Here is a 68,664-nt window from a genome sequence, read left to right on the forward strand (position 1 = left end):
AACTGACGGAAAGGCACCTCCAGCGGGGCGCCAGTCCCCCCGGAAGGGCTCTGTCCCACCGGAACCCACAGCGGGCTTCTGCATTTGCTGCCCTTGGCCCCTGCGGGGAGCAGGGGCAAGTAACATCCCACGTTGGGGCTTGGATTTCCAACACCTTCAGTGTCTGGTGGAGATGTTCTGTGTCTGTGCTCCCCGGGGGGGGGGGGGGGGCTAGACCCTGGCCACACGTGGTTGTGGAGCCCTGGAAACGTGGCTGGTGTGACTGAGGAGCTGAATTTTTCATTTCATTTTAATTAATTTTCATTTAAATAGCCACAAGGAGCTGGTGGCTCTCCTGTTGGATGGGACAGTTCTAGAGCAATGCAAAGCGTGGGCCCAGGACCAGCAAATCAACATCCGCTGAGATCTTATCAGAACAAAGCCCCCCGGGGGTGCGTGGGGGGCTCAGTCTGCCCTCAGCTCAGGTCATGATCTCAGGGTCCTGGGATGGAGTCTGCTCGTCCCTCTCCCTCTGCTCATGCTCTCTCCCTCTCTCTGTCAAAATAATAAGTAAAATCTTTAAAAAAAAAAAAAAAAAGAACAAAGTCCCACCATAGACCTACTGAATTAGACTTGCTTTTTAACACGGTCCCAGGTGGTTCCTATGCAGATTTTTACCTTTGAGGAGCGTTGCTCCGGAGTCGGAGTCGAGTCAGGAGCCAGGGAGGGACGAAAAGAGCAGGCGAGCGGCTTGTGGGCAGAGTTCCACTCTCCCCGCCCGCGGACCTCACGCAGAGGGCTCTCCTGCACGCACCCGGGGCAGAGTGGTACTTCACTCTGCAGGACTTGGTTTTCTGGCCTGTGGTGAGTTGGAAGCCGCTGAGGCAGATTAGAGGCAGATCAGAGCCTCTGAGGCCACCTGTCCCATCAGCACAAAGTGCCCCGTGAAGGCAAACTGCGGTTGCCGGGCCCATCTTGGAAGGTGAGAGCCAGAACATCCCTCCAGGCCCGCGCCGGAGACTCCAGGACTCCGCAAGCTAGGGCCGCGCTCCAAAATTTCATTGTTAAGTACACATCGGCGTCTGGTATAATGAAACATGCTGCCGACCGATGAAATTTAACGTTCAAGCTAAACAGTAAAATGTTTTATTTATGGCCGAATTTTACGTCTCCCTGAAGGGAGATAAGTTAGCACGCAAGCCCTTCCCACCCCCGCTGGGTCTGATGTGATGTGGCTTGTCCCCCTGACATCACGGGGGACATACAGGGACAGAGGGGGGCGCGGGGAGGGGCGGGGGGAGGAGTGTTGATCGCCCGGGGGCAGGACAGCAGGCAAGGGACTTGTAAAGGACCAGTTAGCTGACCGGTCAGATCGCCTATCAGGAGGCCGACTGATGGGGAGGGCTGCATTCGAGAACTTTTTTGCAGCTTAGAGACCACAGCCGGTCCTGACAAACCCTATGCTTCGCAGATACACTTGCTCCTTCTTTTCAGGCGTCGATCTGCAAACATCGGTTGAGCTCCCTCTGTGTGCCAGGCACTGTTCTAGGTGCCAGGGCATTAAAAGGTATGACGTGAACTTGGGGGGCTTGTCCTCAAGGAGCTGTGTCCCAGTGGGGCACAAACACGCACACGAGGGGTTTCAGGAAGCGAGCAGAGAGCTGCGGCAGTCCCCGAGGGCTTCCTGGAGGAAGTGAGCTGAGTCCCTACGGGAGGCGGGTCCTGAAGACCAGAGGGAGGGGAATTCCAAGGACAAGCAGAGGTGTGGTGAGGTTGTGGGACTTTGTTCTGAGCAAAGCAGGAAAGCACTGGAAGACTCCGGGCTCGCGCCGACAGACGAGCGGTGTTTCCAAAGCACACTGGCTGCCATACGGAGGGGGAGGGAGCACTGCCGCTGAGGGGAGGGGCTGTGGGCTCCCGGGTGACGGAGGATGGCCCCGGGGGTGTGCGGGGAGGTCCGCAAGAGGTCAGGGCCCGATGCGGCCCCCCGGGGAGCGGACAAGCCTCTCCACGAGTCGGGTGCTCACGCAGACGTGGAGCTCCGCTGTCCGAGCCAACGCGTGGCCCGTGGTGTTGTCCCCTGCCACCGGGAAGCCTGGAGGGAATATGTCGCGGGATTTCCGTGATTGGTATTTCTGCGAGTTCGAGATGCCGCTTCCGTATCCACCCGGAACACCACTGGCTGGGGTTCAGAAACCACGGTGGTCGGCATCTAGAACATGCCGGGGTGGCAGAGACAAGACTGAAAACAGCCCTGGCATGGGGCGGAGGGGGAGCGGGCCCCAGGCGCTGGCGAGATGGCAGCGGACACGTGCTCTCGGCCTCTGGCCGATCATAGGGCCCTTCGGAGTCCGGGCAGGGGTTACGGCACTGCCGGCGGCAGCGGGGGGAGCGACTGGGGTACTTTCAGTTGCCTCTGGGGCGGGAAGCAGCTTGGCTGGGGCAGGGCCAGGGTGTGACGGCCCTTCTCGCTGAAACTTCGAGGTGGCGGTCCTTGTTACAGCACCTGTTCGCCATGCTGCCACGGGTCCAGAGAAGAGCAGGACATCAGTGTAGACAAGCTGGAGGCGTGTTTTGCTGGGAGAGGGATGAGAGAAACGGGTTGATGTGGGGTCAGGGGAGGGTGCTGACCCATTGGTGACAGCGGCCCAGCAGAGATGGGAAATGGGTAATACGGGATGAGGGGGACGGTCGCGGGATGAGGGGGACGGTCGCGGGATGAGGGGGACGGTCCCAGGATGAGGGGGACGGTCCTGGGATGAGGGGGACGGTCGCGGGATGAGGGGGACGGTCGCGGGATGAGGGGGACGGTCCCGGGATGAGGGGGACGGTCCTGGGATGAGGGGGACGGTCGCGGGATGAGGGGGACGGTCGCGGGATGAGGGGGACGGTCCCGGGACGAGGGGGACGGTCGCGGGACGAGGGGGACGGTCGCGGGATGAGGGGGACGGTCGCGGGATGAGGGGGACGGTCCCGGGATGAGGGGGACGGTCCCGGGATGAGGGGGACGGTCCCGGGATGAGGGGGACGGTCGCGGGATGAGGGGGACGGTCCCGGGATGAGGGGGACGGTCGCGGGATGAGGGGGACGGTCGCGGGCGCGGGAGGGACAGGATGGGAAGGTGGCCTGGCCTTGGGCGGGAACGAGGACAGGCGGCTCAGGCCCGGGAGCAGGTGGGAGGGTGGGGCCGTGGGTGTGAACACACGGGGTGGCGGCATGTGTGGTGGGACGCCAAGGCCGCCGTTTCGGCGGCTGTGTGCGGGAGAAGGTGCCGGGGGTTGGGGAGTCATGCCGGGGAGTCGGGAAGAAGGAAGGTATGACCCGGCCGTCCAGGGACCCGCGAGGCAGATGTTCTAGGGCAGCAGGGAGACGTGTGTTTGGAGGTATCGAGGGCCTGCTTGATGTTTGGACTCACAAAACCGAAGCGTGATTGTTGGGGGAGAGGGTGGCTCTGGGAGAAAGGAGGTTGCTTCTCCCTCAGTCGGCCCCCCTGCATTTGGAGGTCGGCCTGGATCAGCCTCCGGCAGAAAGCGCGCTGGAGCCCTGCTCTGTGGACCCCGCGGAGGCTTGTGGTGGCGAGTGGCTGTCAGGGCGTCACGGAGACGCGGGAATGGGACAGCGCGGGAAGGACCAGGCACGTGGAGGAGCCCCCTGCGGCGAGGCCCTGGCCAGTTCCTGGAAGAGCCGTTGGTGACAGGGCAGCGGGGCGGGCTGTGGATTCGGGGTGCTGGCTCAGACGTGGGCACTGGGTTTGGAGGTGATCACACGCGGGCTTCAGGGTTGGCGTCCGGTGGCTGAAGGGCGGGTGGCTGCTGCGGACGTGCGGGGTAGCCCAGACGGACGGCAAGAGCGACAACCAAACCCGGGTGAGAAGCCGGTGCCAACGAAGCCCAGCGGACCTGCAGGCACCGATGGGGGGGTACCGAGGGCAGCAGGTGGGAAGGGGGATCAGCTCTACCTGGGCCATCTTCCTGGGGTGGGGAAAACGTTCTAAAACGGGAATAGGGTGACAGTGACATAACTCAATAAATTTACCGAAAAGTCACTGAATTGCATTCTTGAAATTTTATGATGCCTCAGTCCTCTGTGCTCGTCGTGCAAACCATCTGCCGACACCTGAGGGATCCCGCCTGCCTGTCCGCTGTCGGCACCACACAGCCGGCACCCCTGCTGCCCGCCAGGCCCGGGGGCGGGGGGCGCTGCCTGCTGGCCCCTCTGCCTGAGACCCCTGCCCCCAGGCACATGTGTCAAACACACGCATCATCTGCCCAGCGGCCCCTCCCGCGGTCCAGCCGGCTCCCCGGACTCCCTGCCCCGCGTCCACCCACCCTGCGCCCTCCTCCTCCTGCCCGCCTGCCGCCCCTGGTCCGTGGCCCCCGCCGCCCCAGCGCTTCCCCTGGATCCGCCTCTGCAGGCCCCTCCTCCACACGTCAGCAGCGTGACCCTCCCGAGTGTAGACGTGGTCACCGGACATTCCTTCTTCAATTTCTCTGCTCCTCCCAGTCTGCAGGACAAAGCCCCAATTCCTCGGCACAGGCCCCGCAGGCTCTCTACCTGCCTCCGTCCGCCACCCCCGACCCTCCCGCACGGACGGCCTCCAGCCCTGTGTGCTTGCTGTTCTTCCGCCTGCAACGGCCCCCGCCGTGGGACGTGGGCAGAGCCGGTACCCTGTTTTCCAGCCGAGCGGTTGGGACATGGGCTGCCGAAGTGACGTGGAAGACAGCGAACCCTGGCCTATCTTGAACCCAGGACTGGTGCCCTCAAACGCCATGCCCTGCACCAGGACCGCTTGGAAAGGAGAACCCGAGGCACGGGGTTGGCTGAGCAGTGAGCTGGGAGAAGGCCCCGCTGGGCCGCTGGCTCTGGGGCCCGAGCTGGGAGAAGGCCCAGCCACACCGTGAGGCAGGCCCTTGTCCACCCCTGCCTCTGCTCCTCTCAAAACTAGGGTCCATTTCCAGGGGTCTGAGTCTGAAGGGCCTCCATCTGGGTGCAGAAAGCATAGACTCCAAGGCGTCACCCCTGGCTGAGAGCCCAGGGCTCCCCCCAGCCACGGAGGACTGAGCGCTCTCCGTGGCCGGGGTCAGAGAAAGCCCACGCAACTTCTGCCAGCCTCCAACACCAGGGTTCATACTGAAAACAGCACTATATTTGCGACTCAAGGACTCAGGAGAAAGAAAGACTTAAGACTTGTGGGCGTCCCACAGCCAGGCCACGGCCACGTCTGTCCAGTGGCCCACACTCAGCCCCCAGCGCCGCGGCTGCATTTACTGAGGAGTAAGCTGTTAAAAAGGAAAAAAACCCATTGACTGTTTTTAAAAAATTATCTCTACAGATAACAACAGGAACAAGTTAAGATTGCTGCAGTTATGTCTCCATTAAATAATTATGGTCCCAGAGCTCTACGAAAGCCCATTAGAGAGCAGGCAGGAGGCCGTTTCCCTCCCTCCAGCTGAATGTGGCCTGTTTGCCAGGGTGCACAGGGACACTGTGTGTGCTATAAAAAGGCACGCCTTCCCCGGTCCTGTGCCAGGTCGAATGGCTCGGCAAATAGAATAGACACTGGATACCAGTCCAGCAGGACAGGGAGGCCAGACTCCTTTGAACAGTGAGCAACGTGGACATCTGTACACAGCAGCCCTGCTTTCCTGCATCTTCTCCCCGCCATCTGCGAATTCATTTCCCCAGAGCTCAGTGTGTTCCGGTCTCATTCAGTCCTCACAAGAACCCGGTAAGACCGGCCACGTTGGTATTATCGTCCTGTTTTAGAAGCGAGACAACGGAAGCTGGAAGACATGAACAACTGGCTACTGTTGCCGGCTGGTAGGTGACGGGGCTGGAGGGAGGAGTGTCCTGTTCATGACCACGCTCAGCGCAAGGTGGCCCTGGGTGGAAGGGGCATGCGTTTTAGGGAGGACGTTTCCATTGTCACCTGGAGCCAGGGGCCCAGACCCCTCTTCCCACCTCTCCCTGCCTTCAAAGTTCTGCCTCTTCTTGTCCCACATCTAAGACACTCGGCACATACCCCTCCTCCCCGCAAGATTACACCTGCTTCCCAGCTGCAGGCTCAGGGCAGATGAGCCACCACCACTCGCTCCGAGGAGTGAGGAGGTCACTTGCCCTGAATGGATTGTCCTTTATTGAACAGGTCGCTTAGCTGTGGACCGAGACTGAGGACCGTCCCACCAGGGTTGGAAATGGCGGCCGTTCAGGAAGCCTCAGAGCCGAAAACAGATGAGGCAGGAGGAATAGGCAGTCCCATCGAACGATCTGGAAAACAATCTGGTGCCTTGTTTGGTGTAACCGGAAACCTGCTCAAGGTGGGAGGCGTGGGGTCTGTTGTGCTGCTCAGCGGTGCCCGAGGCTCTGCCCACTCTGCCCGCTCCCACCCAAGTGCAGAGATTGGAGAGGCCGCTGGACGTCCCACCTACTCTTGGTTTAAAAATCTGCCCTCAGGGGCGCCTGGGGGGCTCAGGCGGTTGGGCGTCTGCCTTCGGCTCAGGTCGTGATCTCAGGTCCCGGGATCGAGCCCCACGTCGGGCTCCCTGCTCGGCGGGGAGCCTGCCCCTCCCCCTGCTTGTGCTCTCTTGCTCTGCCGAATAATAAGTTAAATCTTTAAAAATAAAAAAATAATAATAAAATCTGCCCTCGTCTGGCAGGAGAGCCCACCTGGAAATTCCCAGCAAGAACACCCACGAGGCCAGGGGACCCACGAGGCCAGGGGACCCACGAGGCCAGGGGACCCACTAGATTACTAAGGCAGGTCACCCTCTGGAGCAGGGATTTGCAGATAGAATTCGGGGGGGGGGTGTGCCTTTGGATCACAACAAACAAGGACGTATGTATTTCCTCGAGCCTCTGGATGAACTGAGCATTCCCTTCCACTATGGACGCAAGCAGTAAAACCCACTGGGACCCTGTCCCACCAGAAATCACTAATGTCTCCCCATCACGGCCGTGCAGGCATCTCGCTATGTGGTTTATTCTCCTCACGGCTTCAGAATTACGGTCCTTGTTAGATGCACTATGGGCTCTCCACTGAGGGGCTAGTAAGGAAACATCACAATTTGAAAAATATGTTGATGACCATATTTCAGTAAAATTGATTTCTTTTATAATCCTATGTATTTTATTGTGTGTATTTACGAACAGTATTCTGAGAAGGGTCTATGGCTCTAGGAAAATAAAAAATATGAAGATGTCATGCATCCAAAGTAGCCTTCCCTGTGGGCAGAAGCTACAGGTCATGTCACCGGGGGGGGGCAGTGGAAATACAGCCCGGGGCCCTGTCACAGGCTGGCTCTCTGGGAAGCCAGCTCTGAGATGGGGTTCAGAGGGCAGTGCCTTTGGGATCAGTACCTGCGGGATTGGGCAGAGGGAGAAGATGCAGCTCAGCGGAGGCCCCCACTGACCCCATGTGCCGTCCTGAACCTGGATGACCCTTCCCAGTTGTCCTGACTTGGGGTCAGGGGGTCAGGCCTTTATACTCTCGTATGGACCAGTTAATGGATGTACTCAATCACCCCGTGTGGGCCAGTTAGTTACTGGATGCAGTCTGTGGTTCCAGCATCTCCACTTCTAGATGTTCATGCTGCAGACGGACCTCCACACGGATGACGGTGTGTGCAAGGGTATCCACCCAGAAGTTAGGCTTAACGGAAGAAACGTAGGGAAAGCCTCCATGTTTGTTGATGGACACTGGTCCAATAAAAGCTGTTTATAAAGAGGGGGCTCTATATACGCTGACATAAAAAAATAACAACAACCCCACGGAGTATATCAGGGAACAAAGGAGGGAGATGAAGAACCATGTTCAACATGTCATAATTTGGGTAAATAAAACAGAAATACTTGTGCAAATCCATGAAAGTTTTCAGCTGCCAGGGAGCTTTAAGAAGAGGGAATCAGTCTGATTAGAAAAGCAGATTCCATTCAAGGTTTTTGGATCGAGAGAATTTAATTCGGGACAAGGGTTAGACAAAGTGATAGCAGAGTTGAGGAGCCAAACGCAGGAAGGGTAAGGCAGCCAGGGCACCAGCGACCCCAGGAAGCTCCCAGACCTCCCCTCCACTGAACCCAGCCCAAAGCCCAAAGCCTCTGACCCAGGACCTTGGGAAACCGGAGCCTGGAGGGGTCGGCCTCTTGGGGTGCACAGAAGAGCGGGGGGGGGCAAGGAGTGGCTCTGTGGGCCAGCACGATAGTGTCGTGCCTGGTAAGTGTGTCTTCGTTGAGTGCCGAGAATCTCTGGGGACCACAGGAGATGTGGTACATGTTTGCCTCTAGGAACTGGGGACTCAGAGGGAGACCAGGTTAATGTTAGGTGCCCCTCGGGGTTTTTCTCGTTTGCACCATGAGCACACACCACCTCTTTGAAGCAAGATGCTTGCCTGGCATTCACACTCGGTATGTTGGAAAAGGCACGGCTATTCTATTTTTCCACTGGAAAACATCCTGCCAGCAAAATCTCCCCCCCCCCCAGTTCTGCTGTGATGCCCCCGAGAGACAGCACAGCATTTCTTCTGTAGGCATTTTTCACGAGTGTCCTCTTCAAACCTCCCCTTCCCCTGCCCGTCCCGCGGAGGGGCGGAGGGGTGAGCGCGAGCTGGAGGGGGGACATTTCCTGTCATCAGCGGCTGGCCTGCTGGATGATCTCGCACCACATCTGCAGCCACTTAGGAGACTGCGGGCGGGGGGAGCTCAGCTCACCCCACAGCGTCCGCCGGAGAGCCTGCCGCCCACCGCCCTGCAGGAGGGAGCACAGCGCCAGAGCCCCAGGTGGCCACGGCCCCGCTCTGTACTCAACGTTGCCCACGGTGGGCGGTGGAGGTCGAGGGGCCACCTCGTCCCTGAAAATGAACCCTTGTTGCCCTTGTGGGATTCCAGGACATTCCAGGGAAAGCGCAGGCTCAGGGGGAGGGAGTGTCCAGGGCCCGCAGCTGGTGAGCGGCAGAAGCGGGGTTCAGCCAGGTCTCTGGCTGTGTGCATGGGAGCCGTGGGGCCACTGAGGGGCCACAGGGGCCTTGGCCCAGGGGTGTCTGCCCATCCTCACTGCCCTGCTGCCCCTTAGGGGACCCCACATCGGACTGCCGCATCCCTTGCTGAAACCGTCTACACCTGGGCTTCCTGCGCTACGATGCGGGGTGGGCATAGCTACCCGATCAGTGTAAGCGTCCACAGTCGTAAAGCCTCTGGCGGGTGGTGGGCCTCCAGTGTGACCCCCTTCCTCGTCTTCAAGTGTCCCTGTCCTGAGACCCCACAGGCTGCTTGAGGCTCAAACAAGAGCGCCCGCCTCTCCGGGAAAGCCTGGGCGGCCCCTCTGTCCTGAGATCCAGGGGCAGATGTGCCCCGCCAGCTCTCCACCTAACACAGGGCAGCCCGTGCAGTTGGGACAATTGTCCCTGCCATTCACGTGCAGGGACTGCTTTCCCAGCTGAATTCCGAGTGGGTTTCCCGAGAGAAGAAGCCGACAGGCTCCCCCGAGCCAGGGCTCTGCTCCGTCACCCAGGAACTGCCCCCAGGATCTCGGGGACCAGATCCACGGCTGAATGGAGCTCTTCGTGCCTCCGTTGCCAAGGAGAGTCTCCCAGGAAATGTTGTAGGCAGGGCTCCTGGCCCAGGTCTCTCCTCATCCTAGGGCAGAGGCCACCCCGCCCACGCTGGGGCTCAGCCCCTCTCCAGCCCCGGGGGCTGATACTGCCCATGGCTGATGCAGACGGAAGGAGCCAGAGGCTGGCATTTACCTCCATGGCTTCCTTTCCCATCATCCTTGCCGTGGGCCTCATGGTGACCGCCAGCCTGGAGGGTCACCTGCTCACCTGTTACCGTCACAGCTGGGCCTGCAGAGGGTTTCCCCCCCACCAATGTCTCTCCCTCCCCCTCTGCTAACGCCTCGTACGGGCGTTCCCCAGCGTGGACATATGGAGATGGAGACACGTCCCCCACCCCCCGGAACCCTCTCTCCCCAGGACTTCCTCGTCTCGCCGATAAGACAATTCCAGCCCACGTGGCCAGGGCTCTGCCGCAGACACAGGTGAGGAGCTCTGGGGAAAACAGAAAACCAGAGGAAAACGCAGGGACGTCTGCCAGCAGAGTCAAGGACGGAGTTCCAGTTACCTCTCGCTCCAGAACAAGCAGTGTGTGCTCGCAGATGCTGGGGGTCAGCAGCCTGGACCGGGACACTGCGGGGCTGCAGGCCCCCTGTTCTGTGACGCCCGGGGATGCGCTGGCCCTCTGTGCCGAGGATTGGGCTCAGCTGCCAACCCGAGGGCCTGCGTGCGGCTCTCCGGCGTGACGGTCGCAGGGACTCGAGAATGAGTGCCCCAAGTCACCGAGATGGATGCCACATGGCCTTTTACGACTGAGCCTCAGACCAAATACTGGTCAGAGTCAGAGTCCTAAGGCCAACCAGATTCACAGCGTGGGGGCATCGACACGCCTTCCACTGGGAGGAGAGGCAGGAAGTCGGCCACCCTGTGTTACAGCCGCCCCAGAAGGTTGACCAAAGGGGTAGCCCTTGAGCCGAATTTCAAAAGCAAGACTAGAAGTTTGCCGATGGACAAAGTGGGGAGGGTGCCCCAGGCTGAGGGATCAGCACATACAAAGACCCAGGGGAGTGAGAGTGGATTGCGTTACAAGAAATTAGTCCTGTCAGATCTCCCAGGAGCTCACCGAAGACATTCTTCCTGCCAACTCACTCGGCAGCCGTGCCCGGCGGGTCCTCCCCTGACTGCCAGGGCCCTGTTGCCGCCCCGAGCTCAGACACCAGCCCTCTGCGGAGCCTCGGCCCCAGTGTGGGTGGAGAGCAAGCCCACGCCCCAGCTGCCTGGCCCCACGTGGCTCCCGGGGCGGCACTGAGCACACAGGGAAACACCACCTGGGAAAGGCTGTGCGTGGAGTCCATCTGGTCCCCACGCCCGTGCTCTCACCCCCAGCTCTTGATTTAGAAACCGTCGAGGCCCCAGCCAGATGTCTCTTGGTTTGGTTTTTCAAAGCACGGAAGGCTCTGTGTCCACTGGCTTGAATCCCAGCAACTCTTTCCATAATGGTTAGTTCTTTTGATTGTAGGCATAAAAACTCAAACTAGATTAAACAAAAAGGGAAATTACGGGTTCTTGTAACTGGAATGTTCTAGGAGCGAATTTAAAGACTATCAAACAATACCAGAATTCTCTCTCTCTCTTGATTTCCCAGCTGTGTATTTCTCCATGTTGGCTTCATTTTCAGGCTGAATCTCCCCAAAACTAACACCCATGGCTTGAAAGCTCTGGGCGTAACTAACGCTCAGACCCAGAAAACGCAGCCAAAAGAGGGCATCTCCTCCCTGAAGGACTGTAGTTCCAAAGAGGGGTCTGATTGGCCCAGCATGGATCACATGCCCTTGCCAGAACCAATTGCCATGGCCATGAAGATGGGGTATTCTGACTGGCTATGACTGAATCAAATGCTGACCCCAGGTTGGGGTTAGGCGTTAGCCTCACTGTAACCATAGAATCAGTTCATTAAAAAAAAGGGTGGGAGGGATTCCATAACCAGGAGGTGAAAGGCAGACAAAATTTAGCTGCCATGGCCCCAGGGCCACTAGCACAGTTGCACAGTTTGTGCACCGCACAAACAGGATGGGATACCTTCTGTGTCTGCCCTGAAGGGGTCCCTTTATCTAATTCACACAGAGGTGGCTATGTGGAGTACTGCTGGCCTTTGCAAAGTCTACCACACTTTCTTTTCCCCGGTGCTTCAGTCCTGCCTGGAAAACCCCTCCTCACCCTTCATATCCAGGTTCAAATGCCTACTCCTCCAAGAACTGGCTGGGATAAATCATAAGTTCCTCATGCGCCCACAGAATTAATGGCTTCTGCCTCAGATATGGTCACACAGTTTTTCAGTTGTGATTCCTTGTCTCTCTCGTCTGGCCTAAGACAGGCTCCATGAGAACAGCAGGTGTGGCCACGCTGCCCTTCCAGGGGCGGCGGGGAGGAGAAGCAGGTGAGATCTGTAATTGTACAACAGTGGGACAGTCACAGAGGAATGTGAGCCCTCCACTTTGGTGAAGAGAGGCGGTTGGTCTGATCCTGAGTATCTTCTGAAGTCTCACCTCGCCCAGCCTCTGGAGACATTGACCAAAGGAAGGGGCCTTGAATGGTGCGTCCAGAGGGCCACCACCCCAGGCCACAGTGCTCGAAATCAGGCGCCCTTCTCCAGGAGACCTCTGGGGAGAGAAAGTGGCTGGGCTCCATCTGGGCCTCGCGGAGGACTGCCAGGCAATTGCTCCAGGGCTCAGCTGGAGCTCCTGATTAAAACCAGACCCAGGAGTTGGGGACCTTTGGTGAAACTGGATACCTATCAATGTAGGCAAAGGAAATGCACTATGGGAGGGAGGGAGGCTGGCTGGCGGCCCAGCAATGCTGGGCTGGGTGGGAAGGCCCCCAGGACCCACGAAGCGGGCTGATGACAGCCCTGAGAAACAGGAGCCCCACGGAGGCTCGGGGAACACACCCACTTCTCTGTCCCTTTCTCCCCACTTCACTGCTCTTTGTCTGATTCTCTTCAGAAGGAAGACCTGGGTTCCATCCCACCACCAACTTTGATTCATTTGGGGCAACATTATTTCATCTCTCTGAGCCTCAGTTTGAGCATCTGTAGAATGGGGGTGAAAACAGTACCTTCTTGGCTGGCTTCCTGTAGGATTAAAAGTAATGCGGTGAACAGAGCTCCGCATGGGACCTGGAGCGCAGTGAGCCCCTGTTAACTTACTGGTATGCCTTCTCCCTGCCTCCTTTTCCACGAGAAGCTACTTGATACCGTTAAACCACAAACGCAGTCCTTGATGATCCTAGTAAGGAAGCGATTTCATGTCCTTGATGGCTGATGCAGCGGAAAATGCACTGGCTCGGGGCTGAGACGCCTGGGCCTGTAATCCCGGCTCTGTCATTTACCAGCCGGGTGACTCACGCCAAGGACTTAACCGCTCTGAACCTCGGGCACAACTTTGTACCGTTGGCTCAGGTGGTCGGTCTGAAATCACTTGGGGAACAAAAAAATTCACCAAAATTCAGATTCATGGGCTCCAACCCAAACCTAGAGGATCAGACTCTCTTTTTAAATGAAAATGTGTTTTAAATTTCGAAAGTAATACGTGCCCATCCTAAATGACTTCCAGCAATACAGAAATAATGAGTCAACACAGCCAATCCTCAGAGGTAACTGCTGTTAACAGTTTGCTGTGTGTCATCCGGGGTTTTGTGTTTTTCCTGGAAAGAGTGGACCATACAGTTTTTATTTTTTTCCCACAAAACAAGATCATCCTCACTCATTTTTTGTTAAACTTCACATCGCTTGAACATCTTTCCACACCGGTTACACGTATGACTACCTCGTTCTGTTACACAGCTAAAGAGAATTCTAAGATTATCGTGGTCAATGGGACCGCCCTGCCGTGGGTGGACGCCGTGGGCTCTCCTCGGCGAGGCCCATGCACCCAGTCCAGTCTCTGTCCCCTGCTTTGTGCAGAGGGGCATGGGAGCGGTGCAGACAGGTCAGAATCTCAGGGCAGACTGGGGCAGAGCCAGGGTCTACAACTCTGTTCCCCAATGTGCTCTTGGCATCGAAACACGCTACATGCTTATTTTTTAAAAAGATGGTCAAAGGGAACTTAATATTCTTCTGAACCTCTTCCTGACAGGAGAGAAGAAAACCCAATGTTAACTATTCCACGCGTTTCTGAGAATTGGATTTTTTTCTCAAACTTTCTCAGAGTTTTCACTTCTCATTATATTCTTTGCAAGAGTTCATGACTCCATAAATATTTCCTATACATTGTTTCTGAAGCGAATGTTGTTTTATGCTGGCATCCCAAAATTCTACTTCCCCGGAGTACAGCTGCTTGGAGGACCTGGTCAAATCCCACCTGAGGAGCACCCCAAGCCCCTCCCTCTCATTCATCATAATTGATGAGCCTCCCTCTCTTGTGGAAAGAGTGGAATTATAAAATTGTGGCTGTCATCTATTTTTTTTATTAAGTAAATTTCTCCAAGTCCTGTAGGTAGCTTTCCCAGAAAGATAAATTACCCAGCTGTCAGACATAGAACACGTCATGTTTGCAGAATCCTTGGGAGAATTTGCTCTTTGCCCAGAAATTGTGCTTACTATTCCTACTAAGCAATGGACCATTAAGCCTGCCTCCCATGAGGAAAGGGAGCTTGGTTGGAAGTGACCCCTGTCCATCCAGTCACATCCTCTTTGAAGCAGCTGCCCTCAGAGCTTGGTGCTGAGCTGCCCGCAAGGGTTTCCAAGTCTGCTGCCTCCACCCCGTCCCCTGTCACCGAGGGGCTGGTCAGAAACGGCTCAGATTTCTGAGTAAAAGGGAAGAGAACCAGCCGCCCACAGTGTTGGTAACATCTGAATGTTGTTAGCGTTGTCTTGGGCAAAAGACAAAGGGAACAAAGGACAGAGTAGCTCTTTTGTGTGTGTGCGTTTTTTAAAGATTTTATTTATTTATTTGAGAGAGACAGAGATAGCAGCAGAGATGGTGAGAGAGCACGAGCAAGGGGAGCATCAGGCTGAGCGAGAAGCAGGCTCCCCACTGAGCAGGGAGCCCGAGGGGGGGCTCGATCCCAGGACCCCGGGATCATGACCTGAGCCACCCAGGCATCCCCAGAGTGGCTCTTTTCTGTGTGACCCGCCTCTTGGGTCCTAAAACTCTGGCTTCTATCCTAGAATCAAAAGTAGACCCCTCTCCCAGCCCCTGGATTGTGCCTCCTGAAAGCAGGGCTCCTTGGACAAATGGCTGATTCCAGGGCCGAAGCAGGAACTGTACCAACCGAACTTGGGGCACCTTGTCACACAAATGGCAAGGAAGTTCTCAAAAACAACTAGGGTCCTACTAAAAGGCTTCAGAATGAATTCCAAGAGGCTCCCGCTGGCCAAAGATGGATGACCTCTAGCTCCTGTAAGGACAGCAGCAATGAAGTGAAATGAAAACATATTTCAATCGACAAATTCATAGTGACACGCTAAAAAGAAAAGGGTTAAAAAAAAAAACAAACCCCGAAATGCATTGCTTACCTTTGAAGAATGCCAGAACCAACTTATTACTTTGAAAACTAGTAAGTACAGGAAAGAATCAAACATATATCCTGCTTTTCCTATTTAAACTGCACCTCAGGATTACCGCATAGCTGAGGGGGAGTAACTTCTTCTGGAAGAATCCCGGCTCAGAAATGAAGAAATGAGGGCATTAGAATATCCCCATGTTTTAACCTCTAGTGAAACCATGGATCCAGGCAGTGATCACCAGTGGCTGCTAGCGTCATAGAAAGAGAGGAAGCGGACGTTAGGAGTCCTCTAGGGAAATGCAGCACACCGCCTCTGCTGTGTTCTTGCCAGAAAAATCGAACCTGAATCTGACCGAACTTCTAGATATAACTACCAATTTACAAGAAATACGGCGAACAACACCGTGGAAATGTAATCACCAAAATCCGGACTGTGAGAAACTTTACAGGACAAACAACCAGTCTCTCCAACAAATATACCTAAAAAATAAAATGAGGTAGAGGGGAATTTACAGATCCAAAGAGACTTAAAAGAAAGATCAACCAATCAGGACGTACGGTCATTTTCAAACCTGACTGGCAAAGGAAGTTATGAGACAATCAGGAAAATCTGAATATTGACAGGATATTTAATGATATTAGGAATTACTTTTAATCTTTAAGGTATGATAATTGTAGTTATTTTTAAGGTAATTGTCAACTTTTAGAGACATACACTGAAATATTTATAGGTGAAATCATAAAATGTCTAGCATTTGCTTCAAAGTAATCCGAGAGGGGAGAGTACATGAAACAAGGCTGGCATCAAAGGTTGTTGAAGTGGGTGTGGGTGCATGAGGAATGATTATACTCTTCTCTCTACCGTGGTGTATGCTTGAAATTTTCTGTAAGAGTTAAAAAGGGGGGGGGGCACTGTAGAGAGGGAACGCCGGATCTCGACACGCACCTGAAACAATGACCCTGAGGGACTCATTCCCTGGGTGCTAGCTCTCCACACTTGGGATGCTTAAAAGCGGAGGGGCTCTGAGGGGTTGGGATAAGCACAGCGGTCTGTCCAATTTAAGAGTGTGCTGTCAAAGGGGATTTCAAATGCACTCCGGGCTGCATGTAATGAACTCTTTGGAGACTTCACGAAGACTAGTTTTCACCCAATGACACTGCATTTCTTTCATCTTAGGGCACAGTGTTTCCTAGACATTAGATACGAGGGACGTTCTCGACAGGACTGAGGACTCTGCCCGCACTAATGGGCGGTTGCTGTAAAGGTGCCAGGAAGGGAAGATCCCTGGAGTGCACCCCTCGTGGGCTGTCTCTGAAAGGCCTGGGTGGAGCGAGGTTGGTGGTGTGCAGGCTGCCTTTGCAAGCTTGTTGCCCCACGTGGTCTCTGATCACATCCCTGCTGTTTACTCCTGCATGCTGGCTGCCACGGTGACGAGAGGGGGTCGAAGTAACTGAGAAGGATGTTACAATATGAACTGGGGTCTTGCATAAAATATTTCAACAGCACTTTTTCCTTTGAGCAGGATGGCACATTGTCTAGTTTCAGTGTGCTTATAGTCATCATGAAGACAAGACTTCCTAGAAACTTCAATCTGTCGCCTCGGTGTATTAGTTAGGAATGCTTTTATTTGCAAGTACGGAAGCCACTGCATAACTGGCTTAAACAAAGAAGGGCTTTTTCTTTAATCACACAGCAACACCCCCAAAGAGGGTTAGGGACTGTATTACCTCAGTGGCTTCGGGCTAGCATCTCCGAGACTGCCTCGGCCCTTTCCCTCAGGGGTGGAATGTGGCTGCACCAGCTCCAGGCATTGCGATCTCACACCACACTCTGAGACAGGAAGCAGAAGTTAGCTTCTCGGGCTCTCCTCTCTCATCAGGAACGGAATGTGTTTCCCAGGAGCCCCTTAGTCGACTTTCCCGTAAGTCTCCCTGGCCAGACGCAGCGGCACGGTCAGCTCTAGTTACGGCGCAGCACTGACTTCTGGGGCCTCTACGGTGGGAGGCGGGCAAGGAGAGCGGTGGGAAGGCCCGGCCGCCTGCCCCGAGATAGACTAAGTACCGCGCGCACGCTCCGTGCCGGAGGAGCCGGTGGCCTTGCTGCGCGCTCCCGCGTCCACCGGGCCCGGACGACCGTTCAGCGCGGCCTAGCCGGGCCTTCCAGCAGTCCGACAGGCAGCACGTGTTACGGAGCGCCCCATCCACTCGCCGTGCGCCCCGGCGGCGCAGAGATGTCCGGGCAGCCACGCCCGGCCTCAGGGACCACACAGGCGGGGTGGCCGGCAACGCCAGGGGCAGGGCAAAGTCGAGCGACGACGCACGGCCGCCGCAGGAGCCCTGCGGGCCCCGGGCAGGCTGCGCCGGCTGGTGCGCGGGTCCGGGCCGGAGGGAGGCGGGGCCGAGCGGGCAGAACCGTCCGAGGCCCAGACGCGGGGCGCAGGTTCGGGCCCGGCGGCGGCAGGGCGGGACTCACCGGCGTCGGTGAGCCCCTGCGCACCGAACCTTCACCCCACCCAGGCCGGTTTTGCCGTCCTCCCCCGGTCGGGAACCCGCCCAAGGTCCAGCCATCGGGGAAGACCCCTGGCCGCCGCCTTCCCGGCTCTGCCAACGGGCTCGGCCCCGCCCCGCGGGGACACGTGACGCACTCTGGTCGAGCCCCCGCGCCCCGCCCCCAGCGGGTCCGGTCCGGGTGGTCACGTGAGCGGCACCGCCCGGCCGGGAACAGAAACGGACCGACAGGTGGAGGGGGCGGGCTTCCTGGCGGGCCCCGCCTGCGGGAGTCTTCGAGGCTGGCCGCTGTTGCAGCGCGGCTGAGGCTGGCGGCGTTTGGGTTCTAGCACTTGCCTCCTGAAGGTGTGCCCGGGAGGAGGCCCTTGTCTTTCCTGTTGTGCCCTGGGAGGCCAGTCGGGGGAGGCCTTGAATGCCGGGCGCAGTCTGACCTCCCTGAGCTCGCGGTGCTCCCAACAAGATTGTTCCGATGACCGTGACCTCCCACATACGTGTGGAAATTACACGGGGTATGCAATGTGTGTACACCGCAGAGTGCAGCCGCCATCCCCAGACTGGGTTCCGCGGAGCACTCACTTCCCTTCACGGTGTTCAAGACAAACGGGAAACACGGGGCCTTGTTCTGGAAAAGGAGAAAGGAACGGGACTTAAGAGAAACAGACTACAGCCGATGTTCTGAGCGAACCGCCGATGCTGCGGTTAGCACATCTCGTCGTCCAAACGTACCCGCGCTGGCCTGGGCCTGATGTGAGGGCGAGAGTTGGACGTCTCCAGAAAAGGCTGATCAGAAGGAGGGGCGCCTGGGTGCCTCAGTAAGCCTCCGACCGTCGACTGATGCTCCGCTCGTGATGTCCGCCTAGGGAGATCGAGCCCCGCCTCGGGCTCTGCGCTCAGCGCGGAGTCGGCTGGAGATTCTCCCCCTCCCCCTCCCCCCGGCAAAAAAAACAAAAGGCAACACATGTGCCCCCATGTGACGTGTGGTAGCGAACGGGATGGAGATGGCTGAATTCCTGGGGTCAGGCAAGGGGAGGGTCCTCTTGCATCCTCGCTTCCACCAGGAGCCTGCCCCTGCCCAGTGCGCGGGCTCTGGAGAAGCCTGGGCAGCCGCGGGAGCCAGGGAGCCTGTCCGCCAAGATGTCTGGGGCCTGCTCAGTCCGTCCGCCGTGAGGAGCACCCAGCACCCGTGGGTGGAGTCCAGGCATGCCAGCCCTGTCCCTGTAGCACGACCTGCCTCTCACACCTTCTCTTTTGTGGCCAGCCTGGTCCCTTCTCTTGCATCAGGTCTAGCGTACTTGCGTGCAGGCTGGGCCTCCCCGTTGCCCCCTCTCCACTGCATACCAACCCAGCTGCTCCCACCCTTGCAGTCCCACGCAACCCCCCTCCTGCGGGGGCATCTAGCCCTGGCTCTCTGCCATATGAAGCTGCAGTGTAGGGTACTGTGCATGCACTTGGCGGTTTCTAGCAAAGAGCAAAATGGAAGGAACGTCCCGGTGTCTGTACCCAGTGTCCTAGTGGCACTGGGGTGTTTTCACAAAGGGCTTGGAGAAGTTCTGGGGACCAGCAGAGGTCACTCGGGGTCCTGGGCAGTGTGTATAGCCCAGTGTCAGGCTTTCTTCTACTCTGATCCATAATCCAGCCCTGCTCTGATAGGTCAGGGCCCCGTGGCTTTGGGAATGAGAAATGGGGCTGTCAATAGAGCCGTTGGTGCTTTCGTGGGGGGCAGCACGACAGAGGCAGTCCACAGAGCCCCGACAAGCAGGCTGCATTCCAGATTCAGCAGGAGACCCTCCCCACAGTTGCAGACACGCAGCAGAGTATTTGGGAAGGGCTGAGGGCCCTCAAGAGCAAAGTGGGGTCCTGGACTTCAGAGGCGTGAGGATTTAGGTACATGTGTCCTCATTTACACTCAGGGAGTGGCGCCTGGGCCTTAGATGCCCACGAGAATGTGAGCTCTTGGAGGCTCACCTTCTCCTGACCTCAGCCGTGCCTGCACATCGCCGCTCAGCTAACTGTAGCCTGGCTTTGCCAAGAGCCCGTGTGCCTAGGAGAGCAAGGAGAGGTGGCCGCGAAGCCAGGGAACAGTGTAAATGAGGACAGGGACAGTGGCAAGATCCACCTCAAAGGGGGGAAGCTGTCAGCCGCTAACCCTGTGGGAATGCCGGTTCAGGGATTTTCCCATTTTTCTCCTAAAGAAACAGAAATCCAGACTTTCGTGTGAAATCTCCTGATTTTAAAATGTAAGAGTTGGCAACTGTGGATTTACATGTTCAGATCCAACCTGCACCTGGCTATGTCTGGGGAGGGTGACTCCCTGCCCCCTACGTTCCACTTGGGTTTGGCCAGTGCGCAGCACAGGTAGATCAGAGATCGAAAGCTGGGCGGTCAGGATACTTAACCCCGCAGTTCCGCACCAAACTCCACCTCCATGCCCACCACCACCCCCAGGTGCACTGGGGCCATGGTGTGGACAGTGGCTACCTTCCTGCCACAGCTCCTGCATGGTGGCCTCCCTCCCAGGCTATAGCTCTTCTTGTCTGGTGAGCCCTCTGTCCCTTCTGTCTGCAGGCATAGGGGAGCAATAGCTCCCGTGTTGCTGGTCCGAGGGGCGCCCCATCCTTCGCCGATTCGCTTCATCCTGTCCCTGTAAGTGCCTGTGTAAATAGTCCCTTTATTCTGGCCTCCCCTCAATTAACCTTCTGAATGTGCCCTCCTTTTCCTGCTAGGAGCCACCACTACACAGACTAATTCCATTCGGAAACAACACTGTGAGGCCCAAACACACCTAGCTCTGCAATCTGGATCCAGCTGGAGGGAGCCCGGTTTGCCACCCCTGCTGGAGGCTCCAAGCAGGGGTCCTAGGCAGCAGGCTGCAGCTGAAGACACTACATAACCCAGCGCAGTGCTAAGGACAGCAGGTACGTGATAACCCCAGGCTGCAACTGAAGAGTCAGCTCAAAGAAAGGAAAAGCCTTGCAATGTGGCCAACCAGTTTAATGACAGGCAAAACCATGCAGATGCCAAACTACGGAGCACCAGGGACTCAGGGGTACAGAGGCCTTGGGGGGAAACACTACAACACCATCACGGGGGAAATGGGGTCACCTAACGTTGCTATGGGGTAAGGGGGGGTCCGCTGGCAGCTCAGACCTATGCCATTTCTCAGGGGAACATGCATCCCACCCCCAAAATAGGAGCAAGCTGGCCGCCTTCACTCCCGAACATAAATCCTCGTGCAGACCACGTCATCGGCGCCGAACGTCTGCAGAGAAGGAAAAACAATCAGAGCAGATGCCTGTGCAAATATGTTTAAAACATCACTAATAAGGCCACTTACTGCCCTGTTAAAAACCCTTTGTAACCGACGTTCAATTTCCTGTGCCACATGCTCACACTAACTGCTAAAGTCTTTTTTTCTTCTTCTTTTTTTCTCCCTTAAGCTCCATACAGGCAGAGAGCAACTGGGGTGTAGAATTATATGCAATTTTCCTTTGTTTCTGGATCCCATGAATGCTGACAGGGGAAATGCTTGGTTTGAAAAATTAAACTGAAAGGGGGAGATGTCACATTGGACATTTCTGAGGTGGTTCTGTCTCTTCAAATGACTTCAGGAGGGCATGGGGCCTGGGCAGCCGGAGCTCAGGGGTCGTGCGCTGACCAGCCAGACGGGGCGGCGTTGGAGAGAGAGGCTGCCCACCCTCAAGTTGGAAAACGGGTCTGAGCTGCAAAGGCACAGCACCGTCCTGGACCCAGCTCTGCAGCCCACGGTGGGGGGAAGGGGGCACGGTGCTTCCTCTTTTGCTGGTGTGGAGTGGAAGGGAGGGGGTGTCAGGGCTGGAGTGGAACAGGATGATCCCCAAGGCTCTTTCCAGCTAAAATTCTGTGGCTCTTTGTTTGTGTGTCTGTTTGCTGTGCGGTGGGCACAGACCATTCCCCAGATGGAGGATTTTCTTCTGGCCCCTTAAGTGGGATCGCCTCTAAGTAAACTATCTTAACTCTCCCCCAAACTAGCAATTACTCAAGGGCCTGCTCTCCTGGGCACTTACATGCAGTTGGAACAGGGAAAGCAATATGTTTGTTTCACACACAAAACCAAACATCAGAAATCCTCCAGTCTACAGCCCCGATGTGGGCACATCTGCCGATGTACGCTTTTCTGCAGGAGCGCCCCTCGCTCTCAGATTCTCAAAGGGGCTTGAGGCCCGGGAGAGGCTGAGAGCCTGGCTAGACCTGGACCTTCAGCTTCCTGCCCCTGCCCGTCGGCTGGCCGAGAGAGGCTCTCGGAGCGCGTGCTAGGACATCCCAACCTGTCTCAGGGAAACAGTAGTCATGAGTGACACCAGGAAGCACACAGCCATCAGCAGCTTTTCCAAGGGGGGGCTCCTGGTCACACAGGCGCAGCTGTAACTGCTCTGGACACCTCGGTCTGCAGGAGATGCTGCCCCAGGAGGAGGAGGGCAGGGGGGCAGGTGTTCCCACTGAAATTCACCTCTAGGAGTGCTGACCTCTCAGCTCTAGGGACATGGAGTGTCTGGGGTTGGACTTTTCCCATGCACTGTAACCACCCTCATATCTGACGCCTCCCCCAGGCCCCCAGGCCGACAAGCAGCTTCCAGATACAAGAAGAAATCCCATTTCCAACCAGATCTGAAACGTCCTTCTCAGCCAGCACCCATGCAGAAAGATTCCTGAAAGAAACTCCAGACTGTTCCAGAGCGGTTTGAGGGAAGACCCTCCGTTTTCACAGAAGGCAACTTACAGCCCCCGGGGGACCATTTACTGTTGGCCCTGGGAGAGCTTATTTCAACTTAACTAGGATAATTTGCCTCTTGTTATAAGGAGATATCATCTCCCTGCGTTTTGGATTTATTAACGATAACAACCCTTGAAACAAAAGCCCATAGATCAAGTCTCAAATGCCAAGAATTAATGCTCCCTGTGAGGCTTGTCTGGTCGGCTGAGCCAAGGAGGGATGCACGGGTGGAGCGGGGGGGGCGCGGTGTTGGAAGTCGTGCAGTCCTCGCAGCAGAATGGGCTCTGGTTGCTCGGGGATTACAAGGTTAATGAAATCACACTTTCTCACGGAGCAAACCGAGCCTGCTCGACCCTCAGCCACGCTCCAGAACTAAGAGCTTTGCTGACTCTGGTACCAGCGAACCTTTTGTTCTTTTTTCTCCTAAATTCCATGTCTCAGCCTCAAAATGCTCCTCCAACCCCATCAAGTAGTCCTTCCCTGGAAACGGCATTCATCAGGTTGCAAAGGAAGCTAGTCCCTTCTCAATGAAACCAGACAGGACTGGAAATCAGGGCCAGGAAGGACAAGCGTCCTCAGCTGAAGTAACAGAGACCGCTCCGTGCAGGGTCTGTTCACAGGATCAACATGCAATTTCAGGGCTGAGAGCAACCCACCCGGGGATCACACTTTAGCGGCAGCCCTCAGTCCACAGCCTGGGAAGGGAAGGGCCACGCCCGGATCGCACCGCGTGGCCGGCCCACGTCCCTCTCCCTCCTCAGTGCTGCAGGGTGCCGTTGGCTAAGATGGGGCAGGCGGGCGGTCTTAAAGGGGAGATGGTAACGTGCCTCATGGAGAACAAAGGATATCATTTCCAGGTTACCCACACAGCTTTTCCCTTTCCTTGCGTGTGTATGTGTGCGTGCGTGTGTGCGCATGAGAGTGTGCATGCGTGAGAATGTGCGCACGTGTGTGTGGCGGGGGGCGGGGTTGTGGCAGGGAAAGCCTGGTCTATTCTGAAATACAAAGGAAGAGTGACTGGGCCTTCCCTGTCCTCCCCGACGTCCTCTGCCCCCAACACCTAAAATCAAGGACGAGGCAGTGTGTGATTAAACTGTGGGGGTTTCTAAACTGGCCTCACCAGGTAAAGTTTGTGTGGCCGGGATTGTTTAAAATGTTTTAATCTGAGTGCCTTAAAGGGAGAGCCCACCCTTCCCTGTTCTAAGGCCCCAGCCCCACACCACGGGATATGCAGAGCCTTCCGGCAGCCACAGGACTTGCCTGGCTCCTGAAGGCCACTGCAGTTGGTAAGTCTAGCGGTAAAAATGCTCTCTGAGGCTCCCAGTGCTGACGCACTAAAATTCCTGAAATCTTTCCCTGGTAGCAAAATGGGGAACGAGAAGGGGAAAAAAATCCCTTTGCAGAGTGAAAACCCCTGGGGCCTCCCGGAGCCCATGCACTCTGGCCCAGTGGGAAGGGAGGCCAGCTCAAGCTGCCACGGAGCCGCCACGGGGACGCACAGTGGGGACGCTACCGCCTGTCACAGCCCTGCTCCTCCCAACCACGGAACGATGAATGCCTGTGATCTCCACTGTCACCTCCGGCTTTCCGCTCAAATTTTAATGCAGGGCCAACGGGGTCCTGCTCTCTGGGTGAGGGAGGACAGCACCATCTGGGGACTGTGGGCTTGATTCAGAGGCCCAGGACCTCACCAGGATGAGCTCGTCGTTGGCCAGCTCACGGGTCCAGTAGGTTTTGGGGCCATCCCCCTCGAGGAGAGTCTGTGTGCAGTGGATCTTGTTCTCATTCTCCCAAGTGGCCAAACTCTGCAGGCAGGAAAACCATTAGTGATATTAATTACGGTCTTGGCAGCAGGAGCGGAGACAACAGTGTGCACGGGAGGGTCTCGGCCGTGGAGAGAAGCAACACATGGTCCCTGTCAGCAGGGCACAGAAGCCTCTGCGGTGCCCTATGGAGTCCAGATTCGGAGGGCCGGCCACGGGTTTATGCGGAATAAATATACCTCAAGTCCCCCCACAGCTCCCCCCTCCCCACGCGCACACACACACTCTCCGAACCAGCAGAGCTTTGGGCATGCTTCTCATCTCCAAGAATAAAATTCAGAGCATGCAGTGATTCATTTATGTCGAAATGGACTATCCCTTCAAGCGACTACGATATCAAGGACAAGACCCTTCCCATCAGAACTATACCACGCTGGAACCGCTAAGACATCGTATTTATAACCACACTGTAGTCAGCGATAGGAGCCCTCTCCACTGCACGGTATTTTGGGATAACCCCTTCCTTTCCGTGTGTACAGACTGTTCTGACAAACCTGAGCATCTCTGGCTCTGAGGACAAAAACACTACCACCTTCCAGGATACGGCCCTCTGGAAAACATTCAAACACAAAACAAATCAACCGTCTTCATGCTCCTGGACGTGGGAGGCGGCACAAAGCACAGTGCTCCCCAACCGGGTGGGGGCGCCGACGCGGAGCACGCACATACTTGCTTTCTAACTGACACATGCCAGGCTGTTGCGTGAACCTCTGATTTTTTATCAGAGCCGTGGTCTCTGGCAGTGGCCACCGCTGGATGTCCCCAGCTGAGCCCTGCCGCTGACTAGGCCAGCTCCCCGTGACTCCCAGTCACTCTTGTTTTTACAAACAGTGCAGTGGGGCTCAGACCCTGCCCTCTGCAAGCCTGGACATCATTTTCTGGCTGTGCCAATTCTGTGCGCCAAACACGGCCATGTGGGTCCACCCCTGCGGCCGTGTCTCTGTGTCCAGAGCATCCAACTCTGCAGATCAGACAGGCACCCCTCAGGAAACGGGAGACTCAATTTCTCACTTTCTGGAACCTTATCCGTGTTTCTTTGTTTTGAATGCCGGGGAAAGGGAGGGAGACATTTTGTCGCCTTTTAAATATTGCAGCAGTGACAATTTTCCATCTGCCCTCAGAATACACACTAACCGACCCTTCATTCTATTCAACCAAATGCGATTTTTGCCCTCGGCAAACAGGCATGTACTGCCGCTGGCTTCAGTCCACTGTTCATCCCTGGGGCCAACCGCCGCACAAATACAAACTCTTGCCCTTGAGGACTAAGAGAGCACTTGGCCCATTTCCCCTGCCAGAATCGGCCTTGCTTAGGGAAGGACTCCGCCTTTCCTTCAAGAAACCAGGCTGAGGGCCGGAGGGAGAGGTGCTGGCCCACAAGACCGCTGAAACTGGATCCAGGGCGTCCCATGGGGCACCGGGGGGACCTGGGGGTGGGGGGAAGCGAGCGCTGCCGTTCCACCTGCGACAGGAGACGTGGCGGCGGCCCAGTCCCCCGCAGCCCCCCAGCCGCCCCCCTCCCCGCAGCCCCGCAGCCGCCAGCACTGCGGACGCCGCCGCCCGGGGGCCCCCCCGCCCCTCCAGGCGCAGCGCGGAGGAGGCGGCTTGGGGTGGGGTGGAGGCGGCTTGGGGTGGGGTGGGGTGGGGTGGGGTGGGGTGGGGGCGGACTGGGGAGGACCTTCTCCCGAGCCCAGGGCAACCCGCTCGCACGAATGCTCTCTGCAAACCGCCAGTGCACGGCCTTGCAGGGAAAGCGCGCTACCGGCCGCAAAGGCAGGCAGGGCGCGTCGGGCCGCGGCGGTCCGGGGCTCAGAGGAGGGGACCCCGGAACGCCGCCCGCCTCTGGGGTCTCACCCTGCACTTGCGTCCGTCCACGGTCTCCTCCTCGAAGCCTTCTCCGACCTTAAAGTTGATCTCGGTGGTGCGCACCGTGGTGGATGTCTTGATGTAGAACTGATCCCCGTCCTGGCGGATCTCCACGTGCGGCTTGGACGCAGCCGCCACCGCCACTTTCCTCAGCATGGCGTTCACACCTGCGCGGGTAAGGAGGGCGGCGCCGCGGGCTTGGTCGCAGCGCCCGCCCGGCACTTGCCAAACCCTCTGCCTATAGATGGGGACCTCAATACACCCGCTCCCCCCAACCCTCGCCCCAACTTTCCAGAGGAAACACAGGCTCAGGGAGGGTAAGAGGCTCTCCCTGCGCAGCACGGTGAATTCGTGGCAGGGCCTGGCCTCACAACGAGTCTCCAAATTTAAAGTCCCTGATCCTCCTTGGACTCCAGCGAGAACCTCCCCTCGCGCTGATCCAGCACGAGACGAGGCCGAACCGTCCGTCGGGGAAGGCGCCAAGCCTCCAGCAAACGTTCGCGGGGCGCGCGGCTCCCGGGCTCCACTCGCCGCTCCTGCCGGGGCGGCCTCGGATCGCTCCCCTCGCCCTCGTCCCGGGGACTCCCTCCCGCCTGGGCTGGTCCCGGAACCCACCCCTGCGGGCCCGGGGCATCTCGGGGCCGCTCCTCCTCGTAGGCGCGCACCGACCGCGCCAGCTTACCCAGCGCCTTGAGGAGCTCGTCGAAATTCTCGCTGCTGCGCATCTTCCAGGTGCCGGCGAAGTTGGGCATGGCGAGGCGGCGGGCTGCGGCGGGCTGCGGCGGGCTGCGGGCGGACTGACGGGCGCGGAGAGCGGCGGCGCGGCGGGCTCCCTCCGGGCTGCAGGGCGGAGACTGACGCTCGGCCCCCAGCCCGTGCGCCCAGAGTCCCTGGGAGGGCGCCCCCCGCCCCGCCCCGCCCCGCCCCTCGCCCCGCCCCCGCCCCCGCCCCCGCCCCCCGCGGCCCTACCCGCGAGCCCCGCTCCCCGCCCGCGGTGCCCCCCTCCGCGGTCCGTACCCCAGCCTCGGTGCCGCGCGCCGGGCGCCCGCTCTTCTACAGCTGGGGGTGGGCACTGGGGGAGGGTCAGGCGATCGGGCACTGGCCCGGAGGGGACAATTGTGGCAGCGGGGCGGTGGGGACGTGGGGAGGCTCTGCACCGTTCTCTCTACTTTGGTGCATGTTTGAGAAGAACTATAATAGAAAGTTAAAACACAGCGGGTGGTGGGCCGGTCAGTGTTGGGAGCCGCGCTCTCCCCACTCCGGGTAGTGCGTTCTGGGCGTGCGCGGCCGGTTTACCCCCACCCCAGTGAGGGATCCTATTCCGCACCCCCACCCCCCCCCACACACACACACTGGCGCAGGGCCAATGTGAGCGAGTGGCGGGAAAGCCCCATCCCCTGACCCCCGCCTGGGCCCTGCTACGAACCAAGGGGCGCGCGGGGTGGTTGGCCCTCCGCCTGCGCGGGGCAGGGGGCTGCCCAGGCCTCAGCGCTTCCGGACTGCGGGCACCAGGGCTGGAACCCGGGCTCGGAGCAGCCCGTTCTGCGGAGAAGTGTGGCTCCGCACTCGGCAAAGGAGGTCTCCTTCCTTCTCCCACTGCTCCCAAGTGTGCACTATGCTTAAAGCCCCCCTTCGGTGTCTCCAGCAAGAGGGTACACACACTTCCCTGTGAGCCTCCAGGGCTGACCCCAAGTTTTCCTTCAGGTCCCTGTCCACGGTGCCATCATCCCTCTACCTTAGCCAAACTGCACAACTCAGGATTCTAGAGTCAGCCATGTATCTTCCCACCTGCAGCCTCTGCCCATGCTGTGCCCTCTCCTGGGAATGCCCCTCTCCTCTCCGGGCTCCTAAGATCTTGCCCGTTCATCAAAGTCCATCTTCATGCTGTCTCTTTTGTGATACTCAGTTTCCCAATCAAATACGATTATTTTTCTCTGAACCTGCAGAGTCTGTGTTTGGTTTTGCTCTTGCTTAAGTATTAATCCTGCTGTAAACTGAGCTCCTACAGGGCAATGACTGAGGATTCATCAACATGTCTTCTTTTGCTCAAGCTCAGCCAGGTGGGGCTCAATAAATAAGTATTGATTTGAGAAGGATATGAGTGCTCTGCAGCCAGAGGGCGTGTGGGGGAAGACCCCCACAGGGCTGCAGGAATCCATGCTGACAGCCTGCTGAACAGGGCTCTGGGCGGCCGGAGGGGGCTGGGGCTGGGCTCCTGCCCGGGGGCCCTGAGGAGCTGTTTTAGAAAGCAGCTGAGGATAAGAGAGGGGGGAGAGACCGTCTCCAGCTGGAAAGAGATGTGGGCAGGGCTGGCCTTATCGGTGTGAGACCTGAGCAGTCCCATAGGCCCACGTTCACAGAGGGGCCTGGTGGTTGGTTCCATGCTCTGCTCTTGCCGTCTTGAAATTCTTAATCATTTTGCAACAATGCATCTGCATTTTCATTTTGCAGGGGGATCCACAAATTATGTAGCTGATCGTGAGTGTGGGAGGCAGGGGGTAGGCCTGCTACAGAATCAGACTCACTTCACAGAAGGTCAGGCATCTCTCCAGTGAGGGGGCAAAACAGGGTTGCCATCCAGCTAATGCAAGCCTCCCCCACAACCAACACTGCTCCCCAGCAAGGCTTCTGCCATCTTAAGACTGGGGCTGAGGAGGGGCTGGAGGTCAGCAGAGTGGGGAGTCGGGACCGTGGGGACAGCCCGTGAGAATAGTCAGAGGGCTGTGGATAGGGCGTCCGCGTGACTGGCAGGTCTTGCAGCAGGTGGGCAAAGGGGGGAGGGAGAAGGGCGGGGGGAGTCATGGTAAAAGAACCAGAGGGATGGGGCCAGAGGGGCAGGTGAAGGCGGTCGACCCCCCAGCCAGGGCTGCCCTGACAGGAAGACAAGCAGGCATTGTCCAGGCACACGTCGAGCGTGGGAGCAGGGTCCAGGAGCGGGGAGGGCACGGCCACTTCCACGTCAGCGCCTGAGGAGGTCCTCGGGTCCTTGCAAGCCTACTGTGCTCACTCATGACGCTTGGAGGCGGCCAGGACTTCTTAGAAGCCCCAGACCTCATCGGGGCGCACATGGAGGGGAGGGCAAGCTCCCGCCACCGGCCTGGCTACTTACAGGGGGAACCCAGAGCGAAGAGGGCAGCAAGGACACCACCATCACGGTGCTTCTGTGGACCCAACCTCAGGACCCGTGGAAGGGCCCGGCTGGGTAGACATCCAGCTCGCGGCCTGGCCTCCAAACGGGTTGGTGGAGTCACCATCCTCTGAGCCCTGCTGCCATCCCTCCTTCCTTCTCCTGTTTTATTCTCTTATTCACCACCTCTCTGAGCTGGGAGCTGTGCTCAGCGCTGGGGGGAGTGTCCACTGAAGGTCCAGATCCTGTCCTGAGGGTCTACTGTTTGACCAGGAGAGCCTACCACGTCTGTAATCACTCACCCGAGGGGCAGGCAGTTAGTCTGGCCTGGGTTGAGACTGGGAGCCCGTCCAAGGGGGTTGTGATCAGAAAGAACCACGTGTGGAAAGACAGGAGCTATCAAACCCTGCGTGTACTTGGACCCGTGTCTCTCCGCGTGGCTGGAGTGCATAGTCTGAAGGTGGTGAGGCAGGAGATGCCGGGAGGAAGCTGACGCCCAGTGTAGGCAAGCAGCGCGGGAAGAACCAGGGTTGCTGAATGCCAGCCATCACAGAGGCACGGTGGGGAGGAGCCTTCTAGAAATGCAGATTCCCAGGCCCCAGCCCTGGAGATGTGGATTCAGTTAAGTCAGGGGTAGGGCCCAGGAAGCTGTGTTTGGCAAGCTCTCCAGGTGATTCCCCGTGTACAGTCATGTGACCCGCCGTACCTGCAGGGGAGGGCAAGTGGGGACGGGAGCCGGGGCTGACTCCCACTGTCTGGGTTGTGCACTTGTGTCTCACTTGCTGCTACGGGGGGCTCAGGGGCGGGAGGCCAGGTCTATTTGGGAAGTGCCGGGTCTGCGTTGTCTGGGGCATCCAGGACCCAGGGGGCAGTGCGGTCCTGGAGTTCGGGAGAGAGGTCTGAGCTGAGATGGGCGTGGGGTCATCCACGTGCAGGGGGCAGGTGAAGACCTGAGTGTGCCCGAGATGCCCAGGGACAGGACACAGCTCGAGAAGCGCAGAAGGCCCCGGTAGAGAATCTCGGTGTCGAGGGGCAGACGGAGCAGGGGAGGGCCAAAAGAAGTGGGGGAGAAACCAGGGCGTGACGTCCTCCTAGCAGCCGGGGGCACCGTGTTGCACAAAAGGAGGGACGGGCCAACAGAACCAACTGCTCCAAGAGGCTCCTGGAGGCAAGGGCCACCAAATGTCCCCTAGAGTGAGCAGCAAGACAGTGTTGGTGACTAAAGCCACAGCTGCTCCTGGAGGTGGGGGGGTCTGGAAGCGGGCTACGGGGGGTCGAGTTCAGAATGGAAGGAGTGAAACAGGAAGCAGAGATGCTTCTTTCAAAAAGCACGGGGGTTAGGGGAGGGGAGAGAGAGTGGAAGGCAGGAGGGGACACAGTGCCCAGAGGACTAGCTGGGGTCTTGTCTGTTGGCCTCTGGGGGGAAGAGGTTCGGCGTTTACTGTCTCTGAGGGCAGATGCAGGGGAAGTGGAAGATGGTGCAGCTGACAGCGGGGAGAGGACAGGGCCCAGAATGCAGGGCCCCGAGCCAGAGGGGGCGGGGGCGGGGAGCCAGAAGCTGGAGGCTCCTGTCTGAGCCGGGTCCCTTCCCTGGCCGCTAGGAGACGGGCCTCCGCGGGGCTGAGGGGGGGTGCAAGGTGGGGTCCCTGGCGGAGCCTCAGCAGAGGCCCTTCTGGGAACAGGAGAGGCGAGTGGGGCCGCACAGGGCCCCGGGCGCTCCAGCTCTGGGGTGGAGTGTGCTCTCTGCCCGCAGCTCGGGGACCCAGCGTGCATCGTGGGGGTGGGAGGGCATGATGGCGGCCCGGTGAACCCCTGCAGGGGACAGAGAAGACAGCTGCCAGGCGGGCTGTGGGGCTCGGGGCCTGCACCCCGTGAGGCTGAAGAGTGTGTACCCTGGGGCGTCAGGAAGGCAGGCAGAGGTGGAGTTGAGGAGGAGGAGGGATGCTGGGGCACATGGGTGCGCAGCCTCTCTGGTACCCGTGGAGCCTCCTGCGGAGCCCACTTTGGCCGGTTCCGCGGGGCCGGGGGGCCGTTTGTGGGGGGAGAAGGGGGGCTGTGCTGCTGGGGTTCTAGCGAGACGCGGCGCGGAGGCCACTCGCCCAGCCGGTGGTCCGCCTTGGGTAGGACAGCTCGGAGGCTCATAGGGACGGACAGACGGAACTGTGCAGACTATGAGACTCGGGGCAACCACAGGAGACAGCATTCTGGAAGCTTCCCCAAGATGAGGAAGCCAGCTGGCCATAGTCAGGGCTCTGGGGGTAGAGAGCCCGCCTGGCATGGGACGAAGCCGTGGGGTAACGCGGGTCACAACGTCCGGGTGTGGGGGGCACCGCAGGCCTCAGAGTGCAGTTCTGGTGGACGGCGGGGGCTGATGACAGGCGCTGGGGGGCCGGATGGAATTCTGCTGACACGTGCTCTCAGAGATTGGCAGTGCCCGGTGAGGGCGGCTGGAGGGGGCCCACACTCCGGGCCCTTACCGCTTGGCCCAAGGAGCCCCAGCTGGCACAGCAGGTAAGCAGAGGCGACTTCCCAGCTGACGGCAGCTGCACACGTCCATGTCACGTCCTTGGGTTCCGGAACATTCCCAGGGGCCCTGTGCGCCTAAGGCGCGCTCGCACACATGCACTGACAGTCAGGATCCCCTTTCTGTTTTGGCTGGAAACATCGATCTTTGTCTGGAGCAGAAAGACCGTGGAACAGAAGATCCCTGTGGCTCGCCTGGTGTCCTGGGAGAGATACTGTGGGCCCGGCATGGAGTTCAGAGGAGAACAGACATGGCCCTGGGATGCACGGCTGCTGGGGAAGATAAAGTTTGGGACCATGCAGTAAGTGCGTTGCAGGGGGAGGGCGGCACTTCAGGGGGCCCAGGGGAGGACAGCTGAACCTCCCAGAGAAGGAGACCTTACACTTAGCAGGGCTCTGAAGGGGGGACAGGGTTCCCACAGCGGACCAGGGGGAAAGGGCCTCTGCGCTCCAATGGGGCAAATCCACCAGGAGCCCTCTGTGGACACTGCACCTTGGGGTGCAGGGATCCCAGAGTCCTGGCCGAGCGGGCTGTCATCAGCCCGCCGCAGTTGTCCCGGGGTGTGGCCAATCCCTGGTGTTTCCTCTCCGATGCAGATTCTCAGAAGCAGGCACTGGGGCCTGGGCCCTCTCTCCAAGACCCCTTTGTTCTCGGGCTGGCAATTCCTGCCTTTGCAGACCCCATGTTGCCCAGCTCCTCCCAGGCCCCTGACCGGCGTCCCCGTCCGGGGCATTTCTGCTGAGCTTTGCTACTTTTGCCTGGAGGCAGGCCAGAGCCTCAGCTTCCCAGGGGCCGCTGGCCGGGCCCCATGCCCTTAGACGGGCCGAACTCATGCTGGAAGAATGGGGGTCAGAGTTCAGCCCCTGCAAGCTGGGGGCTCTGGAGAGGGTCCCAGTGGGGTCTTCAGGTCAGCCGTCTGTGGTGGGGGCTGGGGCCCCTGTGCTGGGACGATCCAGAGTCCACAGAACAGGACAAAGAGGAGCTGATGTCTCTGGGCGGCTGGGGGCAGGGCCCGTGCCCTGCTGCGTGCGTTTCTTCTAGTTCAGTGGAGTGCGAGGGGCACTGGGCTGGGAGCCCGGGGTAGGCCTCACGGGGCTGGAGAGGTCCTGGGGACCGGGGGGTCCCGCAGTAGAATGCGTACAAGTGCATTTCCCGAGCTTTTACCAAGAACCAGGCACGGGAGCGAGGGCTTCATTCATTCGTTCCGTCATTCATCTGTTCGTTCTTTTTTTTTTTTTAAGATTTTTATTTATTTATTGAGAGAGAGAATGGTAGAGAGAGAGCATGAGAGGGAGGAAGGTCGGAGGGAGAAGCAGACTCCCTACCGAGCAGGGAGCCCGATGCGGGACTCGATCCCGGGACTCCAGGATCATGACCTGAGCCGAAGGCAGTCGCTCAACCGACTGAGCCACCCAGGCGCCCTCATCTGTTCGTTCTTTACCACTGTCCTGGGAGAGGCACTTGGTCCTAGAGGAGGAAGCTGAAGCACAGCCGATAAAGTGCCCAAGGCCCCTCAGCCCGCTGAGACAGACCTGGGAGGGAGCCCAGGAGGGCCGGGCCCAGACGCGCGCCCTCACCAGCCCCTCTGCTGTCTTAGTGGGCAGATGGGGACTCGAGGCCCCGAGGGTGTTTCTGGCCCCTGGCCAAGCAGTGCCCTGCCCACCGGCCCCGGGTCGCCAGCGAACGGCCGTGCACCATGGAGCAAGTCATGAGCACCGTGAACCTCAGCCTCCTCCTCAGCCGGGGGCTGTCTCTCTACCCCCAGAGGAAACGAAAGCACCACCGAGCCTGCCGGTGGGCCGGCGGCAGACACCCCGTCTTGTTGAGCCCCGGAGAACCAAGCTCTGAAGGGGGGCTGAGCTGGAAGGGGCCCCCCTCCCCCGGCTGACCAGGCCCTGCGGTCTGTGGACCAGCAGCAGCAAAGTCCCCTGAGAGCTTGCTGGAAATGCAGAATCCCAGGCTGGAGGCTGACCTGGTGAGTCAGAATCTGCATTCTAACAAGACCCCCAGGGCATCTGTATCCTGGTGGAGGGTGAGAAGCCCTCATTCTGGAAGTGGGCTGCACGGTGGGATCTGAAGACTGCAGGTGAACGCTGATGTCTGGGCACCACACCCCCCCCCGCCGAGATGCCAACATAATTATTCTAGGGCGTGTGGCTTGGACATCAGGTTTTTAAAAGCTTCACAGGCTATGGCAAACGTGCAGCCAAATTAAGGAACCACCGGCCTACTGTAGGCATTCACACCAACTCCCTTGTCCATTAAAAAAACGTGTGTAGCAGGGGCGCCTGGGTAGCTCAGTCATTAAGCGTCTGACTTCGACTCAGGTCATGATCCCGGGGTCCTGGGATCGAGCCCCGCATCGAGCTCCCTGCTCAGGGGGGGAGCCTGCTTCTCCCTCTCCCACTCCCCCTGCTTGTGTTCCCTGTCTCGCTGTCTGTCTCTCTCTCTCTGTCAAATAAATAAATAAAATCTTTAAAAAAAAAAGTGTATAGCAAATAACAAAACTAGAGCCGGGGAGCGGAGGGTGGGGTGGTGGAGGGGTGTCCAGGCAGAGTCGCAGAATGACCCAGGCCGCCTGTGGCTGGGCCCCTGCAGGTGGTCCCTGACCAGTGAAGGCAAGATCAGAGCCCTGTTTGGGTGAGCTGAGAACAGCTCTAGTCCTTGGACTGTGGCATTTAAGGCCTAGAAGGGACTTGGAAACACTGCCTGAAGCCCGAAGAGGTTACGTGACTATTCCGACGAGCCGGGATCTGCAGGTGGCTGTCAGGGTCCCCCGCTGGAAAGCTTTCTTGCCCGAAGTCATGAAAGGGGTCATGGCCCGAAAGCATTGGGCTGACTGGGAGTCCCTGCTGTGAACCCAAGGTATGTCCAATTCTTCTTCTTTCTTTTAAGATTTTATGTTTAAGTAATCTCTACACCCAACATAGGGCTCGAACTCACAGCCCCGAGATCAAGAGTCGCAGGCTCCCCCAGTGGAGGCGTCCAGGCAGCCCCAAGATACGTCAGGTCCTGACGAAACTCAGGAGAGGCAGACGGGCTGCAGCGGGCTCTGAGGACCGGGTGGCTCTACAGAAGGCTGAAGGGAAGCCATTCCTTCTTGGAAACCAGCAGGAGACCCTCAGAGACCCCGCTCCCACATTGGCACGTCGCCCCCGCCCCAGCTCCACCGTGCTGCGGCCGTTGGTCAATGTGATCATTAACTGGAGCTTTCAGGGCTCCAAGGTCGGACCTTCCACTGATTACATCACCACCCATCACTGTTTCTCACTGAGTAGTTGAGACGGTAGGAAATGAGGGAGCGTCAGGGAAAGAACATGGGCTCTGGAGTCCCCGGGACCAAGGCCAGAGACCTTCGCTGTGTGCCTTTGAGCCAGACGCTCAGCCTCTCTGAGCCTTGCTTCCGTGTCTGGGAATTGGAGGTGACGGTGATGCTTGTTGACCTCACGTGCTTCTGGAGGGTCACATGAGATGGTGTGCGTGTATTCTGTAAAGGGCAGCGCCTGTGTCAGGTGGATGTCTGTGCGTGGGTCCTGTTCAGGGGGATGCCCAGGACGTCATGCTGTGCACCTGAGTGCGGACATTTACACACAGGTCCGGGTCTCCTTCTCTGAATCCCTTGGGGCCAGGTGTGTTTCTGATTCTGCACTTTGCAGATTTTCAAAACTAACATGAGGCCCGATAGTCGAGCACCTTACTATTACCAGAGAGGACCATGAAGAGCCACACAAAATTAGATGAAGAATCCGTTCGGGTCTGGTTATGCCTCTTCGTACGTGAGGAACAACAGCTCTGTTGTCAGAATGTCTGGGGTTCCAGAATTTGGGGAAAGGGACTGCAGATGGGGGTCAGAACAGCTGTGCAGCCTGGTGTGCCTGGGCTCCCCACGCACGTGCCCGGGGACGGAGCATCGTCAGATGCACAGGGCGAGCTGAGCGCAGAAAGCCCCTGCTCGGGGCGGCCGTGTGGCCACGGCCGCCCGCCCCTCCCCATCCCACCCCTGAAGCTCATCTGTGGTATCAGAGCAGTGGCCACATGCCAGGAGCCCACTGACTCAGTGGCTGCTTTCATTCTTTCTAGATTTGCTGGGCCTTTGTTTTGTTGTGGGGGGGGCGGAGCGTGTGCACGTGCGGCCTTTGTGCGCGTGTGGCGGGTGTGGTCTCTGGGCTGGGGTGGGGTGTCCCTGATCCGTGTGTGACTCGTGGTGTCTGCCCGTGTGGGTCTGCGTGTCTCTGACTTAGGGTCACCAAGTGTCCCCGTTTGCCTGGGACTGAGGGGGTTCCCAGGACACGGGGCGTTCTGAGGTAAAGTGAGAAAGTCCTGGACAAACTGGGCTGAACTGGTCCCCCTGTGTCCAGTGTCGTGTGAGGGCCTGGATGGTCATGCCTCTTGACGGTGCTTTCTGCCCACGATTCCTACCCGTCTGCCCGTCTGTGCACTGTGCGTTTGCACCTGTGCGTCCGGGGTGTTCTGTGTGTCCCTGAGTCCCCCGCCCGAGAGCCTGTGTCTGAAGGGGTTGAGTGGACCCTGGCCCTTCCAGCTGGCCTGCCTGGTCCTGCCTGTCCCTGCCGCGGGCTTGTTGCCTGGCCAGCCCTCCTGTGGCTCCGCCGTCTTCTCCTCCCATCCCCAAAGCCTGTGTTAGACCAGCTGCTGTCTCCGCAGGCCCGGCCCCAGGCCTGAGCGTTCCCTGCCCCAGCCCCTCCCCGCACGGGCCGAGCGGAGACGGCCGGCCGTCTCTTCCAGCTCTTCCCTCAACACCCTGCACCCTCCGTGAGGCTGCCCTCTGTCTCCCCGCACGCCCTGCCCTTACAGACCCCCACTCTTCCCCAGCCCCCGTTCTCGGAGTCGCACCCCTCACGCCCTGCTGGCACGGCCTTCCTTGTCCACCCCCGGCGCAGTCCAGCATCCGCTCTCTGCCTCCCACAGTGCAGGGTGGGCTCACCACAGGCGGCGGGAGCAGAGGAGAACTCACCATCTATTGTCCCCCACCCCCAGGTGCCAGGCACAGGGCTGGGCCCTGAGCTGCATGGTCATTTAATCCCTACACCCGTCCTGTGAGGTAGGTGTCCTTGTGGCTCCTTTTCGGGTAAAGGGGCTGAGGCTCGGGCCCAAAGCCACCCAGGAGGTGGTGTTGCTGCTTCCAGAGTCCGGCCCCCGCCCAGCAGGCAGCCCCGCCTTCCGTGAGTGCTGGTGTGTGTGTCTGCCCGTCCCACCTGCCCAGGGGCCTTTTGCCAGCCGGGGTCACGATCCGTCTGTCTTCCAGTCGGCATAGGCCGGGGCACCTAGTGAGCACTCGGTGAAGGTTTGCCGAATGAATGCCTGCTCTCAAAAATGACAGCTTCAGCTTTCATTAGCCTGATTTATACAAGTGCTGGGCTGCTCTGGGCTGGGGAACGGCTGGTTATAATTTATCAGGAAACACGGCAACTGTCCCAGCTTCCCTTTCAGCGCAGAAGGAGAGGGTAAATTGATGGCCAACAACCCTGCTCAGGAGGGGCCCCCAGCCTGGCTCACAGTGCGGAGTGGGTGCCGAGAGGCCCTCTGGCCGTCCCCCACGTGGGCCCATCCACCTGCTGCCTGGAGGTGGCCACGGTGGGGGGCGGGTCAGCTGCCTCTCATCGATCGCCCTGCTCAGGATGCCAAATGGTGCCTTTGAAAGTCCATAAAGAAAGAGACGCCCGTTCATCCCTGACCAATCTCCTCTTGCTGCCCGTCCTGCGGCACGTGTGGGCCCAGCACAATGCCTGCCCGTCACGGGTGCTCAATCACTGCCGCCCGATTCATGGTCTTTCAGATGAGAGCAACGCCCACCTCCTCCCTCATCCCCCAGCCCGGCGTTGCCAGGACAATGCTGCGGTGACCCTCCTTAATCGAGACTGACGGATGTGGGGCGTGTGGGTCTCCAGAAACCCCCAGGCTCCTCCAGCTGCCCCAGCCTTCCCAGATGTCCAGGAGCTTCTATTCTCCTCTCCCAATCAATGAGGCAGCTGGGTGAGCCCTGGGAGCCCCACCTGAGGGGCCTCGGCCTCAGGCCTCTGCCGGGCTGGGTCCTCAGACCATACGGCCCCTCCCAGGAAGGCCTCTGAGCATCAGAGCTGGGGCCCTGGGCTTGCTTCTCCCGTCCCCCCCACCCCCGACCGGTGACAAGCTCAGTGACCCCTCTTCCTCTGTGGCCGCCCCAGCCTGGGCTGTGAGTGATGAAGAGGGCTTTCCTGGCCTATGACGGTGATTGCATTAGTGCTGGTAACGCGAAATTAATCCCCGTAATAAGCCCTACCAGGCTGCTGAAGGAGCCCCACAGCAGCCCCGCATTCCAGCAGCACCGTACTTCCTGCCGTCAGGTCCTCATCTGCGGGGCTCCCTGAGGCCCCGCAGGATGTGAATATTTAATTAGCGTCCCTCTCCTGCTCACTGGAGTGTTTGTAAATATGATCCATGGGCCGTATTGTTAGCTCAGCTGAGCATTCCCAGCCCCCCTCCACCGGCCAGCATCCCCCGGGCTGAGCCCGCCGCCGGGTGGGCAGCATGCCCCCTCCCAGAACTGCCCGCTGCCAGCCGTCCATGCGGGATGGGGCCCCATCCCAGGGGGCCCTGGGCCTGGACACCACCCACCTTCCCTTCCCCAACCCCAGCACGGAAATCACAGGCCTCATTGTTGGGACCAGTAGTTGGCTGATGGGCCTTTGTGGAGAGGGCCCCAGGAGCGCAGGCCTGCTAGGCTGGTTGTTCTGGGGAGCAGGGAGGGACCCCAAGTGGAGGCATGGCTTCTCCCCACCCCCCCCCCACTTGGAAACAAATACGCACAAGAAAATGGGGACGGTTGCTGAGCACGTTCCCACCAGCGCGAACGAGGCAGATACCCGCGCTCTGCACTGGTCAGATGAGGGAGTGGGAGACCAGGGTGCTTTTCCAGGCTCTGTCGTGGGCTTGCTGACCATGGCTGGGTCATCGGGCCTCAGTGTTAGCACGTGTCTTGTGCATACAGGAACACCTCACAGGGTTCGGAGAGTGTGGGGGAACCATGAAGCTCCCCACACGGCTGAGGATGTGGGGGAGTCAGGGCTGGGAGGATGGACCCTCACGGTGCCGACGGGGAGCCCGATGCCCCAAGAGGGAGCAGGCCTCGCCTACAAGCCCAGCCGAAGTGGACACTGACTGTGGACCTGCTGACGCTCGGCCAGGGCCTTCTCCTGCAACAGAGTTTGGAAGTGAACCATTTCATTCTCTCAGCCCCGTCCCCGGTTGGCTTGGTGGTCGTCACAGTGGGCACCACGGGGGGCACGGCTCCCCCAGCCGCAGTGGGTTCACCGGCTGCTGCAGCCAAGGCCAGTGGCCGCCCGGTGGGCAGGAGGGACAGCTGGCTGTCTGGGCACGTCCTCCGTCGTGGGGGTCTGCCATGGCGCCCTGGCGGCCTCTGCACCCCCACTAGAGCCCAGGCAGGCCGACCTTGGGGCGCACCATCCAGCACCAGGACCTGGCTCGGGGAGTGGACGGGCCTTCCCTGCCTCACAGGACTGACCCCTGTGTCCTTTCAGCTGCTGCCCTGCTGGGCCTCATCCTCATAACCTCCCCCCACCAAACACCCCTCCGCAGCACCCCAGCCTCGGAATCGGCCCTGGCCCCAGGGGCCTTTGTGATCTGGGCCCCTGCGTGCCCCCTCGCCCCACTCTCCACCGAAGCCGTTTGCCCGTCCACAAATGCACTTTGTGCTGCTCTCCCATCCCTCGGCCTGGCAAAGCCCCATCACAACTCACAGCCGGCTCTCACGCCCCTAGGTCCGGAAGCTTCCCCGGCCCTGGCCCCTGCGGCCCCGTCAGACCGCCCTCAGAGAGCTCATCCTATTTACGTACACGTCTACCTTCCCCACCAGCCATCCCTCTGCGAGCAGCCTCAGGGCCCGACGCCCGGCCCAGGCCGCGGCACAGAGCGGGGATGGCCACTGAGCCGTGGTGCGCCAGTAGGAGGATTCTGCAGGCGGTTCTCAGGCTGGTCACACATGCATGCTGGCCCATGTCGCAGCTGTTCCTGGGGCTGCACAGTCCCTCCCTCCCTCCGCAGGCCTTTGTCTGCCCTGTTCCTCAGGCCCAGGAGCCGGCGGGGGGCAGGGGGGGTGCTGACGAGGGGTTGGGAGGGCAGAGGAAGAAGGGAGAGGTGGGGGCAGGGCACCGCACATCTGCAGCCCCCTCCAGATCGATGCAGCTTCCAGGGAGCCCGAGTCCAGGGGAGGCAGCGTAGCGGGCTCCTTCCTTATCTACCCCCCGTCCCGGGCGGGGCAGGTGGTCATTGCGGTCGGGGGCCTTTGTCTGAGGCTTTGGATCAGCCTGTATGGCCCACCTTCCCCAGGGCAGAAAGAAGCAAAAACGGGATCGCAGGAAGCTCCGCGGGGAAGCACCTGGCTTCGCACGGGGACGGAGGCGCTCGGGAAGAGGTTGCTGCTTCCACAAACTGGAGGTTGTCTGGGCCCTGCTGCCCGGGGAGGCCCTTCCCCACCTCCTTCGCCTCCTCGAAATGCCACCATCATTGATTCTGCCTTTGGCTTGTTCCTGATGAGGCTCTGGTGCATCTGCCCCCTGGCACGGGCGCTCCAGAGACGGGAGAGTGGACCGTGCACCGTGGGGCGGGCGTCCCGGCCGCAGTCACTGTAAGGGGCACAGATGAAGGATGGCGGGTTGGGCTGCCCCTCTCCAGGGGCGCTGGGCCCCGTGGTCATTAGAGCCGCCTGCCCCCAGCCTGCGAGGGGGACTCGGACTAGCTCATTACCGATGACCCATCCATCTTGTCTCTGCCCTGACGTATCCATTGCCCCCAGGGGCGGACACAACTGTCCAGGAGGCTTCACCCTCGGTGTGGGGTGGGGTTGTGATGGGAGAATGAAGTCTGCTAAGAAATGTCTTTATTGTTCCAACCACATCAAAACTGCAGAATGCTGCGGGGCTGGGACTGGAGCCTGGGGTCACCTGGATGGATGTGGGCTGTGTGGCTCTCCTGCCACATGGCTTTGGGCAGGTCATGTCCCGTCTCAGGCAGCCTCAGCCTCCCCTCCAGACGGTTTGGGGACTAGCCCCTCCCTTGACCCAGTGTTTGCAAGGTTGGTGGGGGACGAGGGATGGGAACACCAGGGCTGTTAAGCTGAAAACAGCTGCCGTCCTGCGGGTCACCCACAGGGCCCCCTTTGGAAAGGGGACAGCCTGACCTGGAGACTCACACCCCGGGCCACACGTCCTGAGTGTGATTTGTGGAGGGGTTGGAAGTGGTCAGGAACCCACGAGCTATTTGATATCCCCCAGTTGTCTGTGGATCACTCATCTGGACCCAGCGGCCCTCGGGGTGCTCGCCAGAGACCCTCCAGCGGGCACGTCCCCCCGGGCTCAGACGGGTTTCTCAGCTCTGTGCCAGAGCCTCAGAGCTGCAGATTCCCAGGCTGGACTGGACCTCTCACGCACACACCCTGCCTGCACCCCAGGGGCACCCCCGGAGCCCAAGCCGCTGAGGGCCAGGGGCACTGCCTGCAAGAAGCCGCCATCTGCCTTCCCCTGCACAGTGCTGCCTCCAGGGGCCTCGCCCCCTCCCCAAGGCCCCTGTCTCCAGCCCCCAAGCCTCTCCCGGGGGCACACGACCAGTTTCCCTCCGCAGCCTGGTCCTGGTCTCCCTTATGCTTTGTCAATGTCCCGCTCCTTAAAAATATGTCTACGTATTTTAAAAATTAAAATATTTTACAGAAGAAGTAGAAAATTGAAAAGAGAAAGTAAACCCACCGTTTGCATCGTTAGTGTCCCTGTGCAGGTCCCTGTACCTGCTGCTGTGCAGTCAGACATGTGCGGTCATGCACCCTGTTCTTCCCTCCCTTCCAGAGAATCAGCGGTCCCCACGCTGCTGATGGTGTTCACTCTGCTTTTTCTTAATTTCCAAAACCGGTACAACGATGGCTCAGTCCTACAGAGCTATCAGTTCTCTCTCAGCAAACTCTGTAAATTCAGTTCAAGCCCAACCCAAACACGAACAGGAGACTTTCCATATTTGGCAGGTTGGCTCTAAAATTTATATGGAAGAATAAATATACAGAATAAGCACAACTCGGAAAAGGAAGGACAGAGAGGAGAAACGTGTCCCACCAGACATAGAACACGATCATACAGCTCTAATGTTTTAAAGCCACGGAAACTGGCAGAGGAATAAACCAGTGATGGTGCGCATCATCACGCAGCTGCGGCACCGAGGCCCGTAGAGATCTGGGCCCTCAGACCCAGTGCGCGCACGAAGCGTCTGGCCGCGCCAGAACGGGGCACCTGTCTGCTCCCGGCTCGCCCTCCGGCTTCCGTCGCCGGTGCGGACGGCTGCAACATCAGGGGGCTTGTGTGTCCCCTTCTACCGGAAGCTTAGGACGGGCCCACTTTCAACGGTATGAGGGGCGCTGGGATGCAAATGAGCATCTCTGCACACCTTCCCTTCTGTGTTTGGGATTATTTCCTTAAGAAATTGTCCCAGAGTGGGATGACCAGGAGAAGACCCTTGGCAAGTATGCCCGAGATGCTTTTCCCCGGTGTCGGGCCCTTCGTGGTTTCCTTCCTTCCTTCATTCGTTCACTGGGCACCTCCACTGGTGTGGGGACTGGGGACCCAGGTGAGGCGCAGGTGTGCAATCCAGTGGACGGAGAGACACGGAAGGGGGACTTTCAGAATCAGGGCAGTGAGTCCCCCAGGGGTCAGTGCTGGAGCACTGTGCCGCGAGTCCACAGTCTCCAGAATGGTCTGGCTAGGTGGCTGTGGGAGGTGCGCCGTGGCAGGCCTCACGTGCCAGGCCAAGGGGTCGGGACTGTGCCCTGCGTGCATGGGGGAACATGGAAGGTTGGCAACTGCCCAGTGAGGTCTGCACCCACCTGGTGGCAGCTCCCTGGCTGCAGGCCTCCCCACAGCTTCCCCCGCTCTGCCCAAATCTGTGAAACAAGAGGGCCCCGTGCACATACAGGCCAGCCTGCCCTCAGGCTCAGGAGTGGGCAGGAGCCCCATTCTGCTCCCAGAACCTAGCCTTGGAGTCATCCCCCAGTGGGGTGGGGGTGTCTGCGAGGTCATCGCGTCGGCTCCCATCCTGGCTGGGCTGCCGATTGCTGCCGCGACCTTGGGCACGCCTTAGTTTCCCTACCACAGAGTGAGGCGTCTGCGTCAGCTGGTCCGAGAACTCGGTCAGCCTGGGCTGAACACAGAGGGAACTCCATGCTGCACAGGCTTCATCAGCCTCTGGGGCGACACCCGGCACCGGCCAAGCAGAAACCCCACCTGACTCGTACGGCGTTGCTGGCTTTCCTCCTCCTTACGGCCCGTCAGCAGTCTCTGCTCAAACCTGTTTGATCTGGTTCTGTCCACGGAGGTAAGCACAGGCCACTTTCTACCCAACATCCAGCCCGAGGTCGGTCCCCGGTCCCCGAGGTCAGTCCCCAGCCCCTGACGTCCCCCAGGCAGCGCAGCCTAGACAGGCCTCATCCATCTTCCCCACCACGCCTGAGACAAAGGGCCTGATGTGTGTGCAGATGGGCCTGCCCCCATCACCCCCACATCATCCCTCACAACCAGCACCGATAATGGGCCTCCAATGAGTCCCCTGTGGCCACCCACTGCCTTGTCGGGGGGGCAGTGACATGCAAACACAGGGGCTAATGACAAAGCCAGCCTCTGGGGGAGGGCCTGGGGAGGGGAGGCATGACCACAGCCCCACGGAGAGCCCCATAACTCATTTCTGACGCGGATATATTACGCCTCTCAAAGACCACTTGCCCCGGACACTGAGCTGCCAAATTAATTGACAAGGGGTCTTCCGAGGCGGCCACGGCAGGCTAGCAGCCCCCTCCCCAGAGGCCTGCCCCAAGGAACGGCCGGAGATCCTCCTGCCCCGCCCGGGCTCTGGGCCCCTGCGGGTCGCCGCGGAGCATCCACGGACACATGACCAAGGACACAGAGTCCCGGGGACAGCTGTGCCGTGCCCCCGCCCCTGCCCCCAGCCCGTCCTCCCTGCCTGGCCAGCCCAGGGCCCGGACTCCTCCCTTGGCACAGCCACGGAGGCAGGGACAGAGTGAATGCGGAGTGTGGGGTGCCGGTCACAGCTGGCCACTCCCGGAAGGCCCGAGGACCTGCGTGGGGGGGGGTGTAGGGGGCTGTGCTCACGGCGTGGGGGCCCAGCGTGAACCCGCCCCCGCTGCCCCTGCGCCCATGCCTCCCGCCGACCCCCGCCGGCTCCCCCACGCCCCCGAGCACCCTGCCGACCCCCACCCCGCCAGGTCTCGGGTCAGCCAGCCCTGTCTCTGGACCTCGGTTTCCCTCTCAGCAAAATGAAAGCTTGAGAGGAGAACTGGTGGTTCCACGGGCCCCTCAGCTTCTGGAGACTTCGGGGGCCATGCACCTTGTTCGTTTCATCGTCATGACAACCCGCAGGCCGTGTCTCTGTCACAGACAAGAACACAGAAGTCTCTCAGAAGTGGCTGAGCCCCAGTTGGGACCGGCTGGACACAAAGTGTGCGTCCCCACCCGGAGCTGCCCAGCCCACCTGCCAGCAGGACTCCCTGAAGCCCCCTGCCTGTCCCTCCCCACAACAGGCACCCTCAGCCCCTCCTGCAGTGTTATCCCCACCCCGTTGTCAGCCTGGACGTCACAGACGTCTCCGAGCACCGGGGACAGGCCCTGGGCCCAGGTTATGGAGCCTGGTGCCCTTGTTAGCTCATCGCTGGGCACATCTAGTCCTGTCTCCAGGACCTGCGGGGAAGGTGCAAAAGGATCCTGTGAGGGAGATGGGCCTCAGGATCCCCGCGAGGCCCAGCAGGGCACACGGTGACACCGGGACTGGCAGGCAGTGCGTCAGGGAGATGGGCCTGGCTGCAGGGAGAACCCAGAGGCCGGGGGCGGGGGGGCACGCTCCGAATGGTGGGCTCTGAATGCACGCTGGGAAGGGGGGCGACTCTGCCTGCATCCTAGGGTTCTGTGAGGCAGACGTCCACAGGATCTCGTTCCTAGGGGACAGGTTCCATGGATCTGTCCTCATGCTGCTCTCAATCCTCTGAACCGCCCCCAACCCTATAAACGAGAGCCCCTGCCTTCCCAGCGCTTTCACGCCCCCTCCTGCCACCATCAGCAGCTCTCCCTGGAGGACACCGTTTCCGGGCAGCCTCCGGGACAGACACTGCAGGGTGCGTCCGCCCCATGCACGCTGGCCCAAGGCGGACAGCCCGAGAACGTGCCGGGACCACGGGGCTGCTGGAGCGGGCACACGACGAGCGTACCGACTATCCCAGATTCCATGCGTCGTGCTGACCATGCGGTCAGCGACATCAACCTGCCCCCAGGAGCCGTCGACACCCCAGCGATCAGTGAGTGCCGTCAACCAGTTTGGCTTTTTTCCCCTCAAGAGCCTGTTATTGAACACTTCCCAGCACAGGGAGGGGACCCTCTCCCCCTTTGGGCCTCTGGTCATCCAGGTGGACCCCTCGACCTGCTCACCAGGCCCCCCGCCCCTGAGCCGCTGGCTCACCGCCTCCCCACCCCGTTCCTGCCCCCGTGGGGCCCAGCCTCCTCTGGCAGGCACATCAGGGGCCTCTTGTTCTCACCCCCCCCCAGAGGATTTCTTTAGCAGCTGTTTCGTAGCCTGCCTTTGCAGCTTCCTAGGTCAGTAGGTAAATGCCGACAATGTCCAGAAGGTCACAGAGTGGGCCGGTTATGGCAGAACTTTCTGTCCTTCCCTGGAACGGGCTCGTCTCCCCCATCTGCACTGTGGCCCCACTGGGCCCGAGACTCAGTCCACAGCGTGGGGGAGTCTGCGCTGCCTCCTGCCCATTTTCGAGGGGTGTAGGCCCTGCAGGCTGGTGGGGGGGTGGTGCTCCAGCCCTCAGGAGCAGAGAGACAGCCTGTGTGGGGACCAGGGGCCTGGGTTCCAGTCCCCACTCTGCCACAGCTTTATTAGGTGCTCCGGATTCACCAACTTTCCTCTTCCACAAGATGGGGTAATAGAATTGCCCGGCTCTGGGGAGTCAGACGGGCGGCTCTGACTGGAAGGCTGGCCCCTGGGGAGGAGGGTCCAGAGTCCTGCCAAGAGTCACTGCGAGCTCCTTGCGGGCAGGGGTTCCGTGGGCTTCCTTTGTGAATCCCCAAGCTGGTGTTTTGACCCCCGTTTGCTAGGTGAGGGGAGATAGGCCTGCGAGGCCCTTGCCTGGGGTCCCCTAATGACTCAGCGGTGGGCAGTCACTGGCTCTGGGGTCTGCCGGAGCTGAGGAGGGCAGGGACCGGCCAAGTGGCCGAGAGCGAGTGGTGACTGCCACCCTCTGGTCAGCAGCAGTAAAGCCACGGGCTGGGGCTCCGCTGCCTGGGCCCGTGTTCCCCACACAGGGGGCCTGCCCAGACCAGCGGCAGGGGCTTCCCGGCTCAGCCTCTCCCCGGACCAGCTGGTGAAGGAGTGACAGGGCCCCACCCCTGGCCCCATAGCAGAGTCCCGTCCTACCCCTACCCCGGCCACACCTTTCCTTCCTGGGACCTCCTTCCTGCTCCCCACCTTGCCCTCTCCCAACACGCTGGGATTGGGAGCAGGACACAAGACAGCCATCCCCCAGTAGCCTGGGTTTCAACCTCACGGTGCACCTGCTGGCTGAATGACGCTGGGGAAATCACTTTGCCTCCCTCAGCGTCGGGCTCCTTCCCCGTCGGTCCCGGCAGGGGATGAATCCCTGTGGATTATGGCAGAGGGCTGATCCTCACGGGTATTCTGCACACGTGAGCTTCTCAGCGTACGGCTTGGTCCACTGTAGCTCTCCGAATGTTTAAAACCAGAACAAAAATGTGGAGATGCTGGGGTCTCCAATACGGGGTTTCTGTGCCCCGATGGTGAGCAAGACCGTCCACTGCGGTATGGGAAGAATATATTAGACCTTCACATCGCATTGTCCCCATTTTAGGGATGAGGAAACAAGGCCCCGGGTTAGGCTGCGGAGGGTGGTAGCAGCCATGAGTGGGCCCAGGAGCCTGCATTAACCCCTGCGTGCCCAGCCCAGAACAAGAAAGGCCCGGGAGCCTGTCTGTGGGGGCAAGGAGCACAGAAGGAGGTGCAGGTCCCTCCCAGAGTGGGAGTCTTGGGGCAGAGGGAAGGGCGGAGGCCCTAAAGGGAGGGGCACCAGTGACACACTGTAGCCTGGGGAGGGGTGGGGTGGGAGACCAGCCGTGGGTCTAGGGGCACCTGGGACGAACATGGGAAAAAGGATGAGGTTCCTGACATCAGGCTCTGCCAGACAGGGTTCTGAGGAGGGCCACGGAGAGCCCCACACAGGGCAGACACGCAGCCCACGGAGTTCCCCGCCCTCGGCCTGTTCTGAGCAGAAAGCAGGACCTTCCCCTGGGCCCCACGCCACACCCACGGATCCCTGTGTTTCCTAGGAAGTCAACTCAGGCTTCCTGGAACTGGAACGAAGGCACTCTCCCTCCTAAGGAGGTGGTGAGCTCCCTGTCTTTAGGGGTGTGCGAGCAGAGGCTGGATGACCTTATAATGGGGTTGTGTAGAGGGAGGTAGATGTGGGATGGATCTGGAGGGCTCCTTCCCGTTCCGGAATGCCCAGACCAGTGACTCTGAGTCAAGAAAAGAGCTGTAGTGGGGATGGCTCGGGACACCGTGTCTGCTGGGGACTCCCTCTGGGTCCAGCCCGGTTAGAAAGGCAGCTGGCCACTCTCTGGGAACAGCTCCATCCCACCCACAGCGCTTCAGGACGGGCCTCTGAAGGGTCTGCATCTGAGCTCATTATTTCACAATTAGCTTGGACTTTCACTTGGTTTTCTTCTAGAGCCCTTTCATTCCCTCCTGACCTGCGAGACCACAACTCATTGCAGACATTGAAATGCCAGTTACACCGGCAACTCTCTCCAGATCTGCTCTGCAACGGTCATTCAGGGGATCCGTGGGAATTGGTGGACGATAATTACATCTTTATTTTCCTTATCCTCTAACTAGAATTTAACACTTTCTGTAATTACGAATGTCAGCAATAAACCACAGAAGTTTTAGCAGAACCTGTCACTTTGTCACCAGTACAAACCATAGATATTTTCTTATCATAGTACAGCTGTTGCGGATCATCCAAAACACTGTTTACGCTCATCACTACTCTGACGTTACAGACGTTCTTAGACGTGCAGCCTGAAGAGAGCCACGCATATATTACTGTTCCAGAAATATTCTGATAACGTTTTTGATATAACTACTTTCTTTTGTAAACCTATGCATTTCATTTTTATGCATTTCAATACATTATATTGAGACAGGATTCATGGACTTCATGAGATGCCAAAGGTGTTCATGGCGCCCCAAAGCCCCTATTACCCTGTGTCACAGTACCCTTGCTAAGGCTATGCCAGTGACCCTCTGGGCCGTGCTCTGGGGGCACAGAGGAGAAAGCCGGTGTACATCTTTTTTTAAATGAATGATTTGGAGTTCCAACACAATTACAGAATCATAGAGCTGGAAAGTCTTTAGAAAGCCCTTATTGCAACGATTTTCGAACGTCTTGGCACAACTCACAGCAAGAAATACATTTTCCTTTGCAGCGTATTACCTGCATATGTGAAACAGGTTGCCTGTTTGTTAGTTTAACATAATTTTAGTTTAACATGACATTAAATAATGATGAACTCTTACATCCTCTATGCCATTTTTTCTCAATCTATTCTATTTCATTTTGGGGAGATGATTCATTGAATTTTTATTCACAACTATAATGCTTCACAAAAGTTGAGTTAAGACCCAGTTTGCTTCAACTGGAAATGAATAGTAGCAGATTTAGAAGCAAGCAGACAGAAGGGTGAAAGCCTTAATATTCTGACAACAGATAAAATTAAAAGGCAAAGAAGTGATCAGTGTGCTTTTAGAAAAATCTAGAGGTGGGGGGTTTAAAGTGCAGAAAAAGAAAAAATACCCACATAAGCCCAAATCATACAAATTAAAATCCACTTAAGTTGGAGGCACTTCTGATAGCGACAATTTTATCATCCTTAAAGTGGAAGTCTTCAAAAATACTTCCTTATAGTCAAAAGCTAAAAGTCAAAGTAAAGATGGTCCAATTATCCTGGTTTGGGAGTGGTCACATCATAATCAGTCTATTTTCAAAAACTAGAGAAACCCACAAATTTTGCCAACAAACACAAAGGGGCAGATTGACCGAAACTAAGCAACGGGTTGGGCAGAAAGACAGCGGATTACTTGTGATTTCTCTGCTAACAGCCAGTGCTTTGCAGACCGATGTGAAGGCCTTTCGGCACTTTAGGAACCTGGGTCCCAGGACTGCAAGTTTAGTTTTCTGTGGGATGAGCCTGAACAGGGTCCGCTCAGCATGTGGGTCAATGTAATGGGAATTGCCCCCAGTTTGGAGGTATAATTTGTACGTTCTTTCTTGGCCTTAGGAGCAAATGTCCTGTGGTCAAATATATCCAGAATGGTTACAGAACAGCTTGATTTTTAAGGAGGCACCACATAAGAATTTTGGCAATTCAGGATGTCTTGAAGCCCGCTCACTTTGACCCAAACTTTCTAAACTAGTGGCATGCAGGGGATCCACTGGGGCTGGAGGCAGTTTCCATGGCCCAGGAGTCACTGAAGGAATTACTGAGGCCCAGACAACCGGCCCTGGGAGGCTCGTGTGTACAGTCAGCAAATTTCTGGGCGACACAGCCTCCTCCAAGAGCCCCCAAGGTGAACTTTATGGCGTCGTGTGAATAAACTGTTGTATGGTCTAACAGTTTCCTGAAATCAGTGGTAGACCTGCAGACGGCCCTAATAAACTTGGCCCGTGAAGCTCTAACTGCCACGGAAAAAAAAGGCCGGGAGTCTTCTTGGTTTCTACCCCGGGTTTAATCAGGAGAGACTGCAGTCCGTCCGGGGGCTGGCTGACACACAGCCGGCCATTCAGGGCCGCCCCCAGACAGCCAAGGCCCTGCATCTCCCTCCATCCCGGGGCGGGGGGGACACTGGTGCGGGGACGGGCGGCCGGGAGCATAGGACGGTGGGGGTCCTGCTTGCCACGGTCTAGTAAAGGCGGGTCACAACCTACCAACCGGAAACCTATCGCACACACAGGTTGCGACTTGCAGTCTGAAACACGAAACGCTATGTCACCGAAGTTTTCTTAAGCAACAGAACCCCAGGAGTCGTCCCGTGGCGTTGAAGCTCAGACGACAAAGCGAAGGAAGCGGAGACGCGAGAGCCCGACGGTGCAGGCGCGGAAACCTTACTACGGCGCCGGGGGCAGCGTGACGCCGCGACGGTAGGGGGCGCTGCGGCGCGCGCCTGCGCCCTGGGGCGGGGCCGAGGCTGCGCGATGCCATGCCCCGCCCCGCGCCTCCTGAGCTCATCGCTGCGCGACGCCGTCGCTCCGAGGCTCGCGTCACGAGTGCGGCGGCCGTGCAGCCGGCAGGACGGCGGTGAGTTGACGTCTTCGGTCGTTGGGGATGGCAGTCTCTGGGGCCGCCAGCGGCCGGGACCGGAGGGCGGGTGAGCGAGGGTGCGCCGGAGGCGGCCTCCAGGCTGGTTTGCTCAGGGATGCTCCAGGCCGCGGGCCCGACGGGGGCTCCAGCGAGTCCCTTCGCCCTGGCTTCCTGTGGGTGCGCGGGCCTGAGAGAAGGAGCGGGCCTCGTCTTGCCTCCTGAGAACGTCCTGTGCAGCCTCGGGGCTGGGGCTGGTGTCTGTGCGGGAGAGCTGTCTCTTACGGGAAATGGAAGCTTTCCAGTGGTCGGGCCGAGCTGCCTCCCTAGGTAGCGAGCTTCCCATCACCGGACAGGTGCAAGCACGGGCCGGGTTCTCTTGACTTCACGTACCGTGTCGTCTTGTGGGTTCCTGACCTGCCCGAGTAATAGAGCATGTGTGGTGCTCTTTGGAAACCATGGGGGGCGAGCGATGACTTCGGCTGGGGAAAGTGGGGGAGAGTTCCCTAAAGAGAGGAAGTGGAGGAGGAGGGCTCTGGGGGCCCCTTAGCTCTGAAATTACTTGTTATACGAGGGAATGTCGCCTGGTAACCTATGCTATAGCTTGTGTGCACCGTTTACCGTCACAGCGATCCCGGGGAGGCTTCCGTAAGCTCTCGGAGGTTATCAGGAGGGCGGAGGTGCTAACAGGGATGCCTGCAGAGGCGGGTGGGGGGATTCAGTGAGCTAATGTGTGTGCACGCGTTCGCAGAAGCATGCCTTTGTTTTCAGGAGGCTGGCTTCTGGGGAGTGGGCTTCCTGCAAGCCTTCCTACCCGTAGGCTGTTTCCCTCTGCTGCTAAATACGAGATCCGATTGGAAGCGGAGAGGGCAGGCCCGTGCTTCCCTGGGCAGCAAACCTGGCCTAAGCTCCTCACTGCCTTTCCTGCTCTGTTCTTGGTTCACAAATGAGTTAACACTACCAACTTGACTGAGATCTTCACAGACAAGGATTATATAGGAATTATTATTTTTCCCGTTATCCTTGGAAAATCTTCGTGGTGGCCTTTTGGGGTTTACAAATTTAAAGCAAGTCACCAGAATGTGGATGCCTTCGTTGTATGGTCTCTTCTGTCCCTGGATAGAATTGAGGGGGCATGAATGCGGATGAGAAGGAAAACTGCATTTTTAGGTTCTGTAATCTCTAGCAGAAATTTAGCATTTTCTCCAGTTATGGATGTAGGCAACAAACCACAGTATTAACAGCGTGAATTTGTCAGCAATAGAAATCACAGCTGTGTCCATATCTTAGGAGATTGTGTAAGCTCATCACAACATTGAAAGTATCGTAGTGATCAGATTTGCTGCTAGACCTTGTTATGTAAGGTGTTAATAAACAGCTATCACAAATTTAATTTTCGTATTCTGGTAACATTTCATTTAGGTGTGCAGTTGATCTTTCTTATTCTCAGATTCTGTATTTGCAAGTTTGTACACTAAAATTTACTTGTGGCCCCAAAATCATTACTTGCAGCGCTTTTGTGGTCTTTCGCGGACATGTGCACGGTGGTGAAAACTTTGAGTCCCCGACACATTTTCAGCTGCAGCAGAACAAGGGGACGCTCTGCCTTCTTGTGTCACCTCTCTCATGTAAACAAGGGTCCTTTTTTCAGTCTATTTAGTGTCATGATTGTTGCATTTTTGTGCTTTTTGTTGGCAGTATCACTGTTAAAATAGCCCCCAAGCGCAGTGTGAAAATATATGTTCCTTAGTGCACCTCGTGTGAGGTTCCTGTGGGGAACATGCATGCGTGCAATAAGCTTCTGTTAGGCATTGAAATGATGTATTGATCGGGACCCTAACCCATTGTTTCTCCTGGGAGCAGTGGGGTCCATATTCGCTAACTTGGTGTTCCTGATAACTTCATAGAATATAAGAGCCTTGAGTAACAAGCATTGACTGTACTTGGTTCCCTTTCTAGTCCTATGCATTTGCAAAGTCCCGAGAAGGGTTTACAAGGCTGCTGGAGGGTCTAGGGCACACACATGAAATATGAAGAACCCTTACAGCCTGAAAAAATACGTCTATTCTTTTTTTTTTTTTTAAGATTTTATTTGTCAGAGAGAGCACAAGCAGGAGGAGTGACAGGCAGAGAGAGAAGCAGGCTCCCTGCTGAGCGGGGATCCTGATGTGGGACTCGATCCCAGGACCCTGGGATCATGACCTGAGCTGAAGGCAGCTGCTTACCGACTGAGCCACCCAGGCATCCCGAAAATACGTCTGTTCTTTTTTTTTTTTTTTAATTTTATTTATTTGACAGAGAGAGACACATTGAGAGAGGGAACAGAAGCAGGGGGAGTGGGAGAGGGAGAAGCAGGCTTCCCACCGAGCAGGGAGCCCAATGCGGGGCTTGATCCCAGGACCCTGAGATCATGACCTGAGCCGAAGGCAGATGCTTAACAACTGAGCCACCCAGGTGTCCCCAATCCCAAAAATACGTCTATTAAAGGAAGTTTGTGTTTAGCTGAACTCAGTCCTTGAAGACTTTGGGAGATGTGTCTCATTCACATGCCTGTTGGCTCTCATGGGCATATTTGGTTGACATCCCTTCAGAGACTATAAGCACTTGGCTCCCACATACTTGCTTGTTGAGTTTTGAATAAATAATATTTGCAATTAAAAGGACCTGTGGTTTTATCTCTCTGAAGAGCAGCAAGTGATGGAGACTGGTCCCTGTCTAAAGTCAGACTTGGGGAGAGGAAAACGTGGCATGGGGTAGGTGTTAGTTGACTCCCTGGGTTCCAAGGGAAAAAGAAGATCGTACCACCCTGTAGGGCTTGTGAAGGGGGCCCCTGGGGCTGATCTCTGCTCCAGCAGAGGGTTGCCTTATTTTCTTGATAAGGGAACCTCCTGTACCCCCTCCCCCTCACTGAAGCCCTGATGTTCCCACAGAACCCTCTGGCCTATAGCCTCCATCCTCGTTTAAGGACATGACCAACCAGGTAAGGCCTGTGGTGAGGAGAAGCACCGCAGCTGGTCTCTTTGGCAGGGTGAAGGCCAGTACGAGATCTGGGTGTGTAGTCAGGAGACTAGCATCTGATTCCTGCTCTGCTCCGGAAGTGCTGGAGGACCCTGGGCACTACTCACCAGGGGGTTAGGTGGCGCTGTGAGATGCACAGCACCAAGAGGAGGATTATTTTGGCTATCTAAGTCTTTCCACGGTTGACGGGGGTTGAGGAAAAAAATTTGGACTCGGGAGTCTGGCTGGCTCAGTCGCTAGAGTGCGCGACTCTTGATCTCAGGGTCATGAGTTCAAGCCCCACACTGGGCGTAGAGCTTACTGAATTAAAAAAACAAAAACAAAAACAAAACAAGAAAGAAACAAAAATCAGAAAGAGAGAAATCTTTGTAATAGGATTAGGGACAACCGTTAACAGTTAGGTAGGCCGTGTGGTTTTATACAACTGCGAAACTTAGGCTGGAAACTGGCTGCAGAGCCTCCTGCGATCCAAGCAGGGAATGCATGGAATTTATCAGTCCCCTCGGGATGGAGCAAGGAGAGAGTAAGGTTTCTGTAAGAACTGATTTTTTTTCTGGCATGGTCAACTCTGCAAGTCTCGCATGAGCAGGAATCAGGAAGCTTGTAGGATGGGTGGAGGGAGGGCAGGGGGAGGAGCTAACAGTTGGGGGGTGGGGGTGAGGTGGGTGCCAGGGGGCGTTTTAGGGAGGGTGTTTTAGGGAGGGGATGGATTACCTCTGAAGTCTGACCACTGGTTTAATGTGGCGTCTGTTCTTTTTTTAGTACAGTATTCTCTTCAAACAAGAGCAAGGTAAGCAGCCTCCTTGTGGAAGGAGATTCACCTGTGGGAACTGTGTCATCCCTGGTGTTTTGGGTCTGCTGACCTGACACGCAGTCCCCAAGTGTACTCAGTTTGCAGAAGAATCGGCAGACACAGCTGAAAACAGATATTTACAAGCAAACTGCAACAGAAGCCCCCACACAACTCACTGGAAAGAAAACGCAGGAGTCACATAATAGACTGGGACGCTCAGGCTGAGGGAAGCTTTTCTGCCCGAGAAAGATGCAGCTCTGAGCTTCCCAGCTACCAGGGTGACAGAGGGAACCAGTAGAGCCTCAGAACTTGCCCTAGGGTCTTTACAGTGGTTTCCCCACTTCAGACAAGTGCAGGGGCTCCCGCAGAGACCATTACCTTACTGAAAGTAGAGGACACAGCAGTGTGTGGGGATGGCTGGGGGTGCAGCTTGCCAGGGATGCGGGGCTTCATGTGGGCCTCGTTTCTTCCACTCTAAGTAGCTGCCATTTAGATGGTCTGAAGTTTAAGCCAAAAGCATCCTTCCAAGTTAGCTCAGATGGGTAACTGGCTAGTCAGGCATGCCAGTCAACGACCCAGCGTGCAGCTCATGCCGTCTAGGCGGCTCGCTGGCAGGCTTGGCTCAGGTGGGCATTGTCATTGAAGCTGCGTGTGAGTCACAGCTGCTCAGTGCCCAGTATTCATGTCTTGGAAAGGTGCTCCTCGACTGTCACTACGCAGCGTGAATAAAGGCTCCGCGTGCACCTGCCACGTGTGTGGACCTGCATGGGGTCTGCAGACCCCCCAGTCAGGCCTTCCGATCTAAGGTGGACTTTAGTTCATAGAGACACTGGCTTTGAATCCCAGTTCTGCTCCTCCTTAGCTTTTGACTTTGGGTGAGTTACTTGGCTTCTCTAAGCCTCTGATTCTTTGTTTGTAAAATGAGGATATTAACAGTACCTACTTCATAGGGTTGTTGTGATTAATTGAGATAATACTTAATAAAAAATTAATGTAGTAACTGACTCATTAAGCATAATAGACATTTGTGACAAAACACAACTTGAGTATGGAGGTATTTATTTTCAGACCTGTACCGTTTGCAGTTAAACTGCCTGCGGGTTCCCAAGGATCCCTAAGAGATGAGTCTTATCAAGTTTAGGTCTTTGTTGAGGGGTGGGGGTGTCCTGCTGGTTTCCCCAGTTTCAGCCAGGTGATAGGCACTCCAGACTGAGGCACGCAGGTAGCATGCTGAAGTGGGAAGGCCATCGGATTATTCCGGAACTCCCTCCCTCCCTGGTGCATCTGTGATCTGGGGCAGGTGTTTTGTGTGTGCCTCTGCAGTTCTGATAAAAGCAGGAGGGAAAGCACTTGGCAAGACAGTAAACCAGGTGGCCGGTTTCCCCGGCAGTGTGACCTCAGAGCTGTTGGAACAGCATTTCAGCTTCCTTTCAGCCCACGCAGTGTAGCTGTTGCATGAGCATTTTTACACGAAGTGCTTTCTATTCTAGCCCATGATGATGCCATTTGGTCAGTTGCCTGGGGGACAAACAAGAAAGAAAACTCTGAGACAGTGGTCACGGGATCCCTGGATGACCTGGTGAAGGTCTGGAAATGGTGAGCACCCTCTCCCCTAACAGCCTTGGAAATTGGGGTCTAGGGTTTTTCTACTGGACTCCCAAGTTGCAATCAGGAAAGCATTAAGTGTTTTCTAGGCAAGAAGGCAGTAGCAGTATGGTGGTTTAAAAAGGCAGCTTATTTTTTCCTCACTTGGTTTACTCAGTGTTAAGGCCTATAGTTTAAGAAAAAAAAAAAGTCCCACAGTTAAAACTTGGCTGCCTTTAGTGTTCTGTGCTCTTGGTTCCTCTCCGGTTCTGCATTTCACAGACTGTTGGTAATGGGAGCAGGGGTGGGTCATGGGGGCCCAGAACTTCAGATGCTGGTACAGCGTGTTGTGTGTGAAGAAACCCATTTCTCTGTCCCCCACTGAAGGTCTGATGAGAGGCTGGACCTACAGTGGAGTCTGGAGGGACACCAACTGGGTGTGGTGTCCGTGGACATCAGCCACACCCTGCCCATTGCTGCCTCCAGTTCTCTTGATGCTCATATTCGTCTCTGGGACTTGGAAAACGGCAAACAGATAAAGTCTATAGATGCAGGACCCGGTAAGATTTTTACTTTTAGGGAGGATAATAAATGCTCACAATCCATTTCCAAATCTCTAGGGATAGAAGTTCTACAGTTCAGAATTGTTTGGGTCTGAGGGGGTAATATGGGTGCATGGACTGCGTATTAAAATCCCTTTAGTGGGGTGGGGGCAGTCCTCCAAGCATTAATGTCTCAGCAACTAAATGGGGGTTTGTACGTCTGTTTGGTTCAGGTTTTACTGCCAAATAAATTTTGGTACTAAACCTGTTGAAAAACTCACAGTTTTCAGAGGCTTTAGATTTTAGAATTGCCAGTTTGGGGTTGTGGACCTGAATTCGGAGGGTCCAAAGCTGCTCTGTTTGCCATATTCTGATTTGTTACATGCAGTGCCTAATAGAGGTCTCAAGTGTAAGGGACTGTGTGCTCTTAGATCTGTATCATGATAATCTCTGCTAATCATGATTACAAGACCTGATTCCCAGCATTTGATAGATACGAAACTTCTAGAGTAACATTTTTTTTTAAGTACTGTAGGACAGCATAATCTTGTCTATTAGCCTTAATAAATATCTCGGGTAATAGGAATTAATAATGATTTCAGTGGGCTGGATTAATGTGGGACGAGCAGCACGACGTCTCGGGCTTCCTTGGAGCCTTCGGTCTGCTTGCAAATGACTGCATAGCACTCAGCATCAGCTGGAACGGGCGATGACCCCTAGAGAGCCACCTGCCTCTGTGGCACACCCTTCGTGGATGGGGGACACGGAAGGTGCTTAGGTGTTTCCTGAACACAATCCCCTTGATTGGAGCCCCAGGCAGATTTTGCCTCCCACTTGTTATGCTCAGTAGCCACTACAGGCTGTCTGTATATTGGAAAGAATAATAGTCCCACGGTTTGCAGGGAAGCTAGGTTGTCTAGAAACTGAGTGCATTTCCCCTTGGAAGCAATACTTCATGTCTATGATTCTTACTACTGGAGATTTTTAAAGAATATGCATGCCTAGACCCTATTTTGCAGCCACTGAAGCACAGTTTTCAGGTTGTGTGGACCGGGTTACATATGTGGAAAAAGCTACCCGGACACTGACTCCCCAGGTGATTGTCTTGACCTGTACCCTTACCTGCTGACATCGCTCATGGAGGACTTGGGGCCCCAGACCAGCCCCCAAAGTCTGCGAAGACAGAGCCGGGGAGAGGAGGAAGAAGCAGATCTGTTGCTGCCTTGGGCACCTAAGCCTTCGCCAGACCCATGACGCCGAGGTCGCTGCAGGGCTTCGTGGCCCTGGGCACGCTGCAGTTGAAGAGATGAATACTGGATTGGTTCCAGGGCAGAGGACCGGTCTGCACTTCGCTTGCCTTCCCTGGCACACAGTGCCCTAAACATCCGGCATCGGTTCCGTGTGTGGCAAGTGCGTAGGGAAAGAAGGCACAGAGAATCGTCAGAGGCTTGGATTTACTTTCTGTTCAGACAGGAATCTGGTCCTTACGCAGCAGTTACTCAGGTAGTAAAAGCAGGTGCTGCTGTTGACAGCTAAAGAGCAGCTGAACCATCCGAAGGTCACACTGCTCAGGTCATGAGTGTGGGGACACTGACACGTACATGGTGCCTGTCTTGAAAATATGCATGGAGGTTGTGGACCAACACAAACAACAGGGAGAAGGGAAAGAGAACGTCCCTGATCCTGAAGAAGAAAGTGAGGACGTGGAAGGCCGTGAAGACACAGGGGAGGGCCTTGTGGGCACAGCAGCCGCGCTTGCCAGCCCTCAGGTGCTCAGGATGAGCATCCACGCCGTCAGACGGGCAGGACGCCCTAGAGTAAAGAGCTGCTGTCAGTGACAGGGTGGAGCTTAGTGATTACAGCAAATATCTTTTATGCAAATACTGCAAGTCTTAGAGCGCAGGAACAAAAATTCCTTGAATTTTGAGCATAAGGATATTTGACACGAAAAATCCTGTATTGTAAACCATCTAATAGGGAAATATGAAAATAATTTAGGAGTGTTATTTTATTAAACTGCAAGGAATTCAGAGTAGATTTTCTAATAATCATTATTCCTTAAACAGTTAATTACAATAGGAATAAGAAAACATAATCCTGTTGGAATAAATGCTAGTCGTTAGTAAGGAGAGGTTAAAAAGCAGCTGTTTGAGAAATTGATTATAAATGCTTTTTCAGATCTTCTCGGTTAATTGAGCATTCTTGAAGTTAATTTCCTTTTTAAAACATTTCAGGAGAAAAGTGATAGAGCTAAATTATTTATTACTCTTTTGAATATGTGCATTGAAATTTGCAAGAGATTATTGTTTTAAAACACCTTGGGAGATGGTGCTGGCCCATCTGTGCTGGGACCCACTGTCTGCCATGCGTCAAGTTCACGGCGGCCTCTCCTTAGTCCAGTGGGCTGGGAAGGGCCTGCCCTCTGCGAACCGTTCCCAGGAATGAGGCCAGTGACTTGGGAGGGAGCCTTTCTCTGCTTTCCCTTTGATCTGGCAAGCACTGTCCTGTCGGGGCAGGGTGGCAAGACTTGGGGCACATTCCTGTAAAGAGTGCCCGTGGGCAAAGGGCCAGGCAGGCAGTGGGCAACTGGATGACTCCCTGGCCTCTAGGCCCTGACCCCAGAGGCCCCCAGAGCTCTTTGGGATTGCGTCTGAAGAGGTTCTAAGTAGCCCAGAAAATAAATGCCACACTACCACCAGTGGCATGGTCCCAGATAGAAATCTCAAGCACATCACTTGCCCCGGCCGCATAGGAGCCTGGAGACCCCTCCATCCGGCTGAGGATGCACTGCGATGCACAAATCACACTGGAATAGAGCTCTTGAACTAAGTTGTACAATGTAACTGAGAAACCAGGTGATTGTTCCAAAAACAACAGTGCCTCTTTCCAGTCCTCGTTAATTTGTGGTAAATACTCGGTCATATTGTAGTTTACCTGGAGAGTATTTGTGTAGTACATCTTCGTTTATTTACAGCTTTACTGAGGTGAGCTTTCACTTCTGTAATTGCACTGTAAAGTTAACCCATTGTAAGTGTTCAGCGAGTTTTAGTCTCTGGGGCTGTGCGGTCACTGCTGCAGTTCTGTGCCTCAGAAAGCTCCCCTGTGTCCGTGGAGAGTCTGTGCTCCATCCTCAGCCTCAGGCAGCCACCGATCTGCTCTCCGTCCCCGTAGTTTGTGTAGGCGGGGTCGTGTACCTCCTTTCTGTAGCATCATGTTGCCACGGCTCGTCCACGCTGTAACATGTCAGCAGTTCCTTTCTGTTGTTCGGCCACCCACCACTTTATGGACACTTGGATTCTTTCCCGTTTTCTACTGTGTAAACATCATAGTGCCGTGAACACCTGTGCACTAGTCTTTGTGTGGACATAACGTCTTCATTTCTCCTGGGTATATAGATACCCAGGAGTGGAACTGCAAGGTATTGTGGTAAGTTTGTTTTCACTTAAGAAACTGTTAAATTGGGGCACCTGGGTGGCTCAGTTGGTTGAGCGTCTGCCTTTGGCTCAGGTCATGATCCCAGGTTCCTGGGATCGAGCCCCGCATCGGGCTCCTGCTCAGCAGGAAGCCTGCTTCTCCCTCTCCCTCTCCCCCCCCCCCCGTTTGTGTTCCTGCTCTCACTGTCTCTCTCTGTCAAATAAATAAATAAAATCTTTAAAAAAAAAAAGAAACTGTCAAACTGTTAAGAAAACAAACCCCACTTACAATTGCACCGTAACCAATAAGATACCTCTAAGTCAACCTAACCAAAGAGGTAAAGGATCTGCACTCTGAAAACTATAAAACACTGATGAAAGAAATTGAAGATGACACAAAGAAATGGAACAACACCCCATGCTCATGGATTGGAAGAACAAAATTATTAAAATGTCTATGTTGCCCAGAGCGATCTACACTTTCACTGCCATCCCTATCAAAATACTATCAGCATTCTTCACAGAACAAATCATCCTAAAATTTGTATGGAACCAGAAAAGACCAAATAGCCAAAGAAATGTTGAAAAAGAAAAGCAAAGCTGGCGGCATCACAATTCCGGACTTCCAGCTCCATTACAAAGCTGTCATCATCAAGACAGTATGGTACTGGCACAAAAACAGACGCATAGATCAATGGAACAGAATCGAGAGCCCAGAAATGGACCCTCAACACTATGGTCAACTCATCTTTGACAAAGCAGGAAAGAATGTCCAATGGCAAAAAGACAGTCTCTTCAACAAATGGTGTTGGGAAAATTGGACAGCCACATGCAGAAGAATGAAACTGGACCATTTCCTTACACCACACACAAAAATAGACTCCAAATGGTTGAAAGACCTCAATGTGAGACTGGAATCTAGAGGAGAACATAGGCAGAAACCTCTTTGACCTCAGCTGCAGCAACTTCTTATAAGATACATCTGTAAAGGCAAGGGAAACAAAGACAACAAACTACTGGGACTTCCTCAAGATAAAAAGCCTTTGCACAGCAAAGGAAACAGTTGACAAAACCAAAAGACAACGTACACAATAGGAGAAGTATATGCAAATTTCTTACCAGATAAAGGGCTAGTATCCAAAATATGTAAAGAACTTATCAAAATACCCAAAGAACAGATAATCCAGTCAAGAAATGGGCAGAAGACATGAACAGACATTTCTCCAAAGAAGGCATACAAATGGCCAACAGGCACATGAAAAAATGCTCAAGATTACTTGGCATCCCGGAAATCCAAATCAAGACCACAATGAGATACCACCTCACACCCGTCAGAATGGCTAAAATTAACAAGTCAGGGAACGACAGATGTTGGCGGGGATGCAGAGAAAGGGGAACCCTCCTACACTGTTGGTGGGAATGCAAGCTGGTGCAGCCACTCTGGAAAACAGTGTGGAGGTTCCTCAAACAGTTGAAAATAGAGCTGCCCTACAATCCAGCAATTGCACTACTGGATATTTACCACAAAGATACAAATGTAGGGATCCGAAAGGGCATGTGCACCCCAATGTTCATAGCAGCAATGTCCACAATAGCCTAACTATGGAAAGAGCCCAGATGTCCATCAACAGACGAATGGATAAAGAAGATGTGGTCCATATATACAATGAAATATTACACAGTCATCAGAAAGGATGAATACTTAGCATTTACATAGATGGGAATGGAACTAGAGGGTATTATGCTAAGTGAGTTAAGTCAGTCAGAGAAAGACAATTATCATATGATCTCATTGATATGTGGAATTTAAGAAACAAAGCAAATGAGCAAAGGGGGGGGAAAGAAACAGGCAAACCAAAAACCAGATTCTCAACTACAGAGAACACACTGCTGGTCACCAGGGGAGGTGATGGGGGATGGGGCCAATGGATGATGGGGATTAAGGAGAACTGTCCTGATGAGTGCCAGGTGATTAAAATTTTAAAAGAAACTTTTAACTATTTTTCAGAGTGGCTACACCATTTTATGTTCCCACCAGTATGTGAGGATTTTGGTTTCTCCACATCCTTGTTAACACTTGATATTGTCCTATTTTTATTAAAAGTTTAAGAAGCCCTTAAGCTAAATTAAAGAATTAGCATCCTAACTCATAGGTTTTTGAATCAGGACATTGTTTCTAATTTTTAAAAAGTTATCTTTTGATAAAACTTTAAAAGCCTTAAAAATTAAGGTCACACCTTTTCTCACTGTATTTTTTTTCCTTTTTTTCCTGTTCAGTGGATGCCTGGACTTTGGCCTTTTCTCCTGATTCCCAGTATCTGGCCACAGGAACTCATGTGGGGAAAGTGAACATTTTTGGTGTGGAAAGCGGGAAAAAGGAATATTCTTTGGACACAAGAGGAAAATTCATTCTTAGTATTGCATATGTAAGGAAACATTGCTCTCGTTTCTCTCCCCAACTCCGCAATGTGCACTTCCCGCCGGTGGCAGTGCTCCAGGCGGGCAGCCGCTGTCTGGCTGGTGGGGCCTGCAGCGAGCAGGAGCTCCGCATGTGTTTGGTGGGGACGGCCTAACCACACGGAGTCTCAGATGTCCTTCGCATGTTCTCTGCACAGAGCCCTGACGGGAAGTATCTGGCCAGTGGAGCCATAGACGGGATCATCAATATTTTTGATATTGCAACTGGAAAACTCCTGCACACGCTGGAAGGTATGGCTCATTTTAGTTTGTGCAAACTAGGTTATTAGATCACAAAGGACAAATCAGTCTTTTATTAAAATGCTACTAAATGACAGATGAGCTTCAGATTTGCAAAATAGTGATCTCAGTTAGAAATCTGAAATGCCTCCAAGTCTTGGTTTTGTCGTCTATTTATAACCTGGATGTGCTCCTTCTGGTACCAGTGCTAAGTGCTTATTTTGGTGAACGGGCTTACCTTTTTACGTGTTAATGTATCTCAGCCATATGAGTGTTTCGTTTCTGTCCTGTTTGGCTCTACGGAACTTTGTGATTAGGAAACGACTTTTTGTCAAGAAGTCGAAGGTGGATGACAGCACTGCGCCTGCCCCCTGCGCCCGCAGCCTCGGGGTGTGGGTGGGAGGGAGTCTTCCACTCTGCTTTTCCTACTGGTTTGAATTCTGACCAAGTGAATACATTGACTCCTTAGTTTATATCACTTACCCTACAACACAGGATTTGGTAGGAAACGGTATCCTGTTCATCTGTACAGATCAGAGTGTATTTCTTCGTTTGTCCATGTCTGTAGCAGAGGAGTTTTTCCCAAGCCACATGTGCTGAGGTCCAGCCGGTGAGGGAAGGGAACCGAGGAGAAATGGCTCCTGGGTTATGTAGATGTTTCTAGAACACTGGGGCCTGGGTTATGTAGATGTTTCTAGAACACTGGGAGGAGAGGTCCATGCAGTCATTCCCTGCCCTGACAGAAGTATCAGTGATAGTGGTCATTACCAGGGACGCCATCAGTGGGGAGCCCTTGATTTGCCAGATTAACAAGGGCCTTTGTGAATTTCAGGCCATGCCATGCCCATCCGCTCCCTGACCTTCTCCCCGGATTCGCAGCTCCTTGTCACTGCTTCAGATGATGGCTACATCAAGATCTATGACGTGTAAGTTATCGTGCAGACTCAAGGGTTCTCGCCTGGGACCAGTGCCCTTCCTGTGTCCCGCTGCTTGGAGGAGTCCTGGGTCTGGCAGGGACTCGTGGGCAGGGTCCAGGCATTGCTCCCCCGTCCACACACCTATCCTTGAACTTCGAATGTCATGGGCTGCCTGCTAGGATCAGTACTTCCTTCCTGTTTGCAGTCATTCCGTCTTTTGTAGGGCTCACGGATTTTAAGTTCCTTCAGGTTAGTCAGTCGTGTACGGAGGAGGAGGTAGAACCACTGGCGGTCGCTGGCCCAGAGTGATGGCAAAAACGTGGACATCCAGCAAGCTCTCCTCTGTCCTGCCAAGGGGGCTGTCAGTTTATCCACCAGCTCGCTGCAGGTCCGGATGAAGGAGCCTTTTTATGGGTGGTTTTGACCGCAGGTGTAGGAGTGAGTGTCATTCTCTTCAGGCCCCTTCCTCCTGGGCCTCCCCCCTCAAGCCTCCCCTGGAAGGGGATTGATTGGGGTCCTTGACCCTTCGACTCTACTGCAGTCTGTGTGCCTCTGGTTCACAGCTTCCGAATGTGGCCTTCTGGTGTCCTGGGTGCACACGGCACGCTTGTCCACACCCCAGCGGTGAGTGGGCGCCGAGTTTGCGTCCACCTGCCCCGGCCCCGACTGTCTGTGTGCATGCCCTCGTGTGGGCCTGTGCGGGCTTTCCCGGAGTCCGCGCTGGGAGTAGGGACACTGAGAACGGGAGCTTGTCTTCAGGGCAGGGGAGCGAGAGCCGATGAGGCTGTTAGGGCTCAGGAGGGAAGCCTCTGCCCAGCTGTGCTGGCTCGTCAGTCCCAGAGCCACAGTCAGCCATGGCCGATGCCTCAGTGCCCAACTCCCTGCACAAGGCCTTCGTGGCTGTGGTTCCACCTGCCTCCCGACCGCGGGTGACTGGTGTCCCGGCAGGGCGGCGGAGGAGCGCAGGCTGGAGCAGGTTCCTCTGAGGCCACATGCCCTCCGACCCCCCTGCGGTCTGCCCTGTGCTGCTGGAGTCACCGCACCTCCGTCAGGCCTCGGGATTGTTCTCCTCAGGCCTGTGCTGCTTGGACTTCACTTATTTGAAAGTAAAAATGGCTTTCGTAATTAGACCCGTCTTGTTCTTGGTTCGATTAAAAATGGTCTGTCCAAGCCCCATCTGTTACAGAGAGTGAGCACTGACGGCTCCCGGGACAGGAGGCACCGGCCTCGTGTGGGAAGGACGCTGGCGTGTGGGTGGGCTTGGAGCCTGCGGCTGTCCTGAGCTGGCCGGCTTGCCCCTGCTTCTGTTTCCCCATCTTAGGGGTCGTCTTGCTTGCGTCCTACTCTCTGCCATGGGGGAACGTCACACATTTTGTGCTCGTGTTCCTGTAAGACTTCGTTTCATCTCCAGTTTGTTGGACGCTTTCCCGTTTCAGACAACACGCCAATCTGGCCGGCACGCTGAGTGGCCACGCATCGTGGGTGTTGAACGTTGCCTTTTGTCCCGACGACACTCACTTCGTTTCCAGGTACGTATGATTCTTAGCAGTTTCTTAAATGCTAAGAAGATGAAGGTTGTCTTTTATGAATTGCCTTAAGATTTGAAGATGGTCTGACCCTTTTTATTCAGATAGACTTTGTTTTCTTCATTGGCTTTGTGGGTTGTTGTGTTTTTTTTAAGTTATGCAGGTAGTTGTCCTTCGCTGGAACAAAGGTGGATTCTTTGGAACAGTTCAAGTTTTAGTTTTTCTTTATAAATCTAGGCTTCCACATGCAGTGACTTCTGGGATCTCTGTGTTCCAGCAGTAACTTAAACTACATAAAGCTGTGCGCAGATGTGCCTTTAGATCCCAGTGTCACTCAGGCTGAGGACAGCCAGCTTCCTAGCATTGCACAGAGTTCCAGAAGCCTCCTCATTCAGAAGCGGCCTTTACAGAGACTTTAATAGGCGCCCCCTCCGACCCGGAAATAGGCACACGTGTCTGAGACTCTGGGTGGGAAGCCCGGGATGAGGGCTGGGCAGGTGAGAACTTGAGGGAAGTGGCCGCTCCGTGCACAGGGAAATCCATCAGGGAGGCCAGCTCCCGGAGCCCCCTGGAGCCCCTGCTGGTCACGGTGCACACTGGTGGGCAGAGTGTAGGTGCGTCTAGGAGGGTGGAGTTTCTGGTCTGATTCCTTTGGACTTAAAACCAGAATGCAAACTGTTTTGATACTAATGTTCCCTTTTGCACATAGTTCATCTGACAAAAGTGTGAAAGTTTGGGATGTTGGAACAAGAACGTGTGTCCACACCTTCTTCGACCACCAGGATCAGGTATGGCAGAGTTCACATTCTCATTCCTTTGTCTTTGGTTGCTGGTGTTGTCTGAGCACTGCCGACCCTGTCCCTGTTCTGACCTGCTGCTGGGCTGCTCTTCCTGCACGGGTGTCCATCAGCCAGCATCCCGCACACCATCTGCGCAGTCAGCCTGGCGAGCTGTGAGGTGTGATGTCCCTTTGAGGGCCAGAACACACAGCACTTCAGTGCCTTCGGAAAGTGCCACACGGCTGTTCAGTGCCTTCAGAAAATGCCCTGGTGCCCGGGGCATGCCGGGAGCACTTTTCCCAGTGCAGCCTGCCATGGCTGGCTCGGGAAGGGCCTTCCTCAGGAGTGCCCATTGCCCTGGGGCGCCTGGGTGGCTCAGTCAGTTGAGCGTCTGACTTCAGCTCAGGTCACGATCCTGGGTCAGGATCCTGGGATCGAGCCCTGCATCGGGCTCCCTCCTCAGTGGGAAGCTGCTTCTCCCTCTCCCGCTCCCCCAGCTCATATGCATGCGCTCAGTCTGAAATAGTTTCAAAAAAAATCTTAAAAAAGTGCCCATTGCTCACACACACAGCACTTGTCATTTTTGGAGCTGTCCACAAAAGTGATGTGTTTTCTTTTTTTTTTTTTAATAACATAACTGAAGCCATAAATTCTTACAGGTTGTTTGGGTTTTAGCGACATTGGTAACTTTTACTTCGGTCTTTAAATGGGGAGGAGGGGGCTCCGTTCTCCCAGGAGCCTTTTTGTCTTTGCCGGTGTCGATGTGAAAGGAACCAGGGCTCCGGTGCGGTGTCTCTGCATCCGTACTGTGCCCAGGGACCCCCGGAGCTCCAGTGAAAGGCAGGGGTCCATTCAGTCAGTCTGCACAGGGCCTGGGCTCCTGTATTTCTAAGCAGCTCCAGGTGAGGCCCGTGCTGCTGGTCCCACCACTTTGAGTAGCAAGTCTCGGGAAACTAGTCACTTTAGAAAATAAAATGCCCATGGCAGTAAAAAGTTGGCTTTTAATGTATTTTTAATGTTTTTATGAAAACCCTGGGGTTTTTTTCCATTTTGTCTTATTTTTGTTGTTTAAGTAATCGGTACGTACGTCCAACATGGGGCTCGAACTCACAACCCCAAGATCAAGAGTCACACGTTCTACTGACTGAGCCAGCTGGGCGCCCTGATCTCCTCTTTGGAATGCAGCTTAAAGTTAACATAATTGTTTATGCTCTTTCACATCTAATCTAAAATCATTGCTAATGAAGTTGGGGGATTTCATCTTGATATTCCACCCCTGGACTTAACATTTCACTCTGAGAGTAAATCCTCCCTGCTGGCTTATTTCCCTGCACGTGGGGCTCAGAGCATGCTGCCATCTCAGAAGGGCTGTTTGGGTGGAAGGGAGGTCATCGGCCTGCCCCATGATGACACTGGACTCAGGGCTGGAACCCCCACTCGGAGTCAGAGTGACAGGCTGACCCAGTCAAACTCCAGCCACAGCAGTTTTGTCCGGAAGGTGTGACTGTTGATTTAACACAGCAAGTCAAACCCGGGCCCCATGCTGCCTGCTGGTCCAGCTCCGGGGACGGGCAGGCTCCGGAGGCCTCTGGGAACAGGTGGAGGATCCCGGGCTGGGGGCAGGGCACAGGAGTGAGGTGACGCCCCTGGGTAGTTGTGGGCCTTCTTTCTGGAGACATGACTGCCCATGCTGGCCCCCTGCAGATGCCAGCTTCATGGCATGAGGTCACTCCCCAGATTCTGAGACTCTGAAAGGTTTATGGAGTGTGGGAGGTGAAGGAGTGATAAACAGTAGCAATGCAAGCGCCTGGTTAGGGAAAAGGCCCCCCTTCCCACTGGCTCAGAAAGCACAACAGCCCTGTCTCACTGTTTTTCTAGATTCAGTATAGTGAGAATACAAAAGGATGTTTGTTCATAAACAATAAAGGCATTAGAACTTTTTTATTTTTGATTTACAGGTCTGGGGAGTAAAATACAATGGAAATGGCTCAAAAATTGTGTCCGTGGGTGATGACCAGGAAATTCACGTCTACGATTGCCCCGTGTAAACACCAGAGTCTCACAGGCTGGTGTGTAGGTCATGACATTCCTTGCCTTTCTAGCATTTATTGGAGCGGAAACAAATTTTGTAGATACGGGATCAATCTTTTCATGTTCTGTTATTGGAAATGCTGTTCATACTTGAACATAAAGTGTTCATAACACCAACACCGTGTCCATGAACGGGCTTTTCCAGCTGCCCTGTTGTGGGTGGGAGAGTGGGGGGAGTACCTGCCCCAGTGATGATGCGATCCGGGCAGTCACCGAACCTCCCAGCTGAGAAGTGCAGGCTGGCTCTCCAGAGGGTTGAGCCCCGCAGACGTGGGGACGAAGCAGCTCTTGGTTTCAGAATGGGGTCCTGAAGGGAACAGGGAATTTCCCCAGGTGGGAATGTTCTGGAGTCCTGCCTATCTGAATGTCTATTGATACCCTGAAGACCTCGCCTGCCGCACCCGTCGGCCTTCAGACAGGGGTGTGGCCTGCGGTGGAGGAGGCTGCCTCCACGGCATCCACAGTCTCCAAGCCCCGCCTCCGTTACCCCTTCAGCAGGGCTTGTGTGGAAATGGTTCACACTCTGAAGCTTGTTGCTTTTCATTAACGACTTCCTATGCCTGTGAGGTTGCACGTTTGTCCCCCAAACCCATCGCCCTCAGGATGAAGCCCGCACCCCTCTCCTGCCTCCTGGCCTTGTTGGCCCTCCTGTAACCAGAGCCATGGACGTCTCTTCCACCCAGCGTCGGCACTCACCCCCACCCCAGGTACGAGCTCCCGTCCACCAGTGTGAGGCAGGCTGGCACTTAACGCCCTCGGTGGGGCTCGAGAAAATGTAAACAACCAGAGCCATTTGTCTCTCATCCCAGCTCAGGTTTAATTTCGAAGGGACAGATGTACAGGTGGAGTGAGTTTGAAGGAACACCCGCCAGATCCTGTCTCCATGCCCAGGAATCTGGAGCTGAACAGAGCCCCCCATCAGCAGTAGCTCTGTGGTGATGATCAGGAAGTCGCGGCACGGACGGGACTCCCTGGAGTTGGGGTCCATTTGTACATGGGTTTTCACACAGGCTGGGTTGGAAGAGTAGGTTTTAGATTTGTCCTGACCAACGGTCAGAGCAGGCCCTATTTTGAGCAAGTGGCACCCGCCCGCATGGGTCCTGCTGGAGCCTGGTCCCCCCCCCAAAGCCAGCGCACCCCGACTGTGGGGGCCTCATGGGCCCCTCTGCCCTCCTGCGGCGGCCCCTGGTCTGTGTCAGACTCTCCGCTTCTACAGAACCAGGGGAGGGCTGCCTGCTGGGAGTGAAGC

General features: G+C 56.3%; 3 protein-coding genes across 6 annotated transcripts in view; 1 reads left to right on the plus strand and 2 right to left on the minus strand.

Moving 5' to 3' along the window:
- Positions 1–20,742: 20,742 nt before the first annotated feature.
- CRABP1 (cellular retinoic acid binding protein 1) lies at positions 20,743–26,725 on the minus strand. Its single transcript, XM_028093843.2, has 4 exons — positions 26,656–26,725; positions 25,962–26,140; positions 23,976–24,089; positions 20,743–20,793 (listed from the first exon to the last, which is right to left on the minus strand). The coding sequence occupies exons 1-4, from the start codon at positions 26,723–26,725 to the stop codon at positions 20,743–20,745; spliced, it is 414 nt and encodes a 137-aa protein (XP_027949644.1).
- Positions 26,726–49,981: 23,256 nt separating this feature from the next.
- SKIC8 (SKI8 subunit of superkiller complex) lies at positions 49,982–67,532 on the plus strand. Of its 3 annotated transcripts, none has more exons than XM_028093803.2 (11): positions 49,982–50,055; positions 52,986–53,035; positions 53,836–53,863; positions 55,357–55,462; positions 55,838–56,010; positions 61,683–61,831; positions 62,021–62,114; positions 62,935–63,028; positions 64,456–64,548; positions 65,255–65,333; positions 67,283–67,532. In XM_028093803.2, the coding sequence occupies exons 2-11, from the start codon at positions 53,024–53,026 to the stop codon at positions 67,370–67,372; spliced, it is 918 nt and encodes a 305-aa protein (XP_027949604.1). In that variant the 5' UTR covers positions 49,982–50,055; positions 52,986–53,023; the 3' UTR covers positions 67,373–67,532. The 3 variants fall into 3 exon arrangements, with proteins under 3 accessions (XP_027949604.1, XP_027949605.1, XP_087881043.1); XM_028093804.1 differs by having other exon boundaries at positions 50,043–50,125; XM_088024917.1 differs by lacking the exon at positions 49,982–50,055 and adding an exon at positions 50,809–52,311.
- The window catches only part of DNAJA4 (DnaJ heat shock protein family (Hsp40) member A4), a 14,424-nt gene continuing 13,006 nt past the window's right edge, over positions 67,247–68,664 (minus strand). For both annotated transcript variants that reach the window (XR_003607610.2, XM_028093802.2), the window contains one exon: positions 67,247–68,664. This exon is cut by the window's right edge. The gene's annotated coding sequence lies outside the window, so the exon portion shown is untranslated.

Source organism: Eumetopias jubatus, unplaced genomic scaffold, assembly GCF_037043125.1.
Source record: "Eumetopias jubatus isolate StellerSeaLion01/CBP00866 unplaced genomic scaffold, mEumJub1_p1.0 scaffold_7, whole genome shotgun sequence".
NCBI lineage: Eukaryota > Metazoa > Chordata > Mammalia > Carnivora > Otariidae > Eumetopias > Eumetopias jubatus.

What these genes read in the sequence shown, in the direction of transcription:
- SKIC8 (XM_028093803.2), top strand. An exon ending in TCTCTTCAAACAAGAGCAAG is followed by an intron (nt 53,864 to 55,356) that starts GTAAGCAGCCTC and finishes TTTCTATTCTAG; the next exon opens with CCCATGATGATGCCATTTGG. An exon ending in TCATTCTTAGTATTGCATAT is followed by an intron (nt 61,832 to 62,020) that starts GTAAGGAAACAT and finishes TTCTCTGCACAG; the next exon opens with AGCCCTGACGGGAAGTATCT.
- CRABP1 (XM_028093843.2), bottom strand. Translation starts at nt 26,725, where the DNA reads ATGCCCAACTTCGCCGGCACCTGGAAGATGCGCAGCAGCGAGAATTTC. An exon ending in TGGACGGACGCAAGTGCAGG is followed by an intron (nt 24,090 to 25,961) that starts GTGAGACCCCAG and finishes TCCTGCCTGCAG; the next exon opens with AGTTTGGCCACTTGGGAGAA. An exon ending in CCAACGACGAGCTCATCCTG is followed by an intron (nt 20,794 to 23,975) that starts GTGAGGTCCTGG and finishes CCTTCTCTGCAG; the next exon opens with ACGTTCGGCGCCGATGACGT.